The sequence below is a fragment of the Rhinatrema bivittatum genome, chromosome 2 (genome assembly GCF_901001135.1).
Source record: "Rhinatrema bivittatum chromosome 2, aRhiBiv1.1, whole genome shotgun sequence".
Lineage (NCBI taxonomy): Eukaryota > Metazoa > Chordata > Amphibia > Gymnophiona > Rhinatrematidae > Rhinatrema > Rhinatrema bivittatum.
Genome location: NC_042616.1, coordinates 278104634 through 278176488, shown reverse-complemented (window position 1 = coordinate 278176488; position 71855 = coordinate 278104634). Strand labels below are relative to the sequence as shown.

The following is a 71855-nucleotide window of genomic DNA, read 5'->3' as shown; positions in this document are numbered from 1 at the left end:
TGGGAACTTCCTGTTCCAAGGAGATGCAAATAGATCCACCACTGGAGTTCCTTAATGGCAGATCTGGTTCACCATCTCTTGATTCTGCAACTTGTGTGGCTGCAAGGGCTGACTGAATCTGTCTGCCAACACATTCTCCACACTGGCCAGGTAAGTGGCTCTGAGAACCATCCTTTGAGAGATAGCCCAGCCCCAGAGCTGGACAGCCTCCTGCCACAGAAAGCACAAGCCTGTACGTCCCTGATTGTTGATGTAATACATTGTCACCTTTCTGACAGATCCTTCTATGCTGTTTTGGAAGAAGACCCAATGGATTGATTCTATTTTGTATTCAGCTATGTTAAGATTTTAATTACAATCGAAAGAGCACCATTTTGTGAAAATCAACTCACCTAAAGTTCCAGTGTTATATATTCTCCCCAAGATTCATAAAACACTATTGAACCCTCCTGAAAGACCTATCATTTCATCCCAAGATCCTTTATTGGAACCAGTTTCCTTTAACATTTTTGTGTCTATAAAATCAGAACTACTTTCAAATTTGAGAGATTTAGCTGACATAACACTCTACAAGATTTATGCTGGTCCTTTTGTTTCTTTGAGCCTAGTGACAATAGATGTGGTATTCTTATATATATATATATATAGCAAAATTGCTTACCTTGTAATAGGTGTTATCCCAGGACAGCAGGATGTAGTCCTCACATATGGGTGACGTCATCCACGGAGCCCTTAAGCGGGAAAAACTTCTGGCAAGTTTCTAGAAGTTTTAACTGGCTGCCTGAGGCTACTGAGCATGCCCGGCATGCCATGATATTCCCTGCCACAGGGGTCTCACTCCAGTCTTGTATGTAGCAATAAGCGTAAGCAAAAATATAATAATAAAGTCTGAGGCCCAACTCCGCGGGGTGGCGGGTGGGTTCCGTGAGGACTACATCCTGCTGTCCTGGGATAACACCTATTACAAGGTAAGCAATTTTGCTTTATCCCAGGACAAGCAGGATGCTAGTCCTCACATATGGGTGATTAGCAAGCTAGAGGCTGAGTCATTGTCCGTGCATGTAGCAGTGATGCGTTGTTGTGGAAATGATGCAGCCGAAGTACACAGCAGGTTGGATGTAGAAGGAGTTGGGATTAAACTGGAAACAAGTTCTTTAAGACAGATTGTCCATAGGCTGAATCCTGTCGTCCTTCCTTGTCTAAACAGTAGTGAGCTGCAAAAGTGTGGAGAGAAGTCCATGTTGCTGCTTTACAAATGTCAACGATTGGCACTGAACGAAAATGCGCTATTGAAGTTGACATTGCTCTTACTGAATGTGCCTTTACTCGCCCTTGGAGAGGAAGGCCTGCTTTTGTATAGCAAAATTGTATGCAGTCTGCTAACCAATTGGATAGAGTATGCTTTCCCACTGCTTTACCTGGCTTATTTGGGTCATATGAGACGAAAAGCTGATTGGATTTTCTGAGGGACGTCGTGCGATTCAAGTAAAAGGACAAAGCACGTTTACAGTCCAAAGTGTGTAAAGCTCTTTCGCCTTGATGAGAGTGAGGCTTTGGAAAGAATGTGGGTAGAACTATAGTTTGATTTAAGTGGAATTCCGTAACTACCTTGGGAAGGAATTTTGGATGTGTTCGGAGAACCACTCTGTCATGGAGGAACTTTGTGTAAGGTTCGTATGTGACAAGTGCTTGTAATTGACTAACCCTCCTAGCTGATGTAATGGCTATGAGGAAAATAGTTTTCCATGTGAGAAATTTAAGGTCACAGGTATCTATGGGTTCAAAGGGAGAACGCATTAGACCTGTTAAGACCAGATTCAGGTCCCATTGCGTAGCTGGGGGCCGAATTGGTGGTTTAAGTTGAGTTAGACCTCTCATGAATCTACTGACGAGAGGTTGTGTGGAGATAGGTGCATCTCCTATCTTGTCATGATAAGCTGAGATTGCACTCAAATGTACTCTGATTGACGATGTCTGAAGTCCAGAGTCTGAAAGATAGCACAGATAATCTAGCAGAGTAGTTGTGGGGCAAGTGAAAGGATCTGTATTGTTTTGCTTGCACCAGGAAGTGAATCGTTTCCACTTGAAAGAATAATTCTTTCTTGTGGAAGGTTTGCGGGAAGCTATAAGCACTTGAGATACATTAGTTGAGAGGTTAAGTGATTGTAAGATCAAGCTTTCAACATCCATGCTGTCAAGGATAGGGATTGAAGGTTGGGATGGCGCAACCGGCCCTGATCCTGAGTGATGAGATTGGGAGCTACTCCCAGGCGAATTGGATCCTTGACTGACAGGTCTAGCAGTGTGGGAAACCATACTTGTCGAGGCCAATATGGGGCTATGAGAATCATGGACCCCTTGTCCTGTTGTAGCTTCACCAGTGTCTTGGTGATAAGCGGTATTGGAGGATATGCATATAGGAGGCCTGAGTTCCAAGGGCGAGCAAAGGCGTCCTTGGCTGGTTGGTGCTTCTGTTGGTGCAGGGAACAGAAGTTGGTCACCTTGTGGTTGAGGTGCGACGCAAAGAGGTCTGTTGTTGGCTGTCCCCAACATTGGAATATTTTGGTCGCTATCGAGGGATTCAGAGACCACTCGTGTGGTTGGAATTGCCGACTGAGTCGGTCTGCTAGTACATTTTGAATTCCTGCTAGATAAGTGGCCTGTAGTAACATTGAGTGATTCAAGGCCCAGTCCCAAATTTGCGCAGCTTCTTGACAAAGGAGATACGAGCCCGTACCTCCCTGTTTGTTGATGTACCACATGGCCACCGTATTGTCCGTTTGGATTAACACAGTCTTGTGTGAAAGGCAGTCCTTGAACGCATGCAGCGCATAGCGTATAGCTCGAAGTTCCAGAAAATTGATTTGATATGTGGCTTCGAGTTTTGTCCAAGTTCCTTGAGTTTGAAGAGAGTTTACATGAGCTCCCCATCCCAAGGTGGATGCATCTGTAGTTAACGTTATTTGAGGGATCGGCTTTTGGAAAGGCAGGCCCTTGCGTAAATTGTCTTTGATTGTCCACCAGTTTAGCGATGAGCGAAGTTGGTGGGTTACTTGGATGGGAGAATGAAGCGGTTGAATGGCTTGGATCCATTGCGACCGGAGAGTCCATTGCGTAAGTCGCATGGCAAGTCGTGCCATCGGAGTGACATGAACCGTTGATGCCATGTGGCCCAGTAAGATTAGGAACTGATGAGCTGTCACTTGCAGTTGTGTGGACATGGCGTACGCTAACTGGGACAGTGTATGTGCACGGTCTTCTGGAAGAAAAGCTTGTGCGAGGTTTGTGTCTAATTCTGCTCCTATGTATTGGAGTAGATGAGATGGTTGTAGGTGGGATTTTTGATAATTGATGAGAAATCCCAGTGTGTGCAGTACCTTTATTGTGTAATGTAGAGAAGTAAGCGCCCCTTGTTGAGATTGACTTTTTATAAGCCAATCGTCTAGATAAGGGAAGACATGAACACCTTGTTTGTGCAAATGTCCTGCTATTACTGCTAGGCATTTTGTGAATACTCTGGGAGCTGAGGCTAGGCCGAATGGTAGGACTCTGTATTGGAAATGCTGGCGTCCCACCTTGAATCTTAGGTACTTGCGATGAGGTGGGAAAATAGGTATGTGAGTATAAGCGTCTTGGAGATCCAGAGAACAAAGCCAATCCCCCTTTTGTATGAGAGGAAGAATGGTGCCCAAGGATACCATTCTGAATTTTTCTTTTCTTAGAAATTTGTTGAGATTTCTGAGATCTAGAATTGGACGCAGTCCTCCGGTTTTCTTTGGAATGAGGAAATACCGGGAATAGAATCCTCTTCCCTTCTGTGAGCGTGGTACGTGTTCCACCGCTCTTGCTTTCAGAAGAGTAGATAATTCCATTTGTAATTGAGGTATGTGATCGAGATAGGAGTTTTGTGGTGGACACTCCGGCGGGGGAGCTGTGAAGTCTAGGTGGTAACCCTGATGAACTATGGATAAGACCCATTGATCTGTGGTGATATTTTCCCAATCGTTGTAAAAGTGGGAAATCCTTCCCCCCACTGGCAAATTCGGAAAGGGGTTGGGTTGGCTCTGTTCTCCGGGACTGCTTTCAAAAGCCAGAGGTGGAAGCAGTTTGGGGCGGAGGCTGTGGCCTTGCAGCTCTCTGCTGTCTCTGCTGAGGGCGCTGTGGAGGCCTTGTAGAGCGTGGCCTTGAGGTCTGGGGGTAATATCTTCTTGGTCTAAAGAAAGGCCGTCTGGTGTCTCGCCGTGGCGGCCTGCGGGCAGGGTGAGTAGGAGCATCGTGGGACAACGTAGAGAGCTGTTTTAATGTTTCAGAGTGCTCTCTAAGCTGCGTTACGGCATCTTGTACTTTTGTTCCGAACAAGTTGTCGCCCAGGCAAGGCAAGTCCACTAGTTTATCCTGGACCTCTGGACGTAGGTCAGACGCCTTCAACCAGGCCCATCTTCGAGCACTGATGCCTGAAGCTGCCGTTCTGGAAGAAGTCTCAAATGCGTCGTACGCCGCTCGCACCTCATGCTTGCCCGCATCCAGACCTTTCTGCACAATGTGTTGTGCTGCCTCCTGCTGCTGTTGAGGGAGAGAGGGAAGAAATTCCTCAATCTGCTTCCACAGGTTTCTTTGATGCTGTGTTATATACAGTTGGTACGCAGCAATTTTCGCATTTAGCATCGCTCCCTGGTAAATCTTACGCCCCATAAGGTCTAGGAATCTGTTATCTTTCCCAGGAGGGATAGAAGCGTGAGTTCTTGACCTTCTTGATTTCTTTTGCGCAGATTCCACAACTAATGAACTGTGTGGTAGTTGTGGCTTCTCAAAGCCTGGGGCCGCTTGGACTAAATATGTAGAATCAATTCTACGATTAACTCCCGGTGTTGTACATGGGTGCTCCCAAATCCGTTGCTGAAGTTGGAGTAGTACTTCATGGACTGGAATTGCTAGGTTATGTTTTGGAGGATCTACAAATTGTAGAATCTCCAGTGTTTGCTGTCTGTCATCTTTCTCTGCCTGAAGTTGAAAAGGGATGGATTCCGACATCTCTTGAACGAAAGAAGCAAAGGATAAATCCTCAGGAGGGGATTGCTTCTTGGTTTGTGGCGGAGTACCTTCTGATAAAAATTCTTCTGAAGAATACTCCGATTGTGTGTCAGACCATGTATCCTCTGGTTGAGGATATGAAGGATGGCTTGGAATTGTAGATGGAGGAACCCCCGAGGGTCCTGGTAAAGGATCCTGGATGTCCGGTGCCCCATCACTGGTATCACTGTTTTCCGCCGGGTATGAAGGCAAGGAAGATAAAAGATCATGATATCTTTTGGTGAGGATAGCATGTAATCTTTTCTCAGAGGGAATCTCTGGATGTTTGGACTTTCCTGTTGCCTTTTTTCCCCGGCTTGAAGCTGCAGAAGGAGCTACAGTGTAATGTGGAGGTGGTTGTGCCGCCGTAGAAAGTGATGTAGTGAGAAAGGAAAACATGGAGATGGGAATCAATGAGGAGATTGGTCTGGAAGCACTTGTGGACATTGTAGAATGTACACTCGTCGATTCCATCGAAGGATGTGCAATTTGCATCGAAGATGAGGCTGTTGACATCGATGGAGCAGCAGGCATCGTTGGAGCGCAGATAGGCACGTCCATCGGAATAGATAGAGCTGCAGCAGTCATCGGCACCGAGATTGGCATCGGTATGGACGATGACGTTGGCATCGGCACTGGCATCGATGTGGACGATGGTACCGGCATCGACTCGGTAGTCGGCATCGATGGAGACATCGGCATCGGCCCGATGGCCGGCATCGATGGAGTCATCGGCATCGGCCCGATGGCCGGCATCGACTGGGGAGTCGGCATCGACCCGTAGGTCGGCATCGGTCCTACCAGGGCCGGTATTGGAGATGCAGCCGGGATGGCTTCTTTCATGGCATCGGCGACAAGCTTCTTAATCAAGGTTGTTAAGTCCGCCACGGACGTCGACGGTGTCGATTCCTCTGAAGGGATTACCGAGGTCGATGACAACTTCCGCTGTTTAGCCCTTGGTTCTTCCGGCGATGGCAACGGAGGAATCGCATGATGTCTCCGGTGTTTATGTTTGGGACGGATCTCAGAAACGGATCTGGACGATGACGGGGTTGGCGAGGAAGCATCTCCCGAACCTTGTTGGACTTTCTTTAGAAGTATCTTCTTCGATACGCCTATCGGGGAAGATCTAGTCGAGGTCGACGGCGATGTCGGTGCTCTGATTTGAAAAATCTGAGCCATTCTTTCATGGCGAAGCTTCCTACCTTTCGCCGTCATTTCTTGACATTGGGCACAAGAAGCGATGTCGTGGTCTCCTCCCAAACAACGGACGCACTCCACGTGCGGGTCGGTGATGGACATAGTCCGGTTGCAGGCCGGACATTTTTTGAATCCGGAGGTTTTCTCCGTCGACATCCGTCGATGAATTCGGATTCCTTTTTGTCAAAAAAGAGTATGAAGTTTGTCACCAGCCGGTGACAAACCGAGCGAGACCCGTAAAGGGTAAAAAGTTGAGAATTAAAGTTAGTCGTTGTGAGGTAACTCACGGGGCTCCTGGAAACCGCGATGCAGCTAGCAGCGCGGAAAAAAAGAAGACTGGAGTGAGACCCCTGTGGCAGGGAATATCATGGCATGCCGGGCATGCTCAGTAGCCTCAGGCAGCCAGTTAAAACTTCTAGAAACTTGCCAGAAGTTTTTCCCGCTTAAGGGCTCCGTGGATGACGTCACCCATATGTGAGGACTAGCATCCTGCTTGTCCTGGGATAAATATATATATATATATATATATACACCAACATACCACAGAGGAGTGGCATTATCCATTATACAGCAGACTTTAGAAAACTGAAGTGCTCACACTCTAGTACCATCTCTAACAGAACATTTTTTTTTATGTCCAATAGAACATATTAGAAACAAGTCAAAGGGGTTGCAATGGGGGCCTCTATGGCTCCCAATGTCACCAATCTTTATGTTGGACAGTTTGAGCAGTAATGGCTTTCAATATGCCGTTTTGGATCCTACATTGCCTTATGGCAATGTTTTGTTAATGACATTTTTGGTATTCTGGACAGTAGATCAACAGATGTTCTGGACTTTTATTTATTTAGATTTATATTCCACTATTTGTACTTTTTTCAGCACTTCAGTGGATTATATTCAGGTACTTTATGGCTTGGCTCACCTAATATGATAATTTAAAATTTACCTACACTTATGACCTAGCCAATGTTGCTTTTTAGGATATTTTGATTTCAACAGAAGGGGGTCTTTTCATTTTACTATTTTCCACAAACCATAATACATTACCTGACCCTCACCATTGTCACCCATAGCGACTGTGTATCAGTGAGCCAGTTTTTTCAGCTAAGACCACTGTCCTCATCTGTGTCTGATTACAAGTTGAAAGCAGCCCAGATGGAGCTATATTTAGACAATACAATTACCCAACAACTGTGATAACGATAGCTTGCAAAAGAGCTTGTTGGATTAACCATGATTTTCTGTCACAACCGTGTACAGCACCTAATGTATGCATTAGGGCTTCTTTGCAGATACAAAATTCAGTGTTCGGTATTACTATTGAGTATTTGTACGGTTGAGGAGTCAGCGTGGGAAGGGCACAGACAAAGCAGAGGATTCAGGGTAGACAAAGGAGGCGTGAGAAAGTACTAGGGGAAGTGGTGTTTTCCAGTCCTTACCTAACACACACTTTTTCTTGTGTTTTGCATTGGTGTGTTTTATTGGGGTTTACTGTTTGAAAACTAAAATCAAAAGCCCTACACAATATAAAGGAGGCACAGATTTCTTCCAAAGACCAAAAATTATAAAACTATTTACAATTTCTAGTGATTCTACACAATAAAGACTAAAAGGAGTCCATCAGGGAAAAAGAAATCAGAGAGCCAATTATTTCAGCATTTTTAATAGTACTTATGAAAAGTTAAATATGTTATGCACACACATTGGGCAGAGTTTTGCAGAGCTGAATTCTGCCAAAAATGTTTTATGACTTGGTTTTATTACTTTAAACAATCTATCATTTTATTCAGGAAGAGGACCCGGTTTAAGAAGTGGTGCCAATTTATATAAAAAGCAAGTCTGTCTTTCAAAATAAATCTCAAATAACCTCATGGCTCTCATATCTGTTGTGAAAAATCATTAGAAATTCTTTGGCACCCTATCTGTAAAGTACAAGGAGGGACTAAATCAATGAAGGACCATCTTTAAATAACTGATGAAAAACATTTTGCCACTACATGGTGCATGCATTCTTGGGGAAAATCTCTTGAAAGTCTGGACACTTGTTTAACAATGAAAGAGTGGCTTTTAACCAGTTTGTAATCCACGAAAGGACATCGCCTCTTATCCCATGACTTTTTAATTTTTGTAGAAGCCTCTCATGAGGGACTTTGTCAAACACCTTCTGAAAATCCAAATACACTACATCTACCAGTTCACCTTTATCACCTTTAAACTGGGAGAGTTAGGGTATAGCAGTCAATGACGACCTAGACTTACTTGGCATCTCAGAGACATGATGGTAGGAGGACAACCAATGGGACAGTGCTATACCGGGGTACAAATTATATTCCAATGGTAGAGAGGAGCAACTTGGTGGTGCTTTATGTCCAGGATGGAAGAGTCCAACAGAATAAAGATCCTGCATGAAATTAACAGGCAAATTTTCAGAAGCCCGCATGTGTAAAAACAGGGGGTTACGCATATGGCTGGGCCTTGTGTGTGCTATGCACATTTTCAGAAATGCCCAGCCACGCACGCAAATCCCGTTAGGCACTGAAGTGCCTGACCTCTCCAAAGGGGCGGGCAGCACCATTCAACACGGTCCTGGGGAAACGTGTGCTGGCAGCCAGCCGGCATGCAGAGATTTGTTACTGCTCCTTGTCAGCAGAAGTAATCGAACAAAAAACAATGTAAGTAGCTAGAAGGCGCTAGGGGTTGGGGAGGAGAGGGGAAAGGGTAGGAAAGTTGGGTAGGGGTAGAGGGAACAGGGGAAGCCCTACTCCTGTCGCCACACCCGTCCTTTTAAAATCCCCCCCCCCCCCCCTGCGCACAGACAAAGCTATCCACCTGCACGTGTGGGAAGATGTTAAAATCTACTGCACCAATGCTTTATAAAATAGCCACATCCATGTGCACGTGCCGAGAACTGCAAGCACATTGACATACATGCGGGTCTTAAAATCAACCCCTAAATGTACAAATCAAACCTTTATGGGTAGAAACGCCCTTGTGTGCTGGGGAAGACTATAATGATAGGAGTATACTACCATCCACCTGGCCAAAATGATGAGATGGACAGTGAAATACTAAGTGAAAATTAGGGAAGCTAACCAAACTGGCAGTGCAGTAATAATAGGAGATTCCAATTACTCCAATATTGACTGGGTAAATGTATCAGGACATGCTAGAGAGATTAAGTTCTTGGATGAAATAAATGACTGCTTCATAGAACAATTGGTTCAGGAACAGACAAAAGAGGGAGCAATTTTGGATCTAATTCTCACTTGGCAAGAGTGATCATAATGATTAAATTTGAATTAATGACAGAAAGGGGGACAGTAAGTAAATCTATGGCTCTAGCACTAAACTTTCAAAAGGGAAACTTTGACAAAATGAAGAAAATGGTTTGTTTGTTTTTTTTAAACTAAAACAAAGTTGCAGCTACAAAGGTAACGAGTGTGCAACAGGCGTGGACATTGTTAAAAAATTACAATTTTAGAAGCACAGTCCAGATGTATTTCATGCATTAAAAAAGGTGGAAGGAAGGCCAATCGATTGCCGGCATGGTTAAAAATTGAGGGAAAAAGGGGGCAATTTTAGTCAAAAGATCTTTATTAAAAAATTGGAAGAAGCATCCACCAGAGGAAAAAAATAGGATAAAGAATAAGCACCGGCAAGTTAAATGCAAGACATTGATAAGACAGGCTAAGAGAGAATTTGAAAAGAAGTTGGCTGTAGAGGCAAAAACTCACAATAAAAACTTTAAAAAATATATCTGAAGCAGAAAGCCTGCAAGGGAGTTGATTGGTCCGCTAGATGATTGAGGGGTTAAAGGGGCACTTAGGGAATATTAGTCTTTCTGCAATGGCCTTAAATTATTTGCTTTGGTGTTTATTGAAGAGGATGTTGGGGAGACACCCAATCCAGAGACTGTTTTCAAGTTGATTCAGATAAACTGAATCAAATTATGGTGAACCTGGAAGATGTAGTAGGCCAGATTGACAAATTGAAGATTAGTATATCACCTGGACTAGACAGTATACACCCCAGGGTTCTGAAAACTCAAAAATGAAATTTCAAACCTATCAGTAAAAATTTCTAACCTATCATTAAATTCATCCATTGTACCTGAAGACTGGAGGGTGGCCAACTTAACCCCAATATTTACAAAAGGCTCCAGGAGAGATCCAGGAAACTATAGACTGATCAGCCAGTCTTCAGTGCAGGAAAAATCATGGAAACTGTTATAAAGAATAAAATCACAGAAAATTTAGATAGATATAGTTTAATGGGACACAGCCAGCAGGGATTTACCCAAAGGATGTCTTGCCTCAAATCTCCTACATTTTTATGAAAGGATGAATAAATATGTGGACAAAGGAGAACTCGTAAATGTGGTGTATTTGGATTTTCAGAAGGCATTCAGCAAAGTCCCTCATGAGAGGCTTCTAAGAAAACTAAAAAGTCATGGGATAGAAGGTGATATCCATTTGTGGATCACAAACTGGTTAAAAGACAGTAAGAGTAGGATCAAATGGTCTGTTTTCACCGTGGAAAAAGGTAAACAGTGGAGTGCCTCAAGGATCTGCACTAAGACCTGTACTTTAATATATTTATAAATGATCTGGAAAGAGACATGACGAGTGAGGTGCTTAAATTTGCAGATGACACAATTATGCAGAGTAGTTAAATCTCAAGCGGATTGTGATAAATTGCAGGAGGACCTTGTGAGACTGGAAGATTGGGTGCCCAAATGGCAGATTAAATTTAATGTGGTCAAGTGCAAGGTGTTGCATATAGGGAAGAATAACTTTTGCTGTGGTTACATGATGTTAGGTTCCACATTAGGAGTTACCACCCAGGAAAGAGATCTGTGTGTCATAGTGGATAATACATTTAAATTGTTGGCTCAGCGTGCTGCAGCAATCAAAAAAGCAAACAGAATGTTAGGAATTATTAGGAAGAGAATGGCAAATAAAATGGTGCATGTCATAATGACTCTGTATCACTCCATGGTGAGACTGCACCTTGAATACTGTGCAACTCTGGTCGCCGCATCTCAAAAAAGATATAGTTGCACTGGAGAAAGTACAGAGAAGGGGGACAAAAATGATAAAGGGGATGGAACAGCTCCCCTATGAGGAAAAGCTAAAGAGGTTAGGGCTGTTCAGGTAGGAGAAGAGATGGCTGAGGGGGGATATGATAGAGGCCTACAAAATCATGAAAGGACTTAAACAGGTACATTTGAATCTATTTATTCTTTCAGATAATACAAGGACGAGGGGGCACTCCATGAAGTTAGCAAGTAGCTCATCTAAAACAAATTGGAGAAAATTCTCACTCAGAGCACGTGGTTATGGCAGTTAATGTAACCGGGTTTAAAAAAAGATTGTCCATAAATTGCTATTAAACAGATGTCCATAAATTGCTATTAAAACAGTAAAGATTAGTAGCTTGGGGGTCTATTCATTTAATGTTTGGGTACTTGCCAGGTAATTGTGAATTGGTTGGTCACACGATATGGGGCTTGAAGGACTTTGTCTGACTCAGTATGGCATATCTTATGTTCTTACCTGCTGTTTCTTGCATTCCGCCCTACAATAAGGAATACACTTAAGTCTTGCCCTTCCTGCTGCTGTCATGCTTTTGATATTTTCAGAACATAGCTATGGAGCTGATTTGTACTCCTGGTAAGACTAAGCATCTTTTGCATATTTGCCAAAAAAAATACAAATTCCTAACAGATCAATCCAATTGACATGACTTGGCCAATTTCAAATGAACATCACCAAACCACAAAGCCAACATTTGGCCCTCAGACTATACAAATCAGCCCCTGCATGTCCATGCAACAAGTCTCTCTTAAGCACTCTGTCCTGGACTGGCATCTCATAGGAAGGTCAACATCCACTGCGAGTTTCTAAACAGACAGCTATGACGCACGTCTGGATGGTGGCAGTTTCCTTCAGACGTATCAACTGCATTACAGAACTAAAATGATAAAAGCAAATTCCATTGTATTTATGTTTTCTTTCCTGTAGAAATCCACTACTGTATTTATTTAGAGCAAATAGCCTCTGCTGCTGCATTTTTGTAATCAGTACAAAGTGAACCATGATGGGCGTTTTCGGGGTCTTTCTATGATCCTCTTCCCTTGGTCCTCAGCCGAGGGTTTTTCCCCTTCATAGAGGATGAGTGTCTCTACCGTGGCAGCTCGAAATGGTCCTCCTTCCTCTGCTTTTATCTGGCCTCGGATCATGGCGGTCTCCCGGTGAACCTTCTCATAACAAAACCCACAAAGGACATGTTTCTGTTTCAAATGTCCACATGAGGGACACATGTCAATGTTGGTCTAAAAAAAAAAAAGAAGGTTTACAGATTCAGAAAATGTTTACCATACAGAGAGGATTTAAAACACAAGTGACACACTGGTGGAAATGAGTGAGAGCTTTCAGTGTGAGCAAGGCCTATTCCTCAGACTCAAATCTGCTAAATTCCTGCACCATGCAAATTATTTGCAGATACTCAGTACATGTTTTCTTTTTTAAATTCTGAGGAAAAAAAAATCATATCTGGATCTTTTCCCCAAAGGATTTACTCTTGTGTATAATTGTGTAAATGACCAAATTTCACAGGCTAGCAATCCCAGTGATTCTATTGGGTTTGATACTTCTTTGGTTAAAAAGAGATGTCTCTTTGCCACTCCCTATCTAGCTCTCATCCAAAAGCCTTCATTCAGAGTCCATTATTTTATCCCAGTTTTCTCCCATGTATGCCAAAAACACAGTGACCTTCTGTGGCTGGGAAAAGAAGATACATGTAATTCCAGTGTTGTCCTTTGGGCTACTTTGTTTTTGCCATGGGCTGAGTGTGCTATCAAAACACAACCCCTTCCATCCAGTAATCTCGAAGACCAGAAATTTTAGCATTTGATATTTATATTTTTCAAAAGTATCTCTTGTTTCTAGAAGACTGAAAAATCCTCCTGAAAGAATTGTGCAAGATCAGCCTGCCATCAACTTCCTCTATGAGGAAAGAAATCACCATAGCAAAAATGTGAGTGAAATGGGAAAAAAAAAATTGCTAGGAGGTAAATTGAGGGAACAAGACTTTTCAGGTCAGTCACAGAAAGGAAGAAAGCCAGAGCTGCAACTACAAGACTGAAAGGTAATGAGAAGAAATGTGTGGAGGGAGACAATGAAAAAATAGAAAATGTTAAAAAAATATTTCAGTTTGATGTTCACCGAAGATGACCTTGGGGAGGGGCTGCTGATGGCTGGCAAGGATACATATATGAGAGTGGGGTAGATACCATGACATATACCTTTGCAAGCCAATATATATGTGTCATTTGTAATCCACACAAATCTGACTCCCTCAATAGTCAGATTTGTGTGGATTACAAATGACACTTATACCGATTGTTCCAGACAATATGTTTACTGCAAATCAGTACACTCTTAAAGTAAATTTTCTAAGTCACAATTCATTATTTCTCTGCATTTTTTGTAAAATAAAGTATGAACCTGAAAAATGCTGCTTTGCATAAGTATTCAACCCTTTCAGACTATTACTTGGTAGAACCACCTTGAGCTGCAATAACAGCTTTAAGTCTGTTAGGTAAGTTTCTACCAGTTTTGCACGCTGTTTGGGAATGACTTTTGTCCATTCTTCCTGGCAGATTTGCTCCAGGTAATCAGGTTGGTTGGATGACACTTATGGACTGCACTTTTCAAATAATGCCACAGATTCTCAGTTGGCCTGAGATTTGGACTTTGACTTGGCCATTGTAGAACCTCCTTTTTGTGGTTCAACCACTTCTGTGTTGCTTTGGCCTTGTGCTTAGGGGATCATTATCCTGCTGAAAGGTGAACTTTCTTCCAAGTTTTTAGCTTTTTAGCAAACTGAAGCAGGTTTTCTCGTATTATCTCCTTGTATGCTGCACCATCCATCCTTCAATTTTAACAAAATGCCCAGTCCCCACTGAGAAAAAAAGCATCCCCACATGATGCTGCCACCCCCATGTTTTACTATTAGGATGGTGTTTGCTGAGGAATGGGCAGTGTTAGGCTTGTGCCACACAGAGTTTTGAATTTGAGCCAGAAAGCTCTATTTTTGTCTCCATCAGGCCAGAAAACTTTATCCCACATTTTAGGTGAGTCACTCTAATGCTTTCTGGCAAACTCCAGATGTGTTTTGATGTTGTTTCTCCTTCAGTAATAGTTTCCTTCTAGACCCCATCCCACGCAGGCCAGTTATACACAGAGCACTTGATATGGTTGACTGTCTCAGCCACTGAACTCTGTAGCTCCTTCAAAGTGATTGTTGGCCTCTCTGTGGCTTCCCTCAGAAGTCTTCTTTTTGCTCTGATGCTGTATTTTGAGGGACGGCCTTGCTAGGCAGTGTCTGGGTGGAATGATGCAGCTTTCATATCCTCACAATTGAACCAACAGTGCTCACTGGGATATCCAAGCATTTGGCTATTATTTTGTAGCCTTTGCCTAGCTTGTGCATGTCTATAACTATCTTTAATTTCCTTAAAATGCGTTTTGGTCTTCATTTTTACAGCTTTCCTTCAGATTCACAGTCTGGTATGGAATTATGGAGTATTTTATCCAGAAAAGATGACCTTTAATGATTCACAGGTAGAGGCCAACTGTAAGCCAACTGATAGGGCAATATCTTCCATCTGTACAAAACTTGGAGCTTCCACTGCACAGAGGTTGAATACTTATGCAAGCAGCATTTTTCAGTTTTTAATTTTATAAAAGATGCAGAGAAATAATGAATCGTGACCGAAAAATTGGCCTTTAAGAGCATCCTGGTTTGCAATAAACATACCATCTAGAACAATCTGTGTAAGTGTCATTTGTCATACAAATCTGCTGACTTTTTAAGGGGTTGAATACTTTTACAAGCCACTGTGTATAGATCTAGGTCTAGAGATCTATCTAGAGACAGAGATCACGTAAGCTTATGCTTCCAGCCTGTCAGAGCAGCACTAGAAGCACTGACAGTGGGGCAGAAAGTCCCTTGCTCCCAGCACAGATAAAAAAGGTAATGGCTGAGATGGGGAGGGTTAGAGGACAGCAGGCAAGCACCATGATTCTTTGTTGTGGGTAGGGGGAGGAATGGGGAGGAAGCTGAATAGCATGTTTTCTGATTGGGACCAGGGACTGATATGCAGGGCTCTTCAGTTTTAAATAGGTTTGGGGGAGAGGGAGGTTGGTGGGAGTAAGAGACTATGGCCTGGCAGTTAAGTAAAATGTAGCGTGTTATGCAGCCACACCAAGCCGGATATCAATCATTTAACCGGCTATATTCAAACATAGCCAGTTATGTTTTTGTAATCCAGCTATATATAGCTGGATAACTTTAGGTTTGTTATATTCAGTGGAACTTTTATCCTGCTGAATATCCCGGATAACTTGTCCACTAACCGACTTACAGGCCGATACAGTAAAGCGCGGCTGCGGTTACCCTGTTTCTAACCCGCTTTCTACCCACAATTTGGCCGCGTAAGTCTAACCCATGATTCACTATCCGTTTTTACCAATCTTTACCGCTTCTTTAAATCGACGCGTATCCCTTTCCGCCCGCAGCATGTATATGATATGTAAACGATCGGATTAGCTATTCCCTCCCATACAGTAACGTGCGGCCCGATTATCGCCTTTTTAACCAACTGTTTTGCCGCGTCTTTAACCCGCTAATTTACCGCCTACCCTGATGTTAGAGGGATGTGACAGCAATAGGCAGGCTCTGGTCAAATAAGTGGGTGGGTTGGAGCAAGCGAGTAACATGGTGTGGCCTGGTTCTCCTACGCTCGGGCATCAGGGATTGCCAGTCCTCTTTCCCCCCATCCGGAAGCAAGGCGCAGGGTGAAAATCGACTCGACATGTTAAAGCAAATAGAAATTGTAACAAAAGTAAACTTACTGCATGCTACCAGCAGCCCCAGTCCTCTCTCCCCTCCTCCCGAGGCGCCCACCGCGGCTCCCCTGCCTCCCAGGGGCAGCCGGCGGCGAAAGCGGCTTCCAGCAGCCCCGCCGGCGAAGGTGCATGAACGCACGTCCAATTTGGGCGCTCAAGCAGCGAAGGTGCATGAGCGCACGCCATGACCTCTGACGTCCATCCAGACGGCCGGCGTCATCTTTAAAAATGGCGCGGGCCATCCAGTGCTCCTACCATGTGACAGGGGCCGGCCAATGGCACGGATACCCTGTCACATGGTAAGGGCAAAGGGCCATCGGCGCCATTTTGATTAGTGGCAGCCGACAGCGGGAGATCGCTCCTGGGACTCCCACTGGACCACCAGGTACTTGTAAAAAAGTTTTGGGAGGGTTTATGGGTTATTTGTGTGCCGTTTTTCCCGCCCTCCCCCAAAAAGATAAGAGAACCCCCCCGAACAATTTTGTGGGGTTTTCCTATCGGTTTTGGGGAGCCCCCGATTTCTGAAGATTTTGAAAATATCGTACGATATTTTCAATTGTCAGAAGCACGATTCACATCCCTAGTTATAACTCATAACACCTTGCTGGGCAGACTGGATGAGCCATTTTGAACTTGATCAGCCATCAGTTACTATGTTACTATATCGAGGAGCTGAGGTACTGAAGTCGGTCAGTCAGCTTAGGTGTGAAAACTTGCTAATTGATCCTAAACTAAATTCTCATCTTGCATATGGGGATTTATTATGCCTTAATGGTATTTCCATTCAACTGAATGCAAAATAAATTCAGATAATCGGACATATACTCAAACACATTTTCACCAAATTAAATATTCTCCAGCTATTCATTAAACCATGGTATAGCTAGACACAATCTTCTCGCTTTTTTTTTTTTATTCATGTTCTTGTATCAGCTAGCAACAAATAAGCAGGGGTGGGGGTGGGGGTAGAGAAGGGGTAGCAGGTCACAATACCAGAGTCCTCCTGTTGCCACCCCAGCAGGCCAATTGGAGGACATGCTGCTAAGAGAAGGAGGTGCCACAAAGTAAGGAGTTAGCGTGAGAGGCCTGAAAGGTCTTGTGAGGAGGACTTAACCTAGCCCCTCCCTCCCAACACCGAAGGATAAGGGACACCTTGCAGCACAGGTTCCTTACTTAACCTGCTGAGGAAGACGACTGGTGGTGCTGCAAATCCTCCAATCAGCCTATTGGGATGCAGACGTCGCGATAGTTGGGGAGGAGAGGGCCAGGAAGAAGAGGTGAAGGCATCCCTTGAACTCCACGTAACATCTTTCCTCACCTTCACATTTTTTTTTTTTTTTTTTTAAACGCAACTAGGAAACAGCTACAGGAAAAGCAAAGTAGGTACAATATACTTTATTGCATTTTCTTTCCTTTGGGATATGAATTAGCAGTGGAAATACACATTTTGGGGTATATTATTTTATGCAAAGCAAATATTTTAAAAAATACCCCTGAATTACGATGAGTTAAGTTTGTAAAAATACTTGACCAAGCTTATCATCCTTTAATATATCAGTGCCTAACTGACATAATATAAAGCCACATTTACATGTTTGTAGTAAAACAGAGTTATGTGAAGTGGTAATATAATAAAAACTCTGTGCACTGTTGAAGTATGAATGTAGTGGCTTGTTAATAGTTTCAATGTCATGGCTGCTATCTTCCCTTATAAAGCAAAAGATGCCAATTCCCTAGGGATACCGTGTTATTAAAACAGTATATCAAGATGACATCAAGTTATAAGGGTAGCATGTGACCTTAGCACTTTGTACTGGTTTTATCACAGTATTTTATAGAAACCTACATATCTCTCGTAATGCTAGACAGCCACAAGAAACAAGTCAATCTTACATGCCACTTGCCCTGCCTATGTAGACAAGTTATTTTAGGCTTTATTCAGCTAATGACATCAATATCCATTTCTCACAGCCTTCTGTAAGATCCTCTGCAGCTGTAGCACACAAAGATGCAGGAGCCTGATCTAAACCTCACTATGGGACCTCATTTGAAAAAGACTGGGACAAATTCTACGACAGAAACTATTTGAAAAATTAGCATGCCACATGCGCCTGAAAATAACCACCCAGTTGCTTGCACTGAATGGAATGCATCTGTTCTCTCCAAGGCCAGAATGGCAAACTCTGTGGTCCTTGAGTACTACAATGAATGCATAGCCACAGATAGATATATTTGATCAATAACGCAGGTTCAATTTTTATAGTTTGGCTATTTTGAAAACCAGACCTGTTTGTGGCATTGGGGGACTGGAGTTCATCATCTCTGTCCTAAGACAAAACTCTCAATCACCTCCCTCCAGCCCATGATACTCACACCCATACATACATTCTCTCATGGCTCCACAGCCCAAGACTTTCATTTGTCACAGCTAGGCTAGCTGCAGGAATGTAATTTTAAGATATACGGTTTTGAGACTGCTGCGATCTTATCTTTAGCAAACCTTACAGCTAAAAGTAATGTTGGTTTTCTAATTATGAAAGCAGTTAAGTAAAATGATTAAAAAGCAATGTTCTTAGTCTCATGAAAGCTATCATCTACTACCCAGCTATGTTACAGTCATTAAAATAAGCTACACAAAAATGAATAATTAGGAGTCAGAATACATAAAATGACCAAAGATGCTATGTAAGGTCAGATAATTGCACTGATCCTCAGCTCCCTATGTCAAACTGTAACCGGGAGTAATTATCTAGTGGTAGAGTCAACTATTTTGCACCTAGAACTCAAATGATGTCTGGGGGTTCATCTATATAGTTTTTACCTGAAACATCTGGGAAAAGCAAGTTTGCTTACCATAAACGGTGTTTCCGTAGATAGCAGATGATTTAGCTATGCTGTATGGGAGCGCGTGGGGCGACATTGGTAGGCAGAGCTTCCCTCAATGAGTCACAGAGCTTGAACTCTGTGCATCTGCGTGGTGTGTTCACACGCGAATCAGCCATCTCTCTCTCAGTTTCTTTGTAGCCAAGACTGAAGGAAGTCAATTTCCCCTGTATGGTTTTTTTTGGGGGGGTTTTTGACGGTCTAGGGAGAAGGGCAGGTACACATGGCTAAATCATCTATCATCTACGGAAACACCGTTTACGGTAAGCAAACTTGCTTTTTCCCGTCAATAGCAGGCTGATTTAGCCATGCTGTATGGGAGTCCCAAGCTAGTGACGGCGTCCTGTTGTTGCTTCTTTTGGATAGTGCAGGAGTCATCTGTAGACATGTAGACAGTCCCATCAGCATTGTAGGTGTGACAAGACTGCTGAACCCAGTGCAGCATCCGAAGCAGACTGCTGTTGTAAACAGTAATGTGTCGTAAAAGTATGTAGAGAAGACCAAGTGGCTGCTTTGCAAATGTCCAGGAGTGGAACCTTGTGGAGGTGAGCCACAGATGCGGTGGTGGTTCTGATCTGATGCGCTTTTGGCTTAGTAGCTAAGGGCAATGAACGTTTGTCATAACAAAACTGTATGCAATGAGACAACCAGGAAGCAATTGTTCTTTTTGAAACTGGTTGTTCCGGAGTATTAGGATTGACGGAAAGAAAAAGCTGAGGTGGTCTAGACTTGGAGTCTATTCTTTGTTTGTAATAAGCTAAAGCTCGCTTGCAGTCCAATGAATGCAATTGACGATCCCTGTTCAAGTGATGAGCTTTTGGTTTGAAGATAGGCAGGGTGATTGTCTGATTTAAGAGGAACCCCGAAACCACCTTTGGCAAGAAGGAGGGATGAGTGCGAAGGGTTACCTTATCATGGAAAAATTCAAGATATGGAGGGTAGTGAACTAATGCTTGGAGTTCACTAACTCTTCGTGCAGACGTAATGGCCACTAGGAAGATTGTTTTCCAGGTGAAATATTTTATATGAGCCTGGTCCAATGGTTCAAATGGTGCTAACATCAATTGTTCCAAAACAACATTCAAGTCCCATGGGATTGGTGATTTCAGTATTGGCGGCCGCAAATGGAGCAATCCCCGCATGAATCATGAGATTAAAGGGTGCTGGGAAATTGGAACCCCTTTGATCGTGCAGTGGAAAGCCGCAAGAGCACTGACATGTACCCGAACTGATGCCGTAGCTAGTCCTGACTGTTAGAGGTGATGTAAGTAGTGGGGAATGTTAGTCACCTCTGTCGAAAATGGATTAAGTTGTCGTTGATGGCACCATTGTGAATATTGGTGCCATTTTCCTTTTATAGTTTCGCCTGGTGGAAGGCTTTCTAGAAGAGAAGTATGTCTTCTATATGTGTTGGAAGGTCAAGATGACTCAATATTTGCCGTTCAATCTCCACGCTGTTAGGTGAAGGGAGTGATGCATCGGGTGTAGGAGAGCTCCCTCTTCCTGCGTTAAGAGATCGGTGTCGGACCCCAGAGGCATTGGATTGGCCACTGAGAGACGGAGGAGATAGGCATACCATGGCTGTCGAGGCCACGCTGGAAACATTAGGATCATATCTGCTACATCCTGCATACACTTCTGAATCGTCCGTGAAATCAGAGGAATGGGCGGGTATGCATATAGTAGGCCATTCGTCCATGGAATGAGAAAGGCGTCTGGAGCATAATCGAAGTTTGCTGGGATAAATGGAGCAAAAGCTAAGGACCTGTCGATTGTCTTCTGTGGCAAATAGGTCTATGGTTGGGTAGCCCCATTTGTCAAAGAGATTTTTTGCAATTTGCGGGTTGAGCATCCACTCGTGTGAATGAAAAATTCTGCTGAGACGTCCACTGTGGTATTGTCGAGGCCTGATAAGTAGGTAGCTTGTAGAGATGTTCATCATCTCCGTCCAATGGAGAATGCGAAGGGCTTCTCGACAAAGATTTCACGAACTGGACCCGCCTTCCTTGTTTATATAAAACATGGCGACTTGGTTGTCCGTGTAAATCATGAGCCGTTTCTCTGCAATGTGCGAGGAGAAGGTTTGAAGGGAATTCCAGATTGCTCGAAGTTCGAGTAGGTTTATGTGGAGTTTTGATTCTGCAGGGGTCCATAGACCTTGAGTTTTTAAGTCGGTCAGATGTGCCCCCCCAACCTTTCCTGGAGGCATCTGTGGTGAGTATCAGCTGATAAGGAGGTAGCCGGAAGGGTGCTCCCGTGGAGAGGATGGAGCGGGAGAGCCACCATCTAATGTCCTGCTTCATAACTGCAGTAATTTGAACTCTCGAGGGTGGGAGGAAGACCTAGTCCTGCTTGGTGTTGAACCGAACTCCCAGATACCCTAAGGACTGGGAGGGTTTGAGACTGCCTTTGTCCATGTTCATGACCCAACCAAGTTCATGAAGCAGGGAACTCACCCTGCTGGTCACCTGGAGACTCGGACAACTCTGCCTAGATCAACCAGTCATCCAAGTAAGGGTGCACCAGGATCCCTTCTTTCCTCAGTTCCACCGCCACGACCACCATAATTTTGGAAAATGTTCTGTGGGGCGGTGGCCAGGCCAAAGGGCAAGGCCTGGAACTGATAATGGCAGCCCAACACCACAAAGGGTCTTGTCTTGTCGATTTGGAATATGAAGGTAGGCCTCCAAGAGGTCCAGGGAGGTTAAGAACTCTCCCAGTTGCATGGCTATTATGATGGAACGTAGAATTATTCACAGATGACAGTTGATGCACTTGAGGTCCAGGATGGGGCAAAAGGAATCCTCCTTCTTGGGTATGATGAAATAGATGGAATAATTCCCCGTATTTCCCTGGGGCGTAGGTACTGGAATTATAGCCCTCAACTTGAGAAGCCTTAAGGTAGATTCCACTACCAGCTTCTTGTGCTGGGAGTGGCACGGAGACATGAATATGTCCAGAGGAGTGATGCGAAACTCCGGCGCATCTCTTTCATTTATCATATCCAGTATCCATTTATCCGCGATCTCGACCCACTACTGGTAGAAGAAGGATAGTTGATCACCTATCTCCTCGTCCAGGATGGGTCGGCAAAACTTCATTGGGAAGTTCGGGACAAACCTGAACCCGAACCAGCTCCTCTTTGGTTGTCGACTTCGAAAGGACTGAGACCTTCCCAAGGACTGAGATGTCTGAAATATCGAATTTGTGTAGGGCCAAAAGCACTGGGAGCCCCTGGGCTGATCCCTCATAGGCGAGGGGTGCTGCAACTTCTCTCTCTTATCTTCTGTTAGCTGAGGCATTGGAGATTCACCCCATTTACTGGCCAGCTTTTCCAATTCACTCCCGAATAGGAGGGATCCCTTAAAGGGCATCTTTGTGAGGTTTACCTTACAGATTGTGTCCGCTGTTCAATTTCTCAGCCATAGCTGTCTTCTGGCTGCCACCACTGAGGCCACTCCTCTGGCTGAGGTACAACTAGGTCAGAGACTGTGTCCACTATAACAGCGGCGGGGGCTCCATAGCCTCTCTGGAATGCACCCCTGAGTTATCTGCAATACAAATGAGCACAGCACATTTGCATTGCAGGGACATGCTAATTTTATTTTATTTTTCTTTATATATTTTTTTTTAATTATAGGTAATTTATTTATATTCTCCTTTCTGGCACTTCAGAGCAGATTACATTCAGGTACTGTAGGCATTTGTTTAACATACACATACTGCACAGGAAAAATGGAACAGTACGTCTAGGATATGTTTCGTCAGGAGCTAATTCTGTCATGGCACCAATGAGACAATTAAGGAGTTCAATCAGTTCCTCCGGAGATCTCCAAGGTTATAATTGTGGAGGTTTTGTCATCAGCGATCCTGGAACTAATGCTCTTGACTCCGCCCCCTCAGGAGGGGCAGCATTGTTTATACTCTTGTTGGAAGCCAGTTTGGATAACAGCCTGCATGCCTTTGCTCTATATCTTGCCGATTCTATAGTTTCTGTCTACGAATCACATGTCTGGAGCCAGAGAGACTGAGAATTGCAAATTGGGGATTCTCCCCCCAGCTATAAGAACAGCCATCAATGATTTGGTGAACTGAAGTTCAAAGAAAACTTTAATGCCCCAGAAAATTCTGACAGCTCTGCAAACTTACAAACAACTCCCTTTCAGGTCGATACAGTAAAGTGTGCTCCGTCGGAGCGCACTGTCAGCCTGCTCTGGACGCGTGTTTTCCCTTACCCCTTATTCAGTAAGGGGAGGAAAACACGCGGCCCACCCGCGGCACCTAATAGCGCCCTCAACATGCAAATGCATGTTGATGGCCCTATTAGGTATGCGCGCGGGATCAGTAAGTAAAATGTGCAGCCAAGCCGCACATTTTACTCTAAGAAATTAGCGTTGATCCAAAGGTCTGCGCTAATTTCTTCCTGCGCCAGGAAAGTGCACAGAAAAGCAGTAAAAACTGCTTTTCTGTGCACCCTCCGACTTAATATCATAGCGATATTAAGTCGGAGGTCCCCATAAGTAAAAAAAAAAAAAAAATTTGAATTCGGCCCGCGGCTGTCGGGCCGAAAACCGGATGCTCAATTTTGCCGGCGTCCGGTTTCCGAGCCCGTGGCTGTCAGCAGGCTCGAGAACAGACGCCGGCAAAATTGAGCGTCGGCTGTCAAACCCGCTGACAGCCGCCGCTCCTGACAAAAAGGAGGCGCTAGGGACGCGCTAGTGTCCCTAGCGCCTCCTTTTCCCCGTTTTTCCCGGTCACCTCATTTAAATACTGAATCACCCGCACCGGCGAAGGGCTGGTGCGCGCGCCGGGAGAGTGGGCGTTCGTCCGCTCTCCCGCGGTCTTACAGTATCGACCTGTTTGGGAGCAGGAGAAGAAAAACTGAAAACTATTTCCACTTCCATCCTATGTCTATGAAAACCTGCTTAGTAAATGAGGCCCCAAGCTATTTCATTTTTTATTTTTCCAGCAACAGAAGCTGCAGAAGGGAAAAGCAACCACAACATTATCACAGCTGGCAAATTACCTTAACTTTAATCAGCTTTTTGGGGTTTCTTCTCCTGCAGCGATTCACTTCAATGGTGCGTCTCTTCTTGGGTGCTGCCATCCAAAAGATGCTGTCCAAAAAGCTGGGCACTTCATCCATTTCAGCGTCTCCCAGTGCCAGTTCAGGAACAGTGACTGGAACTTGTACTGCTAGGGCTGGGGCTGGTATGAGCAACGGAAATGAGAGAGTCAAAACTGTTTTAATAAGCATTTAATCTTTTTTTTTTTAAGTTAACAATGACAAACCAAGTAGGTGAATACAATAAAAGTTGAATTACATAAATAAATCGTGACAAATCCCACTGAAAAAATTCACAAAGATTTATAGAAAATGAATAGCACGTACACTTGTATAATTTCATATAAAGTTATATAGTAACAGTCCTATTATACAACCATCAGCTATCTGATTGAACCAGTTATCCACAGTGGTGACTGATGCCCTGAAGCTGGTTAACTCGTTAACCAATCAGCATCAGCTGACCTTTTTGGACTTTGAGAGCATCTGTCCTCAGTCTTTTTTTTTTCCTTCGGGCTGGTCCCACCTCCACCTTGCCTCTCCCATAGACCATAATTCAGCAAATACCTGACCTACCCCAGGTCCCAAGGTACTTGGATAATAAGCCTATTACAGTAAATGACCCAATTCAATGACCCAATATAGGTTTTGTCTGAAGATAGACTGCATCAGTGGAACATGAGATGTTAGAAAAAATATGACCGAGTCTGATAGGTTGTATTCTCCGGGAACCAATAATCAGTAACCTCCAGGCTCCCCAGATTCTGCAGTAGCGAGACACACAAGAGACATAACATTAAGCCTGTTGCTGCATAATTTGTAGCCCGTCACACAATCAAGAAACCTGAAGCTCCCCTACTGCATAATTCAGTCATCTGAATGAAGCTAAATGCTACTTGCAGGACTGATTCAACATCATGCCTGCCTGCCTTCTGTCTCGGCTCTCTGTTTCCTGCTCCAGCTTCTCCACTCCCAAGCAACATGAAAGGAAAAGGAGGGTTTAGGTTGATGCTAAGACTGGAGCACTTAGAGCATAAAACAGCCAGTCTGCCTAACACAGCCCCTTCCCTTCTTGAAGAAACCAAGAAAGGGGAGGGGAGGTGAGGGTGAAACAAACAGAGCATGCAGTCAGAATATATGATCCCTCAAAGATCTCCTAAGTCAAACTAAATATAATTTCTATACAATTCCTGGATGGATGGCCAGATGTACATTTAGAAAAATTGCATCTTTATACAAAAGGTTGTCACACTTGCATATGTGACTAGCCATAAACCAGTGGACAAAAACCTGGAAGACCAAGACCGGGATTAGGTTTTGGAAGTCTGTGCCTGCTCCTGTCTCACAGCTGGCAGAGATGAATATACAATGAAGGAGATTATAATTTAATTCATGCGTTTATATCAAAAGAGCTCAAAGCTAATACACAGAATAATGTGACTGTATAGATCATAAAATGGATAGATGGTAACAGAAACAAAACTGACAAGTTTGAAACTTCTGAACAGTAATCCCAATCAAAGGTTTCAACCCTAGCCACTGTCAATTTGTATATCATTCATTCATAATTCTGTTGGTTTAAAAAAAAATCTAACATGTTGAGTATCTCTCACATTTACTTACTTCATTGCCTGCATCAAAAATGGCTGAGACTACCAACCCTTAGGAAGCTTCCTTGGGAAATTTAAATATGCATAGGGAATCACTGGTGTGCCTTATATTTGAATGCATTTAGAACACTACATGTGGCCACCTCTGGGAAGGACAGTATAGCTATCTATTTGCTTCGATACTCAAAATCTCATGCCTCAACAAATTGGTTAATCTATAAGGTGCCACTCACTTCCTTTCACATTTGCTACACCAGACTAACACAGCTATCACTCTGAAAATATTATCTGTTTCACCTTCTGATTTGTATGACAGCTTCCAGAGGGGAAGGGGAAAAAGGCGGAATGTCATTGCTGTTATGTTTGTTGCACTGAAGCAGAGGGGAATTTATGAAAATTTGCATGAAAAGTCAGGGGAAAGAGAGATTTAAATGAGTCTCAAGAGCTCTCTTGGCTTCTCATTGAGTGCTCTAAATGGTTAGTGCACAGCTTTTCCTGTATTGCTGTAACAGACATTACAGTTCAGAACAAATGTACAAAAAATACTGTGCATGTATTTTTTCATACTATCCTAATGTTTATTGTATAGCACTACAGGTATATGCACTTGAAAGTGAAAAGACACTAAAGGTAAAAGGACAAAATCTAATACCATTACCAGTGCTTTTAAAACAAGCACAGAAGGTATACTCTCACTAAGAAGTGAATTTTAAAAGCCTGGCAAATGCATCAATTAGGAGCTGCGTGCACAAGTAGGGCTTACACCCCCCACATATTTTAAAAGCTGCTCACATGTGCACGCAAATCCTGATGCACAAATATCTTGCATTGGGGGAAAAAGGGGGCATAATGTGGGCAGGGCATGGACATTTTGGGTGGGGAAGAAAGATACACATCTCAGAATATGCCCAGGTCCAGTGCTGGGTAACTTCTGTTAAGGTGTGGTATTAAAAGTATTTCCAGGTATCGCTGAAGGATTTGAGGGGTCTGGTTTAACAGGGGGGGGTGGGGGGCAAGGGAGTGCAGGCTAATAAACTAGGGGGGTTTGAAGGATCTAGCGCTAGACTGGGTGAATGGTGAACAACCTCGTGAAACTGGTCATGGTGTCGACATGCACTGGTTATAAAATTCCCTCACACGGCTGAAACCCTACTAATGCAGCTGGGCACGCACAAGCTTAAAATTGAACACACGTGTGCCCAGGCTATTTTATAACATGTGCATATATGTGCATGCATCTTGCAAAATAGCCATGTTCCTGGGTGCACATATGTACACTCCTTTTGAAAGTTACTGTCCTGAATATACAACTGTTGGAGTGGCATTCTTATAGATCTGGTAGTACCTGCTCAACCACTGTGAAATTCTGCAATATATATATGAAAGCTAGTTTCAAAGTTTGTATACCCTAATATTCTAACTGATACTGCCACTTGGGGCCACTACCAGTATTGAAGTCTCATATTCCATGGAATTAGCAGGCACTAAACGCAAAATAAGCATCTGCTATAGCTTTCAGTTTTCAGCTGATGTCAGTTAAGCGCATGACAGGGTATATTTATTTGAAGAGTTTTATATAGAGTCATTCAGAAACGTTAAAATAACATGGGCTATAGTTAGTTACTCTTACCATGGAATGTTTGGCTATAAAGCCAAGTTTTCACCTGCTTCCTATGGAGGCGGTAGCTTTCATTTTGGCAAAGCATTTGTGGTAGTAAGTTCCACAGGGAGGGGCATAGTCCTAAGAAGGCTCTACATCAGATGTTACAGCACTTTAGGTAAAGGAGAGCACATTGGAAAACTGTGCACCAGCAGATGACTGCCAATGGAAAGCAACAGAAACAAAGGTTTACAAATAAAACAAATAAATCTCTCTATATAAATAAAGGTTAGATATAGATGTTTTTGGATTAATCTTTATTTCTGTGTATTCAAGGAGGCTAACAGGTAAACACACTACTTAAACCAGCATTCTCCAACCTTTTCGAGCCCAAAAGACTCATATGGTCAACAGAGCTGGTGCCCCACCACTGTCTCTGCAAAATTTTAAAACAAAGAGAGACATACATGAACTTGTCCCAATGGACCAGCTCCCTCCTCATAAAAGTGTGCTCAGTAAGTACACTTCCTTTCTCACTCAGCCTAGCAATAAGACAGAGGGTGGAAGGAGGGAGATGAGGATACTGCTGTGCATACTACACAAAGATGGACCTGGCTATCCATGCGCTGCATGCTGCCCTTTAATGCTACACTCCAGGATGCTTGATTACACATATGGTCTCATAACAGAACTCCTGTGCATTTAAGAGCCACCACTGCTGTCTGGAAGTGCTGAGAGAAGAGCCAGGTGTTGGTTTGGAAAGGATAATCAGATAGTGGTGACTTTTCGTGATACACCTTACCGAGTCTGAAAGGCACACACTGTTTAGGAAACACTAACAACGATCAGCAAGGTAAATTGAAGAGTATGGGGAGGCAAGGGAAGATGAGGGATAGAAAGAGTGGGAGACTGGCTGCAAGGAGAGGAAAGAAGGGGAAAAGGAATAAGCAGAAGAATGGCTGGAGATAGAGTGAGACAGAGCATATTATTCAGAATTGTCAATACTGCATTAATCCGAGGCGGACAAAATGTGTGCTCCGGGGTCAGAATTGCGATTCTACATGCCTATGTGCCATTTTGACAGGCTTCGCCACTAATATGAACAGCTTGGACGAATACTCAAGAGGGTCACATTGCAAACACTGCAGCTCACAGACACAGAGTGCTCTTCCTTCCCAGCTAGAAATCTCCGCGAGCTCACCCCAGGGTTGGTACAGGCCAAGCGCCCGCGCCATCCTCAGCTCCGCGAGCGCCCAACACCGGCGAAGAAAGGGCACCAGTTGAACGAGCCGCTGCTCCCATACCACGAGACGCGCCATCTTCTTCAGCCCTGGGGCGCACGCGTGCTGACGTGCGAACCACACGCACCTTGCAGGTGGATGATAAAGAAAATTACGACCATTGCCGTCGACAACGCCTCTGCGTCGCTCTTGGCCCGCCGGGAAAACGAGTTTTTAAACTTCCCGAGTCACTCCAGAGAAGTAAACTCAATTCTCGTTTACGGTCTTCTAGCCTTTGTCCTCCCTCGTAGGTGTGGGAGTTGTAGTTTTTTCTTCACGGCGGCGGCCCCTACAGTTTCGGTTTCAAAAGCAGGGTAGACTACAATCCCCAGAATGTCGCGCACAGCATGCGGTTTTCCCCGCCCTCTTCCTTACCGTCCAATGAACGGCGGGTCCGGCTGCGCGTGGCGCGGAGCCTGCCCCCGCCCCGGAGAGGACTGGCGGTGGATGATAGTGAAAGATGGCCGAGCGGGGATACAGCTTCTCGCTGACCACCTTCAGGTGAGGGAGGTGCGGCGGGTCTGGGCTCGGGCTCGATATTCCGCGTATATGGCTCGGTTGTCTAGAAATAGGACTAGAGGGAGGGAAGGGAAAGAAAGGGCCGATGCCCGGAGCTTTGTCGAGTCACCGGCCCGAAGGGTGGCGGCGGTGCTGCTGGGCCCCTTCTGCGAAGCTGCTCGGCTCTAGCTCATGCCCCGGATTTCGCCGGTACCGGGGAGGGGAGTGGAGCGGGCGGCTCGGGGTTTCACTTTCGCTTCTGGGCTCGCGTCGGCGTGGGGCCGGCTCGCTGCGGAAGCGCCGTGCTGTGTCACTGCCGGCCCCCAATAGGGGGTGAAGAGGCCTCTGCTTCCTTTACTTGGCTCATTATCGTTTCCATCCTCTGATTTTATTTTAACCGAGTTGTAGTTTAGTAGACTGTACTATGAACTTAATTGTGGCGAGTTAGCAGCTAAGTGGCCTGTATTGCCTTTAGAGGGTCGTGGGATCTGTTCAGACCTAACCTGGGGGTTGTCGTACTGAGTCTGATTTTTAGGATTCCTACTAGGGCGATCAACTTTTCCACCTACCTGGACTGGTCACTTGAGGAGAAGGGAGGGAGGCGCTGCCACTTTCTCTACTTCGCTCCTAACGCTGCCCCTGAACCTGCATCCATAATAAGTACCCTCCAATTTCTGTTGTTCGTGCTATCTTCCTGATACATACTTTCTCATACATATAAATGCTCTCTCTCTCTCACACACAGAGCTCTCACTTAGGCCGGGCTTCCCTATACAGGATTCACTTCCAGGCTGGAGAGAGACAGAGTATGAATCCGACGCTGCATTGCTCTAGGTCTCCACAGCCTTCCTGTCAGGTGGGATCCCTGCTCCATCGCTCTCACCGACAGTCCAACACACGATCCTAGCCTGCACCTCCTGCCATTGGCTGCATGGCACCATGCTTGATTAGCTAAAGCATCTGCGCCTCACATGCAGGGGAGCGAAATCCAGGCCATTAGAACCTGGCAAGTACCCAAAAACTAAGCGGTTATCTCCTCTCCTGTAACTGGACACTTTATAATTAGTTTAAAAACCAGTCTGTCTGGTCCAAAACCAAGACAGTTGGTCACCCTAATACTCACAATAAATAAGTGAGAGATTTGCATACAACAAAGATAATTCTAAGTCTCAAGTGTGTTCATTGTGGATATCAGATTCGTGCTAGGGGTACTCCAGGACTGACTTGAGAAACACTGTGTTATTAGACCATCAGAAAAGATGTCCTCTCTGAGCTTCAAATACCTTTAAAGATGACACAGGGGGACCTGTGTGATCTTGAAGGTCATGTATACAGTACACTTTTTGATCCTTCCTGCAGAATCCTCTTCTTAAGTACTGCAGGAAACCGCAAACTTTGCTTGTTCAAGTCTAAAAGCATAGTTTGGGTCTGCCCATTACTTTCATCTGTTTAAACAAGAAGCTGCTTTCAGTTTCCAGCATGGAGGTGCCTTTTAAATTTCTTTGCTCATTCGCCAGCTTCACTGGGCATGATGTACTAAAGGGCTTTTCTCATTTTCAGGCCAATGCAGTACAGTGCGTTGGGCCTAGCACATAACTTGCTGCGCAGTTGGACACGTGTTTTGGACACACTACAATAACTGCCCATACAATAATGGGATTAGTGTGGCCAAACTAGTGCATAGCTAATAGCACTCATCACATGTAAATGCCATGTAGATGAGGCTATTAACTATAACCCCAGAAGCAAAAAATTACCATGCGCCTGAGGTGCATGTTTTTACTCCCAAAAATTAACACCAGCATTAGGTCTTGAGGAGCCCGAAGCCTCCACAAAAAAAGAAAATAGTGCTATTTTTGTGTAGTTCCTCCTACTTAATATTCTCCCATACAGGTCGATACAGTAACGTGCAGTTAAAGATTTCCCGTCTGTAACGAGCTGGGAGCGCACAATACAGACGAGTAAGGCGATCCAGCAATACAGTCTCCAGTTTCACGCGTCCTTAGCGCTTCCTAAAATAGACACATAACCCTTTCCGCACCCAGCATGTAAATGATGTGTAAATGAACGAATTAGCTGTATAATGAAGGAATTAGCTATTCCCCTCCAATACTGTAATGGGCGCTGATATTATCTCCTTAGTAACCCGCTGTTTTGCCGCGGCCTTAACGTGTTAGTTTACCGCCTCCCCCTAGTAGGAGTTAGGACTGTGAGTCTAGTAACAAATCCATCGACACCACTTAAGATACTCAAACACAATAAAAAACAATTTAAAAAAAAGCGATAGATGATCGAGAAAATGTAATGCTGTGGGACACATAAAACCTGTCAGAAAAAAAAATAAATTTTAAATACCTCTCACTTTCCGAATCGTGCGGTCATCCAGGCAGCGGCGGGAGCCGGAGGGCCGCGTGGGTCCAGGCGGCTGGCGGCGGGAGCCGGGTGTTCCATCGAGGCCGCAGGCGGATGGGCGCGTTTAATCGAGGCCATGGGGGCGGGTGGGCACGCGTTGGTTTCAGGCGGGCGGCAGCGGCGGGATCCGGGTGGGCGTGTGTTTAATTGAGGCCGCGGGCGGATGGGTGCGTGTTTAATCGAGGCCGCGGTCGTTGGCTGCCAGTAATCAAAATGGCACCAATGGCCCTTTGCCCTTACTATGTCACAGGGGCTACCGCTGCCATTGGTCAACCCAGGTGACATAGTAAGGGCAAAGGGCCGTCGGCACCATTTTGATTGCTGGCAGCCAATGGCCCAAGTCCAGGAGATCGCTCCTGGACCTCCGCTGGACCACCAGGGACTTTTGGCAGGTCTTGGGGGGGTCAGGAGGGTGGGGGGTTGTAGTAAATTAATTTGGCAGGTCTGCGGGGGGTCAGGAGGGTGGGGGGAGTTTTGTTAGATTTTTAATTTGGTTTTACATTCGCTCCATAAGACACACAGACATTTCAAAGTGCGTCTTATGGAGCGAAAAATATGGTACTTGTGACTTGGAATGGCCACTGTTGTAGACAGGAAACTGGGCTTGATGGGCCCTTGGTCTGATCCAGTATGGCATATCTTATGTTCTTATGCCCTGTTTTCAAATGTTCCTTCTCCAAATCCAGTTTTCAGATGATTGTCATGTGGTAATGCCTAAAATATATTGCTGTGTTGTGCATCTACTGCTGTTGTGCTCCGGACAGTTTTACCACAATGATAGCAAACTGAGGCCGATTCATAAGCAGTGCTTCTCAACCCAGTCCTTAGGGCACACCAAACCAGTCAGGTTTTCAGAATATCCATATGAGAGGTTTCTATGTACTGCTTCCATTGTATGCAAATCTTTCATGCATATTCATTGTGGAAATCCTGAAAACCTGACTGGCTAGGTGTGCCCCGAGGACTGGGTTGAGAAGCGCTTAAGAGAAAGTGGGCTTAAGCGAAAGCGGGCATTATTAATGAATTGTCTCCAATGAAGAAAATGGGATGAGTGGTAATTATTCATTTTCCACTTATTGCAACTTAATCAGCTGGGATGGGGCCAATGTGCTATCACTGTCACAAGCAACATCACTTTTTATGGATGCAAATTAGTTTGCAAGAGTTTTAATGCAAAAACTGTGCTAATGAAATGCAAAACAGCTCATTATCTATTAATGCAGCAAAAAAGTATATGTGTCAGTTGCTCTGCAGATGTTTTAACGCCAAAAAGGTAACCACTTCAGGAGGTGTAGATTATTTTTTATGATAATGTCTGCAGTGAAAGTGTAGTAGCATCATTAGAGCAGCAGGTTGAGAACCGGGTAGCCAGGGTTCAGATCCCACTGACACTCCTTGTGACTTTGGGCAAATTACTTCACCCTTCATTGTCTCAGGAAGTTATTTAGATAGTATATTTTTTTGTGGATAGGGAAATACCTGCTGTGCCTGAATGTAATCCGCTTTGAAGTGCTGAAAAGCAGAATATAAAAATCAGAAAAAATGTGAGCAAAATTTAAATAAAGTGCATACTTTACTATCTGCCTTATTTATATATCAGTAACATTGACCTTTAGTACCTGGCCAAAGTTAGCAAACTTTATAGTACATTAGCCCCTAAGACACAGGTGCCCACGTGGCACTCAAGTTGTACAGCTAACTAAAAATTTGAAGTCCAGCTAGTGTTGGCACCCAACTGTCTGATTTATAGCTGCTTTATTTTTTGTGGCAAGTGAATTCATAAAATGTTGCTATCTTTGGGCCTCATTTATTAAGCATTTTCCCCATAGATACAGAATGAGAGAAAAGTCTTAGTAAATCGGACATGTTGAGTTAAATTGTGTGATGCGATGATAGCTTACCAGATAACTTTGAAATGTACTTTGTAGCTCTTTGGGTCCATGGGGTACATAGAGTAAGATCAGAGCCTTGCAATAACTGCAGGGAGAAAATAATTTCTAGCTGTAATTAATTGTCACTATAAACAGATAATAAGGAAAGGAGAAGATAGTAAAAATAGCCCTGTGAAAGTCAAATAGTGTGTAGTGTGGCTTCATTTTGTCAGGTGCCACTTGAGACAATGATTTTAAGATGTGGGAAAATGGAAACATTTTGACTATTGTAGACAATTCCTTTGGGCATCAAGATTTAAAGAGCAGCATTCCTTACCATGTGACTGAAAAGGTAAAAATGGAAAGATACTGTTGCATTTTAGAAATACTTTTAAAATACAGACTGTAGTCTATAGTAAGTATTAAGGGTGTGTAGGCCAAATAATATTGATGTTATTTTGTTGGGGGAGATAGTTGCCGAATTTTGTTTCATTGGGGCTGTTTTTTCCTTTTTTCTTTTATTTCGGCAAATAGTGTGCGCAAAAAATCAGTAGAAATGTTTTTTAAAGATGTGTTTTTTCTAGTGTTTTCTTTTTAGAATGATGTAAAACGATATAGATGATGCTGTTTCATACAAAGGCACATTTAGTAAGTATCATTAAGTGTATTCCTCATGTCCTAAAAATGTCTTGTCCTTACTCTAGCCCTTCTGGGAAACTTGTCCAGATCGAATATGCTCTGGCTGCCGTGGCAGCAGGTGCACCATCAGTCGGAATTAAAGGTATGTCATTTTGGATGAAATATGACAAAACCAAATTGGCACTACAGCTACATTTGTATTCTTAATTATATTAATTTAAGCCCACATTTCAACATAATTTTAAGTTGCTTGTGATAAAATACTCAGCCTTGGTCAAAGAATGCTATAGACACAAATGTTTTTTTTTTTTATTATTATTATAATTAACACATTTTTGAACTAAATGCAATATTTAATAGAATGTATGCTAGCAACTGTTGCAGCATTCTGAGAACAATCCAATGTCATGCCAATATCCTGTAAACCGGAAACTCAGAGGCTTACATGCTAGTTGCCGTGTGCCTGTGCAAAAAGGTCCATTTTTAGTTGCTTTCTGAATTTCTTTGTACATGGAACCAATCGCAACTGTGCTAGTAGACTGTTCCAGAAGATAGGTCTGGAGATAGAGAATGCGGTTTCATGTGTTTCTATGAGATGGGTGGATCTGATAAATGGTACATTGAACAAGCCAAATTGGCAAGAGAAGAGTATATGAGGAGTATGAATATGGACTATAGAGCTCACTCACCCCTAGATTCATCAAATACATTAGTAACGCATTGATAACGCCTGCGATAAGAAAAAGGGGCGTGTTTAGGGAAATTTTAGAATTGCCGCACTAAGCGATAACATACCGCTTCGCATCAGTAGTATCGAGTGGTGTAGTAAACTTACTGCTCCCCAAGATAACTCCTATTTTCGCATCTTGTGCTGAGAGAGAGACTATCTACAAGGCCCTCATAGTAGTCAAGTGTTTATATCTCTATAGGAGGGCCATTTCGGGCATATCGCACAGTTTAACGCCAGGAAAAAAAGGTGTAGTTATTTCTGGCATTAAAACAGTGCGATTATTGCCCCTCATTTTCCTAAATCCTGCCCAAATTCCTTCCTGATCCCACCCCCTTCAAAAATTGCCATTAACACCAAGCAGTACTGTTGTTATCGCATGCGATATGGCATTAATGCACTTAATGCGTTAATGCGTGTGTTAAAGCCATAACGTACTTTGATGAATGACCCAGTCAGGGAGATGCACTATCGTTCATTAATTTGTGAATAGTAACTGAAATTGTATATGTTGCTCATCATTCAACTTTAACTCTTTCTCTGTGACTTACATAGAAGTTCTTGAGATGCATTTTTTCATGCAAATGATAGAAAAAAATCCTAGTACAGCCATAGTGGGGAAACTGGCACATGGAAACATGCAGTACAAGAACTTCCAGTGTCTACTAAAATATGTTGGAATAAATTATTGTGATTTCATATATTCTATGCACAAATCAAAGCACACACAAGCAACACAATTGAGCACTCATATACCAGTAGATCTTCATTTAAGTACTTTCAGTTTTGACATTATTCATGGTAATCTTTATAGACATGCTCGCATTTTGACTTTCTTTGAAAATCTTTGAGGTTTGAACTATTAAAGATCTAAAAATCTTTATTTTTTTTCCTTAGCTGCAAATGGTGTGGTTTTGGCGACTGAAAAAAAGCAAAAATCTATTCTGTACGATGAACAGAGTGTGCATAAAGTGGAACCAATCACCAAACACATAGGCATGGTGTACAGTGGTATGGGCCCAGATTACAGGTATGGCAGAGTCTGTTTCTGGTTAGGAGCTCTCTATCTCACAGCTCAGAGGAGGAGGGGTTCTGCTTTGTTTAGACCAAGGGTAGCCAGCTCTGGTCCTCATGAGTCAACATACAGGCCTGGTTTTCAGGCTATCCACAATGAATATGCATGAGAGATATATTTGCATGCATTGCCTCCATGGTATGCAGATTTATCTCACTCATCTTTATTGTGGGTATCCTGAAATTAAGACCTGTTTTTTGTGGCTCTTGAGGACTGGAGTTGACCACCCCTGGTTTAGATGCACTCAATCAAAAGTGAAACAAAATCAAAAGAAAAAAGTTTCTCATTATTAGCAGAAGCCTGGGAGATGAACCTTTTGTGAGCATTTCCTTTACAGTTTTGAATTTAGAAAGAAGTTTTCAATAATGTAAGGTTTTTTGAATTTACATTATGGACCAATCTTAGATATTACAGTATCTTTCCAATTATAGATTGTGTTTATTATTTAAACATAGTCCAATGATTAAGTGTTACATTTGCAAAAATGTTTTTTTTTTTAAGGAATATATATAGATAATTAGTCATGTTCTTCCTTGTACAGTCGTCGTCCCCCCCCCCATGACAAAGGTCGTCCCTGACGTGGGCCCGACCCATGTGCTGTCTTTCAGCAGGGCTCACAGAGCAAATATTAATTATTGCCATGATCCTGCCTGTGATAGCGCTCAGAGTGGCAGTGTGGCCTGGATTCTGCAAGCTGAAAGGGGAATTCCCTGTATGTACCCAGATCAGTCCAGGACAGCTGGGTTTTGCCTCCCCTCCAGCAGATGGAGACAGACTTTGCGGACTCTGTCCTATACCCCTGAGGTGCCATCTAGTGTCTGCCAGTATTTTTCTGTCTCCAGCAGATGGCAGAGGTGCAAAACCTAGTGTCTGATAGAGGGTACTAAGTTTAGGGTTGGATTTTCTCAGCTGCCACCAGTTGGATCCAGGAGAGTGGGAACTCTCCGAGGCTTTCAGTCTCCTGTGCAACTGATGGTCCAGGCCCGCGATGGACTTGTTGGCGACGCATCGCAATGCCAAAGCTCCTCAATTTTTCAGTCGAAGAGAGCCAGGAGCAGAAGGTGTAGATGCTGTGGTGCTTCCCTGGACAAAGGACGTTCTGTTGTATGTCTTTCCGCTGTGGCCATTGGTTGGCAAGGTTCTACGCCGCATCGAGGCTCATTCGGGCAAGGTGATAACTCATCGCGCCAGAGTGGCCGAGGCGCCCGTGGTTTGCAGACCTTCTCAGTCTGGCGGTAGACGGCCCGCTGATATTTCATCCGTCCCTGAATTTGCTGCGACAAGGACCCATTTATTTCACAGAGGTAGATCGCTTTTGTCTAGCGGCATGGCTTTTGAAAGGCAGAGATTGAGAAATAAGGGTTACTCGGAGGAGGTGATTACTATGCTTTTGCAGTCCTGTAAGCCTTCTACCTCCATAGCCTACGTCAGAGTTTGGTGTATTTTCGAGGACTGGTGCCTGAACCACGAGGTGGAACCGTCCAGGTCTACTAATCCAGATGTTCTGGCCTTTCTGCAGGCAGGTCTAGTAAAAGGTCTAGCCTTCAATTCCCTACGAGTTCAGATGGCAGCCCTTGTTAGTTTTTGGGGAAAGGTACAGGGCCTCGCTCTAGTGTCTCATCCGGATGTGGTTCGTTTTCTACGTGGCATTAAACTTCTTTGTCCTCCGATTCGTAACCCCTGTCCTTCGTGGAAGCTCAACCTGGTTCTCCGTGCCCTTTGTAATGCGCCTTTCGAGCCGCTGACACAGGCGACCTTGAAAGATCTGACATTGAAGGTCGTTTTCCTCGTGGCTATCGTATCGGCGCAGCGTGTTTCGGAGCTACAGGCCTTATCTTGTCAGGAGCCCTTCTTAAGGATTTCTAACTAAGAAGATTCTTTATGAACTGTTCCCTCCTTTCTTCTGAAAGTAGTGTCCTCTTTTCATTTGAATCAGACTGTGGCGCTCCCATCCTTGGCGGGCCTAGATCTTTCTACTTCCGAGTTTAGGGAGTTAAGACAGTTGGACGTCATACCTTTGCCAGACATTATCAACTGGATGTCTGGGCCCCAGAGCCTGGTTCTTTTGGGAACCAGTGTACTCCGAGCAGGACTCTCTCAGTCCTACCCTGGTTAGGAAAGCTTTGGTACACCCCAGCTGTCCTGGACTGATCTGGGTACGTACAGGGATAGGAAAATTGGTTCTTACCTGCTAATTTTCATTCCTGTAGTACCACAGATCAGTCCAGATGCCCACCCGGGGAAAATGGAGAGTCCGCTCGGCCGGTAGCTGATCAGTTTTTCTGCAAGTTTTATTGAATGCCCCCCTTTTCAGGGAAAGATTTTGGGCATGTTTTTCATTCATTGGTAAGGTTTCAGATGTTTTCATTTCCTCTGCTCTTCAGGGGGAAGTGGTTTTATGGTTGCCGTTATGGTTTTTCTAATTTCTGCTTGGGTACAGTATAATACTGGCAGACACTAGGTGGCACCTCAGGGGCATAGGACAGGGTCCGCGAAGTCTCTATCTCCACCTACTGGAGGGGAGGCAAAATCCAGCTGTCCTGGACTGATCCGTAGTACTACAGGAACAAAAATTAGCACGTAAGAACCAGTTTTCCTATCTGCGGTAAGAGGGAATTCTGCGGAATGCAGAATTTGCATAGTAGTACAGAATTTCCCCAGGCCTATGGCTTATATAGTCATGATGCCCATGGTCTGTTCTCCAAGCATTGCTGAAAATCTTCACCATGAGTTTAAACCAATAGGCAAAAAGGGTCTCAGTTGGAACATAGTAGGAAATGATAGGAAAAATTGTCCCCTGCTACTTCAGGTTTGGGGAGGAATGGGGGGTTCATTATGGGCTTTCTTGGTTAGAAACAATGGTGCAAGAGGGAGACCTGTAAATCTTGGATATTGATTAGAAAAGATCATTTCTTTGGGTATGGATGTATCCATGAAGCAGTGTTTCCTCTAGGTACCCAGATCAGTCCAGACTCTTGGGGTTTTGCCTCCCTGCCAGCAGATGGAGACAGAGAAAGTTTCACTGACATTGTACATAACCCAGTATGTCACCTGCAGTCTCTCAGTATTTCTCTGTCTGTAGCAGATGGTAGATGGTGCCAAACCTGCAGTTCTGCAGTCAGGAGACTGTTTTGGAGTTATAAGCTTTCCTCCCAGGGGATTTTTGGGTCCTAGTGGGTTCTTCCCTGTCTGGTCGAGGTGGTCCAGCTGGGGGTTGGTTACCCTTTTGTACGCTTGTTCCTTTTTTTCCGTGGAGTGTAAATCTGGTGGTCCAGATCCCTCCCCTTCATGAGGCTGTTGAGGCAGCTACAGGCTCTTTTAGCCAGTCCCTCTTTTAATTTGGCTCATTTTCTTTTTTTCTGCTAGCAGCTCTGTGTTCCATTCTAGGGAGGTAGGTATTGTGAGTTTGGTAAAGTTTTGAAGAAAAAAAGGGTCTGGTTTTTTTTTCTTATTTGCCATGCAGCCTGTGCTCCTGGAACCTGAATCTCTGCACCAAAGGAAAGTATCGGTTTCTATGTATATTTATTTTTAAAAAAAAAGGACCTAGCTAGAGGAATTTGTGCAGAACTCGGGATGCTCAGCGATGGGGCTTTTCAGCAGCTTCTATGCCTATGGAGGAGACCGGGTATTGGTTCTCTGGTGCTGAGGAACTGTTCCACTGCTTGCTGTTGAGGTGCTGATGATGCCGAGGGCGTGAGGAGGAGGAACAGTGTGTGTGCGTGCAGCAAAAGCATTCAGGGGTCTGCGTTAAGCATGGCTGTACTGGTTGAACAAGCCTCACGGATTACCGGGTGTAGCACTGAGGCTTTCCTATCAGCACGGAAATTGTGGCCATTTTCGATTCCCTAGCAGCATTGGCGGGAGAGGCAGGGGAATCTCCTCCTCAACTATCGCCGGCAGTTCCCTGTTCCGCAGAGGTACAGAGAGGCACTTGCACTGCAGAGGAGTAGAGATCATCTGCCGGTTTTAACTTGCTTATGCGCAAGGCATGTTTAGCGAGAGAGTGGTTCTTGCCCCAGTCTCCATGGATTCTTGACCAGTCAAGAGGCCTAAGCTGTTGAGAAGCTCTTCAGGCCGATGATTTTCTGTGCTGGATGTTAAACAGATCCGGGCCTAAACACACTGAAGATGCAGACAGGCTTTACTTAGCCGTATGGCAGGCAACTGCAGCGATTCTTTTCTTGCTTGCATAGGCGTGTGCACATTCTCACTGCGTGGTGGTTGCATGTGATGAGACCTGTTTGCGTAAGGCCGAGGTCTAGATTTAAGCGTGCACATCTGCTAACTAGACTTGAGCATGTATTTGCATGGGTCTTGGAAGGGTGTGCGTATTCGCCCAGGTGGCATTGGTGTGCACACAGGAGGTTGCCTAGAGCTGAAGTTCAGGAGAGCTAGGCGCCAGGGACAAACAGGTCCAAGCGCCTTGCTATCTGTGAGGCTTGCCATCTGACAGCAATTCAGTCATCACTCTTTCTCCGTTTGTGTCAGTGCTCTTAAGATGCTCAACGTGATTTGACTACTATAGCTTTTGCCCATGTTGGGACATCCCGTCAGACTATGGTGTCTCTGGAGGGGAAGTGGAGTGGGAGGTGAGGCAATGGTCAGTTCTCCCTTCTTCCAGAGGGCAGAAGCTTCCCCGAGAGACGTTGGAGAAAGCAAGGTTGGGCCTATGGAGTCTGGTATAGATCCATCCTCCTCCTGGGTGAAATGTTTTCAGGGCCTGCAGACCTTTCTGCAGGGGTGCCCAATGAAGGCAAAGCAACATTCTATGTAGGGATCACGTGTTTGGTCCTCCCCTTTGTTAGACATGGGCAAATGCTGCAGGGGGGCTGTCCCTGGTAATGTCCAGGGAGGTGTGGATCATGAGACATTGGAGGATTCCAATGGGGAATTGGCTTTCTCAGTTCCAGAAGAGGAATTGCATATGATTGAGAGCCGCTTTGGACTCTGATCAGATTTCTTTTTCTTTTTTCAGAGATGTCTTGTTGAGTTGTTAGCTCAGACCCTGAACACGCTTAGTGTGGTCGGAGGTCAATTTTAAGTTAAGCATCCTGTTTCTTTCCCCCCCGTATCCAATTCAAGAGATATTGGATTTAAAGAAGGTAAATGTAGTTCTCAAGGCTCCCCATTTCCACAGGGAAGCTCTGAGGTCCAACTCTGAGGTTTGTCATAGCGGCGATGCACAGGGGAGAATTCTTGGCATCTCTTGCCTTGTTAGAGGCATATCTGCACATAGCCATCAGGCCGGAGCACCAGAGATTCCTGAGGTTCATGATACTATGGGAACATTTTCAGTTTCGAGCCCTTCCCTTTGGCTGGTGATGGTTCCATGTACTTTCACCAAGGTGATGGTGGGGACAGCCGCATTGCAAAAGGAGGGTGTGTTGGTGTATCCGTATCTGAATGACTGGCTTATTCATGCAAAATCAAATGACCTCTGTCGACAATCAGTACAAAAGGTACCGATGCGCTTGGAGTCTCTAGGATGGGTGGTGAACCTTGCAATGAGCATTTAGTCCTTTTACAAACTCTGGAGTATCTGGGAGCTCAGTTCAACACACTAGCAGAGAGAGTGTTTCTCATAGAGAGAGATTGCTGAAATTGCAGAGACAGATTAGGCTTCTGCTAGAGCTTTCGGTGCCCAGAGTCTGGTACTATTTACGGGTCTGGTTCTATGGCATCGACATTGGAATTAATGCCTTGGGCATTTGCACATATGCGGCCTCTGCAGGGGGCTCTTCTCCCGCTGGAATCCATTATTGGAAGAGTTTCATCTTCCTTTTCCGTTAGAGGGGGAAGCTCGGGACAATCTTTCGTGGTGCTTACTCGCACCAATCTCGAGTGGAATTGGATATTCTGAAATGAATAATAATCACCACCGATGCAAGCCTCTCTGGATGGAGGGCTGCGTGGCAAGATCAGTCGGCACAGGGCCAGTGGTCAAAACAGGAGGCTTCATGGCCTAACAATCGGTTAGCGACGAGAGCGGTGCATTTCATGTTGCTTTCCTGTCTGTCAAGGATACGCGAACTTCCAGTACAAGTCCTATCAGACAATGCAACAACTGTGGATTACATCAACCGTCAAGGCGAAATCAAGAATCAGGCAGCGGATCAAGATGCCCGGGGGTTGATTCTCTGGGCAGAACAGCACTTGGAGCGGCTTGCAGTGTCTCACATCGCCGGAGTGAACTACATTCAGTCAGATTTTATCAGTTGGAGAAAGTTAGATCTTGGGGAATGGGTGCTGTCAGAGGCAGAGATGTCTTATTCATGGAAGACAGGGATATCTCGGCCAAAAAGAACACCCAAGGCGTTGCAGTTTTACAGCCGCTAAACAGAACACTGTACAAAGGAATCTGAGCTCTGGTGCTGCCATGGACTCAAGGGATTCTTCTTTGTCTTCTCTCCTGTGGCCTCTGGGGGACAAGGGGTTATGGCGGATAGAGAAACATCCAGGCAACATGATCCTGGTAGCTCCAAAGTGGCCACATTGACCATGCTTCAAAGATGTGATCAATATGGCCATAGATGGGCCCCTGATGTTCGGACATTGGTTGACTTTTCCACCAGGGCCCAATATTTTTGGATCATGCAGCTCACTTCTGTCCCATGGCTTCGTTTCTGAGAGGAGACAACTGAGATGGAGGGAATATTCCAAAGCAGTTATTTCCACCTTCTACATCCTTGACTTATGTGCGAATTTGGAGGATCTTCGAGTTCAGGTCTGCTTTTGAGGAGTGCAGCCGCAGTCTGTTCAGTCTATGGTGTCACATATTTTGGCTTTCCTACAGAAAGGTTCTGGTCAAGGGACTGGCCTTTAACTCTTGAGTTGTACCGCAATCCAGATAGCGACATTGTGTTGTCTCCAGTGTTGTCTACACATCCGGATGTTCTATGGTCATTCAGGGAGCTAAGAACTTGTCCTCAGGTGTGGAACGTTTTTCCATTTTGGAATCTGAATCTAGTCCTTAGAGAATTGTGTGAGGCTTTATTTGAACCACTAAAGTCTTAACTCTTAAAGTGGTTTTCTTGGTTGCTATTTGTTCAGCCAGGAGAATTTCGGAGCTTCAGGCACTGTTTTGTTGAGATCCCTTCCTACAGATATCTGATTCAGGGTTATGTTTATGCATGGTGCTGCCTTTTCTGCCTTGGCGTTCCATTTTAGACAGTAGAGCTTCCAACTTTTATGGACTTGGATTCTTCTACACCTCATGCAGGGGAGCTTAGGCTCTTAGATTGGAGGCATGCATTAATGAGGTACCTAAAGGTCACTCATGATTTCCATAGATTGCCTCTCATCTTTGTAGATCGTATCACCTCTGTACTTTGGAGTGGTCTAGAGAAGGTAAATAAGTCATCTATGGCTACAAATGTGCGGTGGCTGAAGGAAGCGGTTCAGTTGACTTACATTTCTTAAGGGTGCCTGCTGCCAGGGGGTTTAGGGGCACACTTGACACATTCTCAGGCGACTTCCTGTGCTGAGTCACATCAGGTGTCTCCGCATGAAATTTGCTGGGTAGTTACTGGGAAGTCATTGCCCACTTTTGCTAGGCATTATCACTTGGATGTCAGGGCCCCGGCTTCCATGTGCTTTAGTGAGAGTGTTCTATGAGCGGCACTCTCCACGGCCCACCCAAGTTAAGGGGAGCTTAGGTACATCCCAGGAGTCTGGACTGATCTGGCTACATACAGGGAAAGGAAAATTGGTTCTTACTGCTAATTTTCATTCCTGTAGTACCACAGATCAGTCCAGAGACCCACCCGTTTAATTTTTTTGGGGGGGGGGGAGTCCGCTGCTCTTACTGTTGCTTTATATATAGTGCAGAGTTGTTGGAGGGTTTCAGTGCTTATCGCTTATGTTAAATTTGGGAAACAAGTTTTCTGATGTCTTTTTGTGCAACTTCACCTTCTTCCGGCTCAGAGGGGAGCGAGTTTGCTTAGAAGCTTGCTTAGAAATTTATGGTTGTTGCTGTCATCTTGGCTTGGGTACAGGTCAGAACTGAGGGATTGCAGGTGGCACACAGGGTTATGTACAATGTCAGTGAAATTTTCTCTGTCTCCATCTGCTGGCAGGGAGGCAAAACCCCAGGAGTCTGGACTGATCTGTGGTACTAAAGGAACAAAACTTAGCAAGTAAGAATCAATTTTCATGTATCTTGGCATTTACTAACCAAATCAGTTGACTGCAGCGCTCTTTTTCTGTCATTGGAGCTACTTAGCCAAATTATTAGTATCGCTATTTTGAAGGCCAGTTTCTTTTTTTATGATGATGCATTTCTTGAGCTTGCTGCCATTAAAACCATGCAAGTCTGTGCCACATTCCCTTCTTTTCTAGCTTTCTCTCTCATTCCCTTAGTCTCATCCACAGTAGACTAGCATCCACCTGCTACTTAACAGGTTACTTTTACTACGCTAATCACAAGTTTTCCCAAGAACATCACTTGTTTTAGGACCTGCTTTTTTTTTTTTCCTCTCATACTGATGAAGCTGGGTTGGTTTTGATAGGGTTCTTGTGCGTAGAGCTCGGAAGCTGGCCCAGCAGTACTGGCTGGTTTATCAGGAACCCATTCCAACTGCTCAGCTAGTACAGAGAGTGGCTTCTGTGATGCAAGAGTACACACAATCTGGGTAAGCAGTTTTATTTTCCTTAAATAGTTGTTGGTTAAACTGTACAAATTCCCTTGTTCCTGTCAGTATTATGAATGCTTGTTTTATGTTTGCTGAATACTGATTTGCAAGGAGTGTCATGGAGGTATATCAAAGTGTTAGACGTTTGAATTATTGTCAAATATTCTTATTAAAATTTTAATATAGTATCCACTGTTCCACATTACAAGCAACATGCTACGTCAAGTAAAACAAATATGGCAATCTATTTATGGAAAGGCGGTTGTTAGGGAAAAAAAACACTAACCAAGTTTAACTAGAAGAGCAAACTGAAAATTTGAGAGGGATAGAAACTTAGAATACTTTCCAAATTAATAAAATACTCCGTCCAAAATGTTCACATCTCTTAACGTTTGTTCTTTTCTTTGCCTCAGTGGTGTACGACCATTTGGAGTATCATTGTTAATTGCAGGATGGGATGAGGGACGACCGTATTTGTTTCAGTCTGATCCATCTGTAAGTATCAAAAGTTATCATATATCCTGCCAGTCTAAATGAAACCCAATAGACATTTTTCCCCTTTTGTCTACTAAAGTAGCTTTTATAGTCTGAATTATGTAACATAAATCGCTTAGTTTGCAGAAGCTACATAAAGACAATAGTCCTGCTCAACCATTGTTCCATCAAATATTTTGACCCTTGCTTACTGTATTGGGTTCAGAATTTAGCACAATTAAGATGTATTTTCCTAGCGTGTAGCAGATGGACTCAGGACCAATGGGTATAGTGTGCTCCTGTTAGCAGTTGGAGATGGATCAGATTTCAATCTGACATCAGCTCCTAGTACATATACCCCTGCAGGAAGTGCAGCTCTTCAGTATTTTCAGTCTCCATAGCAGTTAGGAACTATCTGCACGCTCTCGCAGCGTTTGAACCAAATTCTAAGAAGAAAACCGAAATTTAAGGAGAAAATTTACCTGAAGACTAGCCCCGTTCTCCTGCGGTGATACCCTCGGGTCCCTCCCCCAGTTGAGATTCCCGAGGTGATTTCCGTGGTCCCTCGGAGGTGAGCCTTGGTCCAGCGGCCGAATCGCGGCGAGGACTTAGCCCCCAATCTCGGGCGCGGCTGAGAGGCAGCAGGTGCACCCCTCGAGCGCGGCGGTGAAGGTATTTGCCCTCTCCCCCCGCAGCCGGAGACCGCCCGGGAAGCGCCGAAGACAAAGTAAGGTAGAAATCTTCTATTTGAATCCGGTCTCCGAGGATCGAGGAGGAGCACAGGTCGCCGATCGGAACCAGTGCCACCGGGTTGATCTGCCCTAGCAGGGCTAGGCCCCGGCTGTTTCCAAGGGTCTACCCACGTGGAGACCCGCCGAGGAGGTCGCCATATTGCTCGCCGTCGCCGTCTTGGCCCTATTCGCCGCGCCGTCCGCCGTTCGATCCGAGCACATAAATCGAGCTAAGCGCACAAAATTCCTTGTGCGCATAAACTTAGGCGCACATAAATCCTTGCGCGCATAAGGTGCGCGCACAGAACAAGGCACATATCTACGGCTAGGCGCACATCTGCGCGCACATCTCAGGCGCCCTGGAGCGCACAAGAGCTTACGCGTTCAGACATGGCACCTTCATAAACAGGAATAAAAGCTCAAGGCCTCTGCTCAGCATGCTACATCAGAGCCACCCAGAGCGAGAAGGCAGACGCCCTGTGCACACACTGTGAGGAGGCCCTGGGAGATCCAGGTCAGGGCCAGTCCCGCCCAGTGCTAGCTCCTCAGGGGATACCCCGGACCTAGCAGGCCCCAGTGATTCCGCCCCAGGGAACCGGCGCCCCTCAACTTAGACCCAGCATCGATCTCTTGGGTGGAGTTGTTCAAGGGGATTCACGCCTTTGTTAAAATGCAAACAGAACCTCGGGCGAACCAGCCACATGCGCCACCGGAGGACCCTCATGCCCCAGGACCCTCGAGGCCTAGGCACAGGCTCCCACCACCGAGAAGCCCTACCTAGGGGGACACGGATCTCTCCGAAGATGATGTTGAGCCCCTGGAGGAAGGGGAGCTCCCCTCGGGGACAGAGCCACACAGAACCATGAGATGCTTCTTCACAAAAGACGAGCTCCCTGACCTCGTATCCCAATGTCTAACAGAGCTCGCCATCCCGGGCCAAGGCACCTCGGGGGAACCTAGAATGAACCCCCTGCTGGAGGGCCTTCACCAGACATCTCGCCATTTTCCTCTCTTACAGGCGGCACAACAGCTAATTGACCTGGAGTGGAATGCTCCGGAGTCCTCATTCAAAGGAGGTCGAGCCTTGGCTGCCATGTACCCCCTGGACGCAGCGACCAAGGAGCTCCTGGTGTGCCCTAGAGTGGACGCTATAGTCTGCGCAGTCACCAAGCACACTACCATCCCAGTGGAGGGTGGAGCGGCGCTCAAGGATGCACATGACCGGCGCCTGGAAGCCATCCTAAAACAGTCATTTGAAGTTGCAGCCATGTCCCTGCAGATTGCGGCCTGCTGCACCGTGGTGACACGTACCTGCTTATCACAAGCCAGGAACAACACCCCGGGAGAAGACATAGAATCAGTACTATCTTTCCTCACTGATGCGGCTTCTGATCTAGTGTGCATAGCAGCCAGAGGAGTGTCGTCCACAGTGGCAGCCAGAAGACAACTCTGGCTTCGAAGTTGGTCGGCTGATACCTCTTCCAAGACGCGCCTCACGAGGATGCCTTTCAAAGGATCCCTCCTGTTCAGCAGCGAACTAGAAAAACTGGCCAACAAATGGGGCGACTCCCCATTACCGCGCCTGCCGGAAGACAAGACTTAAGAGAAACCAGCGTCACTTCCCCAGGTCCGCCAGAGGCAGAAGCTCACAGCGCTTCAATCCTTACAAGAGCAACTATCAAGCACCACGCCCTACGGCCAGGAACCAGTCCTTTCGGAACAAGCACAACAAGAGGGGAGCCAGCTCGGGGACAGGCCCCAGCCACACCCCACAATGAGAATCAGCCGACCCATCCAAGGGAAGAAGCCATAGGAGGCAGACTAGCCCTATTCTATCGCAGATGGGTCGAGATAACTTCGGACAAGTGGGTCCTAGCCATCATCCGGGAGGGGTACTACCTGGATTTCTTTCGAACTCCTTCGGACAGGTTCATGGAATCTCCCTGCCACGACCCACTCAAGAGGGCGGCAGTGGAAGCTACACTGTCCAGACTTCTGGCCCTCGAGGCCATAACCCCGGTACCTACACAGGAAATGAATACTGGACATTACTCCATTTACTGTATCGTACCCAAGAAAGAGGGTATATTCAGGCCCATCCTGGACCTCAAGTCTGTCAACCGCCACCTAAGGATCCCCCGCTTCCGCATGGAAACCCTACGATTCGTCATACGTGCAATACAACCAGGAGAGTTCCTCACATCCCTGGTTCTGTCGGAGGCCTACTTACACATCCCAATTCATCAGGAACACCAGCGCTACCTACGCTTCAAGGTCCTGAATCGTCACTATCAGTTCTGGGCACTTCCCTTCGGGCTAGCCATTGCACCCTGGACGTTCACCAAGGTAATAGTAGTGGTGGCAGCAACACTCAGGAAGGAAGGAATCCTCGTTCATCTTTACCTGGACGATTGGCTGATCAGGGCAAAGTCACCGGAGGTAAGCCACCAAGCAACCAGCAGTCATAACACTACTGGAAAGCCTAGGATGGGTGGTCAAGATAAACAAAAGCTCCCTACAGCTCTCGCAGTCGCTGGAGTACCTAGGAGTCCGATTCGATACCAAGGAAGATTAGGTCAGCCTGACCCCCACGAGGAGATCAAAGCTGTGGAACCGGCTTCAGACCTTGCTGAGCGTCCCTCGTCCTGCAGCATGGGATTACCTGCAAGTCCTCGGGCTGATGGCATCCATGCTGGAAGTGGTTCCATGGGCGCAAGCCCACATGAGGCCCCTACAGCGCTCACTTCTATCACGGTGGAACCCACGGTCCCAGAACTACACCGTACGTCTACCACTCCCGGGCAGGGTCTGGACCCAACTACGGTGGTGGCTGCAGGCCAGCCACATGAGTCGGGGATCAAGACTATCCTCAACCTGGACCCTACTCACCACAGATGCCAGTCTACGAGGATGGGGAGCACGCTGCGAGGAGTTAACCGCCCAAGGGCAGTGGAATGCAGAAGAGGTGGGATGGAACATCAACCGCCTAGAAGCGCGGGCAGTCAGACTAGCCTGTGCGGTTCGCTCACAGACTTCGAGACAAAGCGGTCAGAGTAATGTCGGACAATGCCACAACAGTGGCCTACATCAACTGACAGGGGGGAACCAGAAGCCAACAGGTGTCCCTAGAAATAGACCCCCTGATGGCATGGGCGGAAGCAAATCTCCAGGAGATCTCCGCTGTCCACATCGTTGGGAAAGACAACATCACGGCGGACTACCTCAGCAGGGAAAGTCTAGACCCAGGAGAATGGAGGCTGTCGTCCGCAGCCTTCCAAATGATAGTAAAACGGTGGGGGACACCGGACATGGACCTCCTGGCAAACAGATCCAATGCCCAAGTACCCAGATACTTCAGCCACAGGTGGGAACCGCAGTCCCAAGGGATCGATGCCCTGGTACAGACCTGGCCACCGGGGACCCTATTTTACGCCTTCCCACCGTGGCCCCTATTGGGCGCAATCATTCACAAGATACAGATATACTAGTTATTCTAGTGGCTCCGGATTGGCCAATAAGACCATGGTACGCAGACATGAGAAGACTGCTGGCAGGGAACCCCCTACCGCTGCCTCCACACAGGGACCTGCTACAACAAGGCCCGATCCTCCACGAGGACCCAGCTCAATTCTCTCTTATGTTCTGGCCATTGAGAGGGCCCGCCTGAGAGAGCAGATAACTCGGGGGCTGTAATCGACACCCTCCTCCGAGCACGCAAGTTCTCCACATCGTTAACATACATAAGGATTTGGAGAGTATTTGAAGCCTGGTGCGAAGACCACCACATCAAGCCACGCTCATTTAAAGTTCCCGTGATCCTGGAATTCTTACAGAACGGACTACAGAAGGGACTGTCCCTCAACTCCATCAAGGTACAGGTGGCCGCATTGTCATGCTATGGCTCCAAGGGCGAGGGCGACAGCATAGCTTCTCACCTGGACGTGTCACACTTCCTGGAAGGAGTCAAACACATTCGCCCACCACTAAAGTGGCCGGTGCCTCTGTGGAATCTCAATTTCGTTTTGGATTTCCTTGTGGGAACCACGTTCAGACCCCTCCGTGGTCTGTCCCTCCGCATGTTAACCTTAAAAGACGATGTTTTTGCTGGCAGTTTGTTCAGCCCTCTGCATCTCGGAACTACAAGCAGTGTCCTGCCATGAGCCGTTCCTCAGGATCACCCAGGGATCAATCTGACTTCGCACGGTTCCCTCGTTCCTCCCCAAAGTGGTTTCACACTTCCATCTTAACCAGACCATCTCGCTACCATCGGCAGATGGCCTGAAGAATTCAGAAGAAGCCCGCACTCTACAGCACCTCAGCATCGGCAGACTCCTAGCCAGATACCAGGAAATGTCGGAACCCGTACGAAAAACGGACCACCTTTTCGTCCTTCACAGCGGAAAGAGACAGGGGGAAGCGGCCTCGTGGGTGACCACAGCCCGCTGGATCAATGAAGTTATCAAGGCAGCCTACGTAGAAGTGGGCAAGCCACCACCTCTACAGGTCAAGGCCCACTCTACCAGAGCCCAGGCAGTATCCTGGGCAGAAACTAGAATGCTGTCACCCGCCAAGATCTGCAGGGCGGTGACATGTCCTCCATCCACACCTTCTCTAGATTCTACCGTCTGAATGTTCAGACCCGGGAGGATACGGCATTTGCAAGAGCAGTACTAAATGGGTCACGGGCAGCCTCCCACCTGGTTCAGGAGTAGCTTTTATACATCCCATTGGTCCTGAGTCCATCTGCTACACACTAGGAAATGGAGAAATTACTTGCCTGATAATTTCGTTTTCCTTAGTGTAGACAGATGGACTCAGCATCCCACCCCAGGCTGACGTTACGCATGGTCTTTCAAATGATCAAGGGTAAGCCACGTTTTCGTTTACCTAGGGCATTCACCCTTCCGGGTGTCGACGCTTTCTGGTTGAGTACACTGGCGGTCTCCAGCTATAGTCAATCAACCAGTTCAAATTAATCAAGTTATAACGTTTAACCAAGTTATGAAGTTATTCAAGTTAATCAAGTTATTAAGTTTCTCAATCAGTCAGTCACATATATATCCACAATGCTTTTCGAGGAGAATACTGAAGAGCTGCACTTCCTGCAGGGGTATGTGTACTAGGGACTGACGTCAGATTGAAATCTGATCCGTCTCCAACTGCTAACAGGAATACACTATACCCATTGATCCTGAGTCCATCTGTCTACACTAAGGAAAACGAAATTATCAGGTAAGTAATTTCTCCAATGTACTGCACAGTCACTGGAGCTGATTGGTTCACAGAGGGACTCCGGCTGAGCCGAGGACAAACAGGGAAGTAACCCTTTGTGTTTTATACAAATATAAAAAATTGAAAAATACAAAAACGCATTAAAGCATACAATTTTGTGTCTGCATAATGGACTATTGGACCAATGATTAAAAATGATCCGCACAGGTGCAGAATACAAGTATTAACTTGCAGCACCGTGGATGTTATGAAGGTCCCTAATCTACAAATGTGACATGTACGTATAAACACTATAGTTTAAGCATTGATACCTACTTAATCAAAATTTTATGATACAACATTTTCTCTAAGGTAATTTTCAAATGTACCATACAAAAGCAATTTTAAAGTGCACTTAATGTGGGTAAAATCTATTGACAGTTCAATGGCATATATTGTAGCAATTTTCAGACGCTCACTTAAGCATGTAAAACCTCTTGAAAGTTACTCCCATAATGTATATACTTAGTGATTTTACAGTTGAAATATTTCATTTTATATTTTGCTATATTTTGTATTTCTCTTTCTGTTTACAAAACCTGAGCCCGGTTCAATGAATATTTTTATCATAGACACAGCATGGGAGTATATATCTGTGATCACACTGTTCTGTTATTCCTTCACTCTTGCAGCTCGGGATTGATTGAAATGTTTCTAAAATTTAGTTTGATAGCTGCTATTCTAGAAATATGTAGAAGGTTATTTTAGGTATAGTATATGCAAAATTTTAAATTTCTCATGTTTCAACCTTAGGGGGCTTACTTTGCATGGAAGGCGACCGCTATGGGAAAGAATTACGTGAATGGAAAAACTTTCCTTGAAAAAAGGTAAGGCTCGAATAAAGATTGGCTAAGTTTGGAAAAGTTACCTACAGTGTTGGCCTCAGAAAAATTATTGGGGGGGGGGAGGTGGTCAGATATTTGTCAGCTGCTCCCCCCGTTTGTTGTGGGTTTCAAAAGGATGCTTGCAGGCAGAGAAGGATCTCTGGGGACTTAAAGCATTTACACTCAGTTTGCAACTGTGCTGCTTCCTCTTCCGTCCCTGCTGCAGCCTTGCAAGGGTTGGGGAAGAGAGGATTGGTGGTTTCCATCCAGCAGCTTTTGGGACCTGCCTGCACTGATGAGGCTCTGCGCTCCTGTTGGAGAGTGGGGAAAAGCTGCTGGGCAGTGTGCCTAGAAAACACCCCTCCTGGAAAGGAGACTGGTGTATGCAATTTCTAAATTGTTTCGGTGTAGGTATTCCACATAGCTTAATGGGATACATATACAAACGGTAATATTCAAACAGCCTGCATAGCAGTAAAGTCTGCCTGAACATTGTACACATGGACTTCACTGAGTATTTTTAAGGCAGACTTGTGGTTGTAAGTTCACTTTGACAGTAACTTTTAAACAGGCGCGTGGGCGCACATGTGCGCGCGTTTGCAGACTTACGTCCAGAGACACGTCCATTTTATGACATACGCGCGTATATGCATGCATATTATAAAATAGCCTGGATTGTGCATGTGTGTGCACAAGTGGAGACGTTTTTATAAGGGACGTGTGCTGACGCCATTTTCCCAGTTCGTTACCAGTTCACCCAGTTAAGGGAGAGGATTTCTAGACCCCTCTAATTTAATAGCTACCCTTTCCCCCTGTTAGCCCTGACCCTTAAAACCCTGCCGACTAGCCTAGATTTTTTTTTTTTTTTATTACTTACACGCCATCCACAGCAATAGTAAAGTTATGTGGTAGGGGACCCCGCACACATCGCTTGGCCTTCTCCCAACATGCTCACACCCTGTCCCTTTTAAGACTTTTTTTTACTTGGGCGTGCAGCGGGAGATATGCGCTTCCATGGGTAGCTTATAAAATCCACTCACAAGCGCCGACCCAACTTGTGTGTGTGTGTCTCCCGCTTTTGGCACGTTGCAAGGCTTTTAAAATTTGCCTATTTGAAAATAGTATAATTAGCCAAGTACATGCACACATTCACTCATGTAAAGCAACCCTATCTCTTCAGAGGATGTGAACTATGCATGTACACTTGCGCATACTTTGTAAAATCAAAAATTATGCATAAAAGTGCTGGCTTTGCCCCACCCCACCCTCGAAAGCCTGTCATTGGTGTGTGTAAAATTACGTATGAAGCCAGGTTACGTGCATACTTCTATGTGCACTGAATCCAGGTCAGTTTTAGCACTGTCGTTGGCATGCACAAAACTGGGTTTTATGCATGGAAATGTCTTGGAAAATTATACCTAAAATGCATTTTTGGTAGCAGGTCCTGCTTTGGTTTTGTTTTTTAATGGAGTGTTTACTCACTTTTGTTCATAAAAATTATAGGGTAAGCTTTGTATATTCCTTGGGCATATAACAGCAGCTTCTGAGCAGACACTTACTTTTGCCATGATGACCACTGTTCTATATTTCCAATTCAGTATCCCAAGCTGACACGACACCTGCAGCACTTTAGCAAAGTTTGCATCTCTTTAGACAAAATGATGTGATATTGTTGTGCAGGGGTGGCCACCTCTGGTCCTAGAGAGCTACAAACCGGCCAGATTTTTCAGGATATAATGAATATGCATGAGAGAGATTTGCATGCACTGCCCTCATATGCAAATTCTCATGCATGTTCATTGTGGATATCCTGAAAACCAGTCCTGTTTGTGGCTCTTGGGGACCAGAGCTGGCCACCCCTGTTACAGTACAAGGACAAAATAAGCAAGTGAGAAAAGTATATTCCATATTAAACCATCAGCAAAGGTATTAGCGGGAGGCATACAGGCGCACATCCAACACTGGCAAGACATCACGACGGATCAGTGGGTGCTGGACATAGTCCGCCTCGGCTACCAGATTCCCTTTCCCTCCCTACCTCTGCTCCCTCACTTGACATCCAGAGGAACCAAGTCCAACCTCACCCTATTGGAAAAGGAAGTTTCCACCCTGTTGCAACACAAGGCGATTCAACGCCTTCCGCCTTCCCAACAGCATACAGGGTTCTACTCCCCTTACTTCCTCATACCCAAGACGTCGAGGGATCTCCGTCCCATTCTGGATCTCTGGGACCTCAATAAATACATAGTCGAAGAGAAGTTCAAGATGATATCACTAAAGGCCATCTTACCTCTGATCCAACCCAATGCTTGGATGTGCTCTATAGACCTCAAGGATGCATATACTCATATTCCAATGCATCCTTCCTCCTGGCGATACCTGTCTTTCCAGTCAACAACCAACACTTGCAATACAAGTTACTCCCCTTTGGTCTCTCAACGGCACCTCGGGTTTCACCAAGTACATGGCAGTAGTGGTGGCATATCTCAGACAAAAAGGAATAATCATATTCTTTTATCTCGACGATTGGCTGATTGTGGCTTCAACCACGCTACGCCAACACCTTCACGACACGATCACTTGCCTCAACCAATTGGGTCTAGTAGTCGATTACCAAAAATCCCACCTACAGCCGTCTCAAAGGCTTCAATTCATAGGAGCCTGCCTAGACACGGTCAGAGTTTTTCTGCCACGAGACAGAAAGTCCACCATGCGTCACCTATTTCGCTGTCTCAAGCTCACCCCATTCCCTTCCACCCGTCAGATATTAACCTCCTTGGGGCATATGGCGGCATCGATCCAAGCAGTGTCAAATACACGTCTCCATATGAGGCAGATTCAGTGGGATCTCGAGGCAATGGAAACAGCATTCATAAACGTTGACATGCAAAATACGCTTAAAAGCGGCAATGATCCAAGAGCTGGATTGGTGGCTACAGTGCTCAACTCTCACCAAGGGCGCACCGCTCGTCCTGCTCCCACACAATGCAGTACTCACTACGGATGCCTCCCGCAAGGGATGGGGGAGCACATCTCAACAAACTACAAACTCAAGGGCAATGGACCATACAAGATCAGTCCTAACAAATTAACTTCCTAGAACTATGGGCGTTAAGATACGCCCTCCAAACCTTTGTTTCTCACCTTCAGGGCCACCGGGTCATGGTATACCCAGACAATCAAGTGGCCATGTTCTATATCAACAAACAAGGAGGATCGGGCTCCTGGATCCTGTGCAAGGAAGCCCTCCCCATCTTCCAGTGGGCCAACAGTCACGCAGTTCAGTTACAAGCAACTTATCTACTCGTCATCGCCAACACTCAAGCGGACAGACTGAGTCGAGGGTTCCACCCACACAAATAGTCTCTCCATTACGAAGTGGGAAAGGCCCTCGATAGACCTCTTCGCCACCGAATCCAACTAGAAGGTGGCTCGCTTTTGCTCAGTGTGGCCCAGTCCATGCAGGGATGCCCAGGATGCTTTTCTCATACCATGGACAGAGCCACTAATGTATGCGTTTCCATCGATTCCGCTCATCACTCATACTCTACAAAAGTGCATGCAGGACGGGGCTCAACTAATTCTAGTGGCACCCGCATGGCCGCGACAACCATGGTACACACACCTTCTGCAGTTATCAACAGATACACCGCTACAGCTACCGCAGCGGGAAGACCTCCTGTCTCAGGAGCAGGGAATGCTCCTCCACCCGCTCCACTCGTCCCTGCATCTAACAGCTTGGAGGTTGAACGGGTCTTTTTATCTGAGCAAGGGTTCTCCATCACAGTCCAGGACATAATGTTGGAATCCAGGAAACCATCCACCAGACGCAGTTATCAATTTAAATGGAAGAGATATGCAACATGGTGCAGATCCAAAGGCATAGACCTGCTCACTGTGCACCTGACAAGTTACACTCTTTGTATACTGCAGGTTTCGCAACTGCCTCAGTCAGAGTTCACCTTGGTGCCATTGTGGCCTTCCACAGGTTTATGAAGGTCAATCCATTTCACTACAGCCATCTGTGTCCTGATTTATTCGAGGTCTAGCCCATCTACGACCGCCAGTCTCCAAGCCTCCAGTACCCTGGAATCTCAACCTGGTTCTGGAACAACTAATGTTACCACCATTTGAGCCAATGGACTCTGCACATATCAAATTCCTTACTTGGAAAGTAGTGTTCTTAACGGCGGTTACGTCAGCTCGACGAGTGAGTGAATTACAGGCATTAGTACATTATAGCCCGTATCTCCAATTTTACCACCATAAGGTTCTTCTGCATACTCATCCAACGTTTCTCTCAAATTATCTCCCAATTCCACCTCAACCAGTCTATTGAACTCCCAACGTTTTGGCCAAAGCCATATCGCAACGAATGGGAGAAATTACTGCACACCTTAGACTGTAAAAGAGCATTGGCTTACTATAAGCAACGAACCAACTCGCAGACCAGGCCTTCACCGCTCTTTGTCTCCTTCAACCCCAATGCTCCGGATCTTCCAGTAGCCAAACATACTATTTCTAGCTGGATCACCCAGTGTATACAATTCTGCTACGAAAAACGACAGTGCAAACTGTCTTCCCAACCCACAGCTCATCAAACAGGTGCGGTGGCAACCTCCTTGGCTCATCTTCGACACGTAGTTCCATTGGACATCTGCAAGGCTGCTACGTGGGCGTCTCTTCATACTTTCACTTCCCATTACTGTCTGGATCAACAGACCGTGGAGGATGCTAAACTGGGAAGCATTCTTCTACAAACATTATCCACAGAGTAACAGAGTCGACTGTCACTCACTTTCATCACACTTCAGGGAGATCAGAGACTAACAATTTTCATTCAGTGTGATGTGGTGCTTAGGACTCCCATGACAGCATGGCTAATTCAGTGGAAAAGAGGCGACTGATGTCCGAAACTCAGGGACCCGTCTATGGCCATGTTAAACAGGTCAATGTGGCCACTCTGGAACTACCAGGAGCATGTTGCTCGGATGTTTTTCTATCCTCTGTAATTCCTTGTCCACCAGATCCCATGGAGGGAAGACAAGATTCCCTTGAGTCCACAGCAGCACCAGAGCTCAGATTCCTTCCGTACGGTGTTCTGCTTAGCAGCTGTAAAATCACAATGCCTTGTGTTCTTTGGTCGGTAAAATGCCATCTTCCATGAATGAGACACATCGCTGCCTCCTACAGCTCCCATTTCCCAGGGCCTAACTTTCTCAGACTGAGAAAATCCACCTAAACATTGTTCACTCCGACGATGTGAGACATTACTAGCCGCTCCTAGTGCTGCTCTGCTCACAGAATCAACTCCCGGGCCTCTCGAGCCACTGCCTGATTCTTGGTTCCGCCTTGACGGTTGATGTAGGCCTCTGTCATCACATTGTCTGATAGGATCCGTACTGGATGGTCACATAACCTTGACAGACAGGCAAGCAACTTGAAATGCACCACTCTCATCTCTGATTGATAGACCATGAGGCCACCTGTTTCGACCACTGGTCCTGCGTTGACTGATCTGACCCAGTATCCAAAGAGACTTGCATCAGTGGTGACTATTACCCAGTTCCACACCGTGCTTGAGATTGGTGCGAGGAAGCCACCACAAAAGACTATCCCTGGCTTCCCTCTCTAACAGAAGAAGAAGATTAAACTCCTCCAATAATGGATTCCAGTGAGAGAAAAGAGCCCCCCTGTGAGGCCACATATGCGCAAACACCCAATGCATTAATTAAAGTGTCAATGCCATGGATCCCAGGACCTGTAAATAGTCCCAGACCCTGGGCACCGAAAGATCTAACAGAAGCCTAATCTGACACTGCAATTTCAGCAGTCTCTCTCTGTGAGAAACACACTCTCCGCTAGCATGTCAAACTGAACTCTCAGATACTCCAGAGTTTGAAAGAGGACTAAATGGCTTGTTGCTAGGTTCATCACCTATCCTAGAGACTTCAAGCGCATCGGTACCTTTTTGTACTGATTGTCAACAGAGATCCTCTGATTTTCCATGAATGAACTTAAAAAAAAAATGTATTCCTCAGCATCCATGTTATGCTTGGGGCAAACACTTCGTCACTGCTTCTTACTGTCTCTCAGCCTAGTAAGTGTAATATCATCATAAGATACTAATGTATGATTAAAATTTGGTAAAAATAAATAAAACATCTGGGTCCACATCCTGTAGACCAGAGGTAGCCAACTCTGTTCCTCAAGAGCCACAAACAGGCCAGGTTTTCAGGATATCCACAGTGAATATGCACAAGATAAGTTTTGCATGCACTGCCTCCACTCTATGCATGTTCATTGTGTATATCCCGAAAACCTGGCCTGTTTTTGTTTGTTGAGGGCCAGAGTTGGCCACCCCTGCTGTAGATAGTCCTCTTTAGGCCAAAAGATTACATCTAAAATGTGCTCAGCCAAGTGAATAGAATGTTGCATCTTCTGAATCGAATCTAGCATATCCATACATTTAATAAAAACTTTTTGATGAGTTGTGGTCCCATATCTCAACACTATTATCTCGTTCATCTCGAATCAGAGAGTAACTTGGTCAGTTCTACCCATGAATTAGCTAGATCACTTGGAGCTCTATAATTCAAAGAACAAATTTGGAACCCGTTTTCCCATAAATCATAAAAACAAATATTTTCACCCAAAAGGTTGTTTGACAAGTGATTTGTCCATAACATCTATTTCTTATAAATCACTGCTGCTTCTCTTTCCTTGTTCTCTATTCTAGGCTGTTGTTGGAACACATAACCAGCCTAAAAAGTTCAAAAGTAATTACAGTGTCCTCCAGAATTCACCATGTTTCAAATGAACAGCAATTGTCTGGTTGCTTTTCCTCTACCAGATCATAAATCAAAGCAATCTTATTTCTCAATGTACAGTCAACAATGAAACTTTAAAAGGTTTATGCTCTACTGAATCCAAATGCTTAAAAGAAATATGATGTAAAACTTGTTCCTTTCTCTTAAATTTCTTCTGTAAGGAATTTCACCTAACTCATCCATATCTACCCCTCCCCATCACAGCCTCCACAAAGGAGATCTCACCGTCTTATATAACAAATCACCCACTACTCCTAGATCTTCTAATTCCATTCTTCCCAAACTCACACGAACCACAGAGTAGAGATCCATAGTGCGTCCCTTGAAGGGGCCCTGAAAGGTAAGGGTCAACAAGAACCAAGCCACACGGCCAACAACTTCCAAGTGAGACAGGCAAGTCCAAGAGACAACAGTGTTTAATTCACACTCTGCATCTCTCCCGGCCTATGGCTATTCACAAAGCTTTGTAATAATCTAAAGAGCTACCAATACCATATAAGTATTTTCCACAGCATACATGCTATAAATATAATACTGTACTTTTAAAATCATTCACAGACTTCTCTTTTGCTTTTTTTACTTTTTATTTTTGAATTCAGTGTTGAAAGGTTTCATCTTGAGATTTACTTGAAAATCTTCTGTGATCTAATTTGAAAACTACTAACATGGACAAGAGAGGAAGCAGAGGGATAAGATACAAAAATTACCCACTTGTGGTCGAAGTGTTCTTACCAGAAGACCGTGCACACAGCAGTGACTATTAGCATATGATTCCTCACCCAGAGAACAACCTTAACAATGTCTTCTAAAATTTGCTGCTAATGCTTAGCTAACAGTTTCGGTTTTTTTGTTCAGAAAGTGGTTTCTGTAAGGAGCTAACTTTGCAGATCAGAATTGGAAAGTTGTGCAATCTTGTTTTACAGATACAATGAAGAACTGGAACTTGAAGATGCCATTCACACTGCTATCTTAACACTAAAGGTGAGTTAGCCATTTATTAGGTGTCTATTTCTTTTTTAATTGATATATACGAAGCAGGGAGCTTGTGAGGGAGTCAGTTGGATGATTAGATCGAGGGGTTAAATGGGTATTTAGGGAAAGTGAGACTATAGCGGAAAGACTAAATGAATTCTTTGCCTCTGTGTTTACTGACGAGGATATTGGGAAAATACCTATGCCAGAAAAGGGTATTTAATGGTGTTGATTCGGAAGAACTGAAACTAATCACTGTGAACCTGGATGATGTAATAGGGCAGATGGACAGACTGAAGAATAACAAATCGCCTGGACCAAATGGTTTACACCCCAGAGTTTTGAAAGAATTAAAAAAAAAATGAAATTGCAGATCTGTTACTAGTAATTTGTAACCTATCATTAAAATAATTTATTGTAGCTGAAGATTGGCATCACACTGGCCATCTTTAAATCTTTAAAATGGGCTCCATGAGTGCTCCGAGAAACTATAGACCAGTGAGCCTGACTTCAGTACCTTGAAAAATCATAGAAAATATTCTATTAAGAACAAAATCACAGAACATATAGAAAGACATGGTTTAATGGGACACAGCCAGCATGGATTTGTACAAGGAGAGTCTTGTCTCACCAATCTGGTATATTTTTTGAAGAAGTTAATAAACATGTCGATAATGGTGAGCTGGTGGATATAGTGTATAAGGCCTCCATGAGAAACCTCTGAGAAAAATAGTATAATGGGATAGGAGGCAAAGCCCTATTTTGGATTGCAAATTTGATTAAAATATAGAAAACGGAGAGTTGGTCAGTTTTCTTAATGGAGAAAGGGAAATAATGGCATGATTTAGAGATCTCTACTGAGACTGGTGCTTTTTAATATATTTATAAATAATCTGGAAAAAAAGGATATAGTGATTGAGGTTATCCAATTTGCAAACAGCACAAAATTATTCAGAGTTGTTAAATTACAAGCAGAATGTGAGAAATTGCAGGAGGACCTTTCGAGACTGGACATCCAAATGGTAGAAGAAATTTAATGTAGACAAGTGCAAAGTACAGCACATGAGGAAAAGTAACCCACACTGTAGTTACCACAATGTTAGTTTCCATGGGGAAACTGCACCTAGAGTACAGTCTGAAATTCTGGTCGCCACAATTCAGAAAAGGTACAGAGAAGGGTGACCAAAATGATAAAGGAGAAGGAATGGCTCCTCTATGAAAGGCTAAAGAGGTTAGGGCTGTTCAGCTTGGAGAAGAAATGATTTGGGAGTGGGAGGGGGGGATATAATAGAAGTCTATAAAATCATGAGTGGAATAGAATGGGTAAATGTGGATTGTTTATTTCTTTATCAAACCACAGATCAGTCTAGACAAGTGGGTTTTGCATCCCTACTAGAAGATGAAGGCAGAGAACAAAAGCGTTTCAGGCACTGCAACATAAGAGTGCCACCTGCAGTCCCTCAGTATTTCTCGGTCTCCAGCAAATGGTAGAGGTGCAAACCTGCAGTCTGAGAGAAAAAAAAAAAGTTGAGAGCTTATCAGAAGAGTTGCTCCCTGAGGTGTTGAGCACCTTCCTGGGCCATCCCTCAGGAGGAGGAGGGGGGGGAGGAGGGTAATCCCCCTAGTCTTTGCCTGCAACATCTGGAGCGATTGATAGCCTTGGGACTGGCTGCCTCTCCTTCTGTAGTCTCCTCCCCTGGGCCTTCGTCCGGATTTAGGGACGTAAGGGGTTTTTCTCTTGAAAGGGAGCTGTGCTTTAATTAATAAATAAGGGCAAGGCTTTCTGGCAAGGGCTGTCTGAGGTGGGATGCTTCATCAGGAGCTGAAAGCACCATGAGGAGTGAAATTCTCAGGCCTTCCGTCAGCCCCAGGGTCCAGAGCAGTTTGAGGAGGGTGGGTTACGCCGGCAGCAGATCTCGGCGGGCCTCATTAACCTCGCAGTGCTGCAGTCAGGCTACATACACAGAGAAAATGGTGTATGCTTCTCTCCATGGGGGAATCCTGTAAGGCATGCGGCTCGCAGCGTGGCTGGCTTAATTCACCACAATCTGTTTGGACTGTGCCTGGGGGGAGGGAACCTCCTCCTAGGCAGAAAGCAGGAAGAAAGGTCAGCAGGCACTGCTACAGAGATCCCTGGGGAAATTGGAGATGCAGCTAATGTGAGGAATGCAGTAGGAAGCACGTGGCTTTGAGAGTGCCTAGGGATTCCCCCCTCCCCCACCTTAATCCGGTTTTTCTTAAATAACAACTTAGGCGGTCATCTTTCAAATAAAGAACTTTTATTATCAAGAGGAATAAAGGAAAAGAAACTCAGAAAAGTAAATTTAAAACATTGCACAGTCATTTTCTGAGGTACTGGAATCAGATCTCCTCCAGCTGTCTGTAAAGTAGCAGAGAAAAGATGCCAGTCAAATGTTTTTTTTTTGTTCTAACCATAACTTTCTCTGTCACGCCCATTTCCCCTTTGCCCTTATTTAGTATTACTTCTCGCAGTTTTTTTTGGTAACTATAACATTCCTGAGCACACATCACCACAGTGCTTTGGAATTTACATGTTATGTGCAATCATATAGAATCTCTTGATGTGATTGGGTTTAAAAGGTCTTAGACCCATGTATAGGAAATAGTGAAGATTAAGATCAAAAGGTACTGTAAAACAATTAAAATCAAAGGCTTTGCAGAGCAAATCATCTATTTCGTTATCTCCAATGATTCAAGCAGGAATGGGGGGTAGGAGAGTCTGATGGCAGCATTCAGGCTGAAGATTCCGCTGAGATGGAAGACTTCTCAGCGGATTTTATTCTGCTTCACAAGGCCTATCTGGCAAGGAAAGGGGCAGGGAGGAAGTGGCCCCTGGACCAGCAGCCATGGCACCCCCTCTAAGAGAGCAAAGATGGCCCCAGTGGGGGGGCTCTGGAGGCCTGAGCTCTGGGGGCTTGTTCAGACTCCTGTGTCTGGGACGTGCTACAGTTCAGGATGAGGACAACACTGATGACCTGCAGGAGCATCTGGCAGATGATCCGGAGGATAATGTTCCCGTGAATGGTGGTCCACATGGGGATCTGGATGCCAACCCTGAAGCCGATTCGGACAAGGACACCCAGGATCCAGAGAAAGTACTGGCAGCAGGAGATGACCCAAGGGTGAATGATGACATAGACTTAATTGGCATACCGGGGTACAAATTATATCGCAATGACAGAGAGGAGCACCCGGGAGGCGGTGTGGGGATGGCATAGAGTCCAACAGGATAAACATCCTGCATGAGACTAAATGCAAAATTGAATCTTTATGGGTAGAAATCCATTGTGTGTCGGGGAAGACTATAGTGATAGGACTATACTACCGTCCACCTGGTCAAGATGGTGAGACGGACAGTGAAATGCTAAGAGAAATTAGGGAAGCTAACCAAATTGGTAGTGCGGTAATAATGGGAGACTTCCATTACCATAACATAAATATAAATTGGTGACGTGGTATCATACACTTTTAATTTACTGGTGCTATAATAATTTTTACTCAATGTAGGAACGTCTATTAAATTAGGGACCATCATACCACCCACTGTGCATTCAAGTTAATATTTGTATTTGTACTTTAATGGGTCTTCTTAAATCATTGGTCCAAACAGTTCAGGATTTATACTTCGTTTTTTGTTTTTTTAAATTTTTACTTAAAATATAGAAGATATGACTTCCCTTGAGTTGGTGTCTGAGTCAGAGGTCCGGGATTTGAACCGGCTTTCTCCGATGTTCTTCACGTCGCCGCTTGCTGCTAGGCTATTGAACGGATTAAAGGTCCCTCACAATATTTGGACCCAGTGCCATTTCTCTGTCTCAGCGGAGAAAGCCAGTTCAAATCTCGTCCTTGAGCTATGCGGGGAGAGCCGGACCAAGAGAGTCAGCTGAATTTGTCTCTGAAGCAGTGGATCGCGAAACGCGCGCGTCGGACCTCCGACTCAGACACCAACTCAAGGGAAGTCATATTGTGATAAATTGCAGGAAGACTTTGTGAGACTGGAAAATTGGGCATCGAAATGGCAGATGAAACTTAATGTGGATAAGTGCAAGGTGATGCATAGAGGGAAAAATAACCCATGCTATAGTTACACAATGTTAGGTTCCATATTAGGTGCTACAACCCAAGAAAGAGTTCTAGGCGTCATGGTGGATAACACATTGAAATCGTCTGTTCAGTGTGCTGCGGCAGTCAAAAAAGCAAACAGAATGTTGGGAATTATTAGAAAGGGAATGGTGAATAAAACGGAAAATGTCATAATGCCTCTGTATCGCTCCATGGTGAGACCGCACCTTGAATACTATGTACAATTCTGGTCGCCGCATCTCAAAAAAGATATAATTGCGATGGAGAAGGTACAGAGAAGGGCTACCAAAATAAGGGGAATGGAACAACTTCCCTACGAGGAAAGACTAAAGAGGTTAGGACTTTTCAGCTTGGAGAAGAGACGACTGAGGGGGGATATGATAGAGGTGTTTAAAATCATGAGCGGTCTAGAACGGGTAGATGTGAATCGGTTATTTACTCTTTCGGATAATAGAAAGACTAGGGGGCACTCCATGAAGTTAGCATGTGGCACATTTAAAACTAATCGGAGAAAGTTCTTTTTTTACTTAACGCACAAACTCTGGAATTTGTTGCCAGAGGATGTGGTTAGTGCAGTTAGTATAGCTGTGCTTAAAAAAGGATTGGATAAGTTCTTGGAGGAGAAGTCCATTACCTGCTATTAATTAAGTTGACTTAGAAAATAGCCACTGCTATTACTAGCAACGGTAACATGGAATAGATTTAGTTTTTGGGTACTTGCCAGGTTCTTATGGCCTGGATTGGCCAGTGTTGGAAACAGGATGCTGGGCTTGATGGACCCTTGATCTGACCCAGTATAGCATGTTCTTATATTGTCTGATTGTTCAGGAAGGAGGAGTTGCAGCCTCTTATTCCTCGGGTGCACTCGGTTCTAGATGGACTGCGTGGCCCTCCTAGGGCCTTTCCGGTGCCCAAAAAGATGAAGGTGAATTGGGAGTGGGATTCTCCTGAGGCAGACCTCAAGGTCTGTAGGGAAAGGGCTAAGTTATACTCGCTGACAGAGGATGCTTCGGTGGATGCTTCGGTCTCAGCAGTGACCAAGAAGACTACTATTACAGTGGCGGGGTTAGCAGCACTAAGGGATGTGCAGGACTGCAAACTGAAGATTCATTTAAAATGGATGTTTGATGTCTTCGCCTCGAGTCTGCGGGCAACTATCTGTGGTAGACTCATGCAGAGGTCCTGTTTTTATGGGCACAGAAGGCTGCAGAGAAGGATTCCTCCCAGGCCGCCAATTCCATGCAGGCGGCCTGGTTGGAGGCCAGAGTAGCCTACTTGGCAAGATGCGCTGTATGATCTGTTGTGTACGTCAGCCAGGAGTATGGTCTCAGTGGTTATGGCGCATCAACTTTTGTGGTTGCAAACCTGGTCAGTGGATATCTGGTCCAAGATTCAGCTCTGAAATCTTCCCTTTAAGATTTAAATAACATGATGAAGCAGCTGGGGAAATCGAAAGGAAACCGGTTGTCAGAGGTTAAGAAGAGTAGTAAGAATTTTCCTCCCCATTCCCGTTGTTGGGATACGAGGAGGTTTTGTTCTGGCAAGAGTGCCTCAGGTTCTGGACAAAAACAGAGCTCAGGAAGGCGGCAGCCCTTTTGGGGTTCCTGCAGACCCTTTTCCGATAAGAGGACCGGAGGAGGAAAATCCTCGCACTGAGGCCAGGGGATCCACTCTTCTGTTGAAGTTGTAGGGGGAAGATTATCCTGCTTTTATGAGGAGTGGACCAAGATCATGTTGGACCAATGGGTCCTCGAGGTGGTACAAGACTGTTACACTTTAGAATTTTCGTGCCCAGTCAGAGAAGCTTGCCTGGAGTTTCATTGGTAGTCTCAAAGCAAGAGAGAGGTGGTCTGGGACATGCTTCTTCGGCTGCAAAAGATGGACTATATTGTTTCTCTTTCGCCTGCGGAGAAGAGACGGAGGAGGTACTTGATTTATTTTGTGGTTTCCAAGAAGGAAGGCACCTTTTCAGCCTATTCTGGATCTTCAGCAGGTCAATTTGTCATTGTGGGTTACGTGCTTTCATATGGAAACACTGCGGACAGCAATAGCAATGGTCTGCAGGGGAGAGTTTCTGGCATCTTCAGACCTGACAAGCCTACCTGCATATCCCCATACAAGCGGAACATCAGAATTTTCTGAGGTTCATGGTATTAGGGCCACACTTCCTGTTTCGGGCTCTCCCTTTTGGGCTGGCAACAGCACCACGGGACATTCACAAAGGTAATGGTGGTGGTGGCAGCGGTTCTCAGAAGGGAGGGGATACTAGGCCATCCTTCCTGGATGACTGGCTCATTCGAGCAAAGTCAGAGGAGGAAAGCAGTCACAGTGTGATGGATCATGGAAAGGTTGCAATCGCTGGGTTGGGTTATAAACCTGGCAGAGCCATCTAGTGCTCATCCAGTCCTTGGAATACCTGGGTGCATGATTAGACACCTGGATTGGAGAAGTGTTTCTGACTTCAGATAGGATTGTGAAGTTGCAGACACAAGTAACTAGTCTATTAAGTCTTGCAATGCCCAGAGTATGGGATTATTTACAGGTGTTGTGCTCCATGGCATCCATGATAGATGTGGTGCCATAGGTATTTGCTCACATGCGTCTGCTACAGAGGGCGCTTTTATCCTGTTGGGATCCATTGTCGGATGAATATCGCTTTCCTTAACTTCTGCAAGAGGAATCCAGATCCAGTCTCTCATGGTGGCTGTCTCACCACAATTTGGAAAAGGGAGTGGACCTTGAGATTCCAGACTGGGTGGTGGTGACCACTGATGCCAGCCTCAAAGATTTGGGGGCAGTCTGTTGGGGGGCAAATGGTGCAAGGTCAGTAGGTGCCAGCGGAAGTGGTTGATCAGTCAATCACCTGGAAATGAGGGTGGTGCACAGAGCATTGTCTTTCCTTCTTTAGTTCGTGGGAAGATGGTGAGGATCTTGTTGGACATTGCGACAATGGTGGAGTACATCAGTTGTCAGGAAGGGATGAAGAATGGTCAGGAGCTGTTTGCCTGGGTGGAGCTGCATCTGGAAGGAATAGCAGTGTCACAGGAGTCAACAATGTGCAGGCAACAGCTGGGCCCAGGAGAATGGGAGTTATCCTCGGAGAGCTTTGACTTCATTTGTGCCAGGTGGGGCAACCTGCTGTTGGATCTGATGGCGTCATGCAACAATGCCAAGGTGGCTCAGTTCTTCAGTCGCAGGCGAGAGTTTGGGTCTGAGGAGATGGATGCTCTTATTCTACCTTGGCCGAAAGGGATCCTGCTCTTCGCGTTTCCTCCCTGGCGGTCTCACAGAGTACATCCTGTGTCACATAGAGGGTTACCTAGGGAGGGTGCCACGCCATCTGTGGTTGTCAGATCTGGTTCATGTTACAGTAGACAGCCGTCTCAGGTTGGCTCATCTACAAGGGTTGCTTCAACAAGGACCCATCTTTTCGGATCAGGCAGATCACTTTTGTATCATGGCTTGGTTTTTGAGAGGCTATACTTGCCATTGAAAGGATATTCTGAACGAGTTATTGTTCCTTGCTGCAGGCTAGGAGGTCTGCTACTTCCCTAGCATATTCCAGAGTGTGGAAGGTTTTTGAGTCCTGGTGCTTGGAAGATGATCTGGATCTATTGCGGGTGGACCTCCCTCACATCTTGGCCTTTTTTGCAGTGGGGGTGGTCAAGCGGATTGGCCTATAATTTGTTACAGGTTCAGGTGGCAGCCTTGGGTTGTCTTAGAGGTAAGTTGCAGGGGGAGGTCTTTGGCCTCTCATCCGGATGTCATTTACTTTCTGAAGGGGGGGGGTTAAGCATTTGCAGCCTTCACTGCGGAAATTGTATCTGGAATGGAATCTTAACTTAGTCTTTTGGGTGCTGTGAGCCTCTTCAGGGGGCAACGGTTAAGGATTTCACTTGAAAGATGATATTTTTGGTGGCATTTCTTTTTTTTGTCCAGACAGATTTTGGAGCTTCAGGCCTGTCATGTAGACATCCTTCCTTGAGGATTGTGGATGATGGTGTGAAGTTGTGTACAATTCCCTCCTTTTTACCGAAGGTAGCTTCCTCTTTCCATGTGAACCAGACGGTGGAGTTTCCCACTTTTCCGAATTGGGTGCAGGAAACACTGCCGGCAAGAGAAATTAATTTGCTGGATGTTCGTTGGATTCTGTGGCAGTATCTTAAGATCACGAACAGTTTTCATCGCTCGGATCATCTTTGTTCTGTTCAGGGGTCGAAGAAAGGAAGTCTGACATCTAAAGCCACAATCTCTCGCTGGTTAAAGGAGACAATTTTTTCTGTCTCTTTGTCAAGGACATATGGCCCCAGTAGGGTAATGAGCGCATTCCACTAGAACGCAAGCTGCTTTCTGGGCGAAGTGTCAGTTGGTGTTGCCGCAGGAGATCTGTAGAACTGCCACATGGTCTACGCTTCACACTTTCATCAAACATTACCGACTGGATGTTCAAGCACAGGAAGACATGACGTTTGGCGAGAGTGCTTTGAGAGTGGGTCTTTCGTGATCCCACCCAGTGTAGGGAAGCTTGGGTACATCCCACTTGTCTGGACTGATCTGGGGTATGAACAAGAGAGAAAAAATGGTTCTTGCCTGCTAATTTTCGTTGCTGGAATACCCCAGATCAGTCCAGAGGCCTATCCTCTTAATACCAAAAGACTGTTGTAGCTGCGATTAGAATTGAATTCAGAGTTTTTCCGCGTGTATATATTTTGAACCAAGTGAGCTAGTTGGTTGTCCGTTCCTTTTTGGGTGTTAAGGCTCCAGTTCAGGGGGCTCCAATCCTAGGTTCTCTGTTCACCCTAGAAGGGAAAAGTTTGATTGAATTTGAGGTTTTTCCTCTACATTGGCTTGGGTACAGGTCAATACTGAGGCACTGCAGGCAGAACTCTGTTATGTAGCAGTGCCTGAAAAGTTTTTATTTTCTGCCTCCATCTACTGATAAGGATGAAGGACCCACTTGTGTGGACTGATCTGTGGTATTCCAGGAACGAAAATTAGCAAGTAAGAACCAATTTTCATTTACTCTTTCAAAAAATACAAAGACTAAGGGACACTTCATGAAGTTATAAGTAGCACATATAAAACAAATCAGATAATTTTTTTTTCACTCGGTGCATGGTTAAGCTCTGGCATTAATTGCCAGAGGATGTGGTTAAGGTAGTTAGTATAGCTGGGTTTAGAAAAGGTTTCGACAAGATCTGGAGGAGAAGTCCATAAACTGTTATTAACCAGATAGACTTAGGGCCAGCCACTATTTATCCTTAAGCACCAGCAGCATAGGATCTATCTACTGTTTGGGATCCTTCCAGATACTTGTCACCTAGATTAGAAACTGATGGAAACAGGATGCTGGGCTTTAAGGACCTTCAGTCTCACCCAATGTGGCAATTCTTATGTTATGTTCTTATGTTTCAGATAATGACAAAAAACAGAAACCCCTGCAAAATCAAGGGGAAACATCCAAAATTAAAGTACATAAATTGTGTGGAACTCGGCATCAGAAAAATGGTGCTTTCGTTTTTACATCCACCACCTCTCGCCATGCAATGGGCCTCAAGTGGTATACACCTTCAGTGTCATTCATATGCCAGTTCTTTAAACACATATAAAAAAAAAAATCTTCTTTATTGGAAATATTGCGTGTGGGCTATGCCCTTAATCATTTCTATACTCAACTAACTACTAATACATTTTTAAACTGTAAGATAACGAAAAAAGAAAATATAAAAAAATGTAAAAAATACACTCATCTTATACAGACGTGCCATTTACAACCTCACAACTAACTACATAGGAACAAGGAACCCAACATGAACTCATGTTTCAGCAGACACGGCCGCCTGCTTCAGGGGTAATAACTCGGATTGATGAGCTTATGTACAGTCTTTGACGGACGTTTGATTGAATCATATCTTACGTTTAACTCAGTCTGAGTTATTACCCCTGAAGCAGGCAATTGTGTTTGCCGAAACATGAGTTCATGTTGGGTTCCTTGTTCCTGTGGAGTTAGTTGTGAAGTTGTAAACAGCGCGTCTGTATAAGATGAGTGTTTTGGGTTTTTTTTTACAATTTTTTATTTTTTATTTTTTTCGTTATATTAGAGTTTAAAAGTTTATTAGTAGTTGGCTGAGTATAGAAATGATTAAGGGCATAGCCCACATGCAGTACTTCCAATAAAGTAGTGGGTTTTTTTTTTTTTTTTTTTTTAAATGTGTTTAAAGAACCAGCATATGAATCACATTGAAGGTGTATACCGCCGATACCGCTTGAGGCCCATTGCGTGGCGAGAGGTGGTGGATGTAAAAACGAAAGCATCATTTTTCTGTAAGTACTTTAATTTTAGATGTTTCTGTAAGTACTTTAATTTTGGATGTTTCCTCTTGATTTTTTGATATGTTTTACATGTCTCTCTTTGTTTTGTTTTTTAAATAGGAAAGCTTTGAAGGGCAAATGACAGAAGACAACATAGAAGTTGGTATATGCAATGAAGCAGGATTTAAAAGGCTTACTCCAGCTGAAGTAAAGGATTATTTGGCTGCTATAGCATAAGCAGTATTCACAGAATTTATTTTTTTTTGGGAGGGGGGGTGGGGGATTTGATTAAAGTACCTTTTTTCTTCCACTAAAGAAATACAATGTTGAAAATGTTTTGTTGTAGTTTTTTTGCATATTGGCTTATTTCTATATGGTTTGACAGATCTTTTTAAACTGATAAAGGTGAAGAACCTAATAAACTATATCTATTGAACTTTGAGCAGTTTGTGTGCATTTGTGTTATGGTGGCATAGTTTTTCATGGAAAATATGTTGACCCTGGACTTGTAACATGTGACAAGTAGAACTGTGTTTGAATATTCATACAAGCAAGACGTTACACTGCAGGTGCTAAAGTTGATCCGTATTTCCATGGCAGTACTGTTTACTGCGATGCAGAAAACCCACACCATCAGTACTCTTGGCCATTAGTACAGCATGGTTCGGTTATGCTGTACAGATGATAGGATGGAAACTGAAGGTGAGAGATTGTAGAAGTGGCTCTTACTGGTAATCTAATGGCACTTCATTCAGCTTCTCTGTCCTCTCGCAGGCAGTCAAGAAAAAGGAGTAAAATACAAAGAATCTCATCCTGAATAACGTGCATACTTCACTAAGTTCATGCTGGATGAACAGTATGTCATAACATATATTTCTGGTTTTATCATTCATGTAACTGCATAAGGTCTCAGAGATGGTTTACTGGCTGGTTGTACACAAAGACAAACATTAAACAGCTTGTTAGCCCATCTTTTTTCTTTCTGTTTGTTTTTTTGGCAAATGGCCAGCAGTTTTAAAACCACTGAGAGCTTGGTTGTCCTGAAGATTTGCTGCAGCAAATCAATATGGTTTTGCTGACTTCAATCATTTGCTTCCTAAAGGTGGACAAATTCTTTTGTAAAGTCATACTTTAATAAAACAGTTCTGGGTGATCAAATACACTGCCCACTAAAGCTGGAAAGTTAAAGCTCTTAGATTTAGCATTTCATAAACGATGATTTGTTATGGTTCTAGTAAAATTGATTACATTTGATCTTAGAAGTGATAATAGTTCCTCATAAGAGTGCCTGTGTAGTGACTGCTGCTCGATTATGGTGTGGGTAAGGTTCAGGTTTATAGGCTGTTCATGGTGGAGAGAAAGGATTGCAGATTTTGGAGATGCATGTAGCAGATTTAAAACAAATTTAACAAAGTATTGTTTCTGTCAACATACAATTACGTTAGGAACTTGTGGCCAGAAAATGGGGATAAGGCCATTAGTATAACTGAGTTTATAAAAAAAGGGTTGGACAAGTTTCTTTATCATAAATAATTATTAGCCAAATATCCACTTTGGTTTCTCCACCTCTTAATTCTTGAGGAAAGCAATATGAAACAGACTTTCATAAGAATTTGCCAGGTATTCCAGGCGATTCAGACACTGGCTGCTGATGGAGACAGGATGCTGGATTCAATGGACCATTGGGCTGACCCAGCATGGCATTTGTTGTCATGGTGAGCATTAGATTTCATGGTCAAATATATTTATTCTTTTTTAGCTCGAGCTTACAAAAATAGTTTGAGAGTATCTAGTATTGTATTTCATTTTATCATATATTGCTTAGTTTACAGTTGTAAGATAGGCAATCAATCAAGTCTG

General features: G+C 44.8%; 2 protein-coding genes across 3 annotated transcripts; one reads left to right on the top strand and one right to left on the bottom strand.

The window, feature by feature from the left end:
* Positions 1-11751: 11751 nt before the first annotated feature.
* MRPL32 (mitochondrial ribosomal protein L32) lies at positions 11752-28769 on the bottom strand. Of its 2 annotated transcripts, none has more exons than XM_029589546.1 (3): positions 28547-28769; positions 24097-24278; positions 11752-12607 (listed from the first exon to the last, which is right to left on the bottom strand). In XM_029589546.1, the coding sequence occupies exons 1-3, from the start codon at positions 28662-28664 to the stop codon at positions 12353-12355; spliced, it is 555 nt and encodes a 184-aa protein (XP_029445406.1). In that variant the 5' UTR covers positions 28665-28769; the 3' UTR covers positions 11752-12352. The 2 variants fall into 2 exon arrangements, with proteins under 2 accessions (XP_029445406.1, XP_029445407.1); XM_029589547.1 differs by lacking the exon at positions 28547-28769 and adding an exon at positions 27376-27502.
* Positions 28770-28973: 204 nt separating this feature from the next.
* PSMA2 (proteasome subunit alpha 2) lies at positions 28974-70437 on the top strand. Its single transcript, XM_029589545.1, has 8 exons — positions 28974-29126; positions 34111-34187; positions 35670-35802; positions 44355-44477; positions 44891-44972; positions 51707-51780; positions 59531-59588; positions 70116-70437. The coding sequence occupies exons 1-8, from the start codon at positions 29086-29088 to the stop codon at positions 70230-70232; spliced, it is 705 nt and encodes a 234-aa protein (XP_029445405.1). The 5' UTR covers positions 28974-29085; the 3' UTR covers positions 70233-70437.
* The last annotated feature ends 1418 nt before the right edge of the window (positions 70438-71855 follow it).

Bases quoted from the DNA above. Each gene is read 5' to 3' on its own strand.
- MRPL32 (XM_029589546.1), bottom strand. From the start codon at position 28,664: ATGGCGCGTCTCGTGGTATGGGAGCAGCGGCTCGTTCAACTGGTGCCC. The intron at 24,279-28,546 runs GTGAGCTCGCGG...TGCTCATACCAG, and splicing joins TGGCCTGTACCAACCCTGGG to CCCCAGCCCTAGCAGTACAA. The intron at 12,608-24,096 runs GTAATTTGCCAG...TTTTTTTTTTAG, and splicing joins AAAAGCTGATTAAAGTTAAG to ACCAACATTGACATGTGTCC.
- PSMA2 (XM_029589545.1), top strand. From the start codon at position 29,086: ATGGCCGAGCGGGGATACAGCTTCTCGCTGACCACCTTCAG. The intron at 29,127-34,110 runs GTGAGGGAGGTG...TCCTTACTCTAG, and splicing joins TTCTCGCTGACCACCTTCAG to CCCTTCTGGGAAACTTGTCC. The intron at 44,478-44,890 runs GTAAGCAGTTTT...TCTTTGCCTCAG, and splicing joins CAAGAGTACACACAATCTGG to TGGTGTACGACCATTTGGAG.